Source organism: Equus przewalskii, chromosome 31, assembly GCF_037783145.1.
Source record: "Equus przewalskii isolate Varuska chromosome 31, EquPr2, whole genome shotgun sequence".
Taxonomy (NCBI): domain Eukaryota; kingdom Metazoa; phylum Chordata; class Mammalia; order Perissodactyla; family Equidae; genus Equus; species Equus przewalskii.
Window position 1 is genome coordinate 12,217,152 of NC_091861.1, and position 72,089 is coordinate 12,289,240.

Sequence of the window (72,089 nt, forward strand, 5' to 3'; positions counted from 1 at the left end):
GAAGCTAAAAACTGCTTTCAGACCAAAAATATCTCCCCATTCCAGCTACTGAGTAGCTGTGATACAACAGAATTAGCATTTCAAGCTATTACTGTCTTCAGTCAGACAAAAAAAATGTATTGTGTAGATATAGAAAGTTATTAACTATTCTATAGATTTTTACAAGGTATATGTGAGAAAAACAGACACAAATTCACTGAGACCCAGGAGAACAATTAGATCCAGAGAAATCAATACAGTACAATTTTCTTTTGTCCAGTTTTTTTTCATACACACTGCATCAGAGAGGGTTTTACCAAATTAAAATTTCCAAAATAGATGACAGTATGTGGTATAAATTACCAAAAACCACTGGTGTAATAGAAAAACGTTTCATGTTAACTAAATTAAACCATTCAATCATGAGGCTGATAACACAGACAGAGACAGAGGCAGAGTGGCGAGGCAGATAATCAAAAGACAGTTTGATGAGATCCGAAATGAGAGATGCTGCCTGGCAGTCCTGAAGAAGGCTTCAGAGAAGCAGGCCCATTTACCAGTGTGCCAGGAGCTTCCAGAAGAGCTCAGCACTTATGCTCAGCAGAATTTCCAAAGCAGCCTAGATTTGTGGAGTAGGTTTATTTTCACCAGTGAGATTCCTTAAACAGACGACTAAACATAATTTCATTTTTATAGCTCAGTGAGATTTTTTGTTAAACAATTCACAAATCAGAAAAAATAAAATAAAACTTTGACCAACCACAGGACCTATATTTTATTTCAGAAAATATGGTTATCTTAAATTATAGTAAACAGTACTGGTGGCACATCTGAAAATTTACATTTTTGGGTCGCTTTCAATATTCTTGTAGAAAAGTAATCACTCCACTGCTAGTCATTGAATGTGTAAGCTGCAAGATTCTGCCATGTTTACTCTGATCCTCATCTGGATCATCCAAGGCAAATATGAGCCAATCCATTTTTAAATATGCTTTCCCTGCCAATAAATAGTGCCTTAAATATTTTAGCAGTGTATTGGAATTTTTAAGCTCACCAATGGGAGAGTCTTCCTTGGGTCTAACAGAAATTTTTTTAACTCTCTCTATATAACGGTTGAAAGTACTGGGTTTTAGAGTCAACAGACCTAGGTTTGCCAATCTCTGGCTCTAAGTCAGTCCTTGGACAACTTCCCTAAGCTTCCGTTTCCTCAGCTATAAAAAAAGGGCAATGACTGAACTCAAAGGTGAGAGTTGAAAGAGATCATCCACTTAAAATACTCAACAGAGTTCCTAGACCACTAAGCTCTAATACATGTCACCATCACCACCAGCCATTGCCATCGTCACCACCTCAGCCTTGCAGCAAGGGGTCCCAGCTGGTACCATTCCTTTTATCAAGCCCTCGCTCCCTCAAGTCTCACTGAGTTTCCCTCGACATTTTCTTCTGCAAAGTGAATCATAACACCTTCTCTCAAATGTTCTCCAACATCTCAGCTTCTTCACTTCTTGAGTAGTGTTTGTTGCATATGTGTTTTAGAGACAAAAATAACAATACTATCTTCTTATTCTTACCATCAAGGCAATGCCAAGTTTGTACTTTCTCTTACATTTGATTTCAGGGCCATCCTTGATCCATAATTCCAACTGAGTCATGAATATAGCATCTCGTATGGGTTATACCTCATGTTAGATGATTTTAGACAACTTCCAGTAAATCTGTGTATAAGTTATTTACTTCCAAATGATAGTCACACTTTAAATATACCAAGAGAGATGGTATTTAATGTACCCTAAGGAGAATTATTTTGTAAAGCAAAGCAATCATCTTCAATACGATCATTCAATCCCTAATCTGTTTCATAAGAATGAATTTTTTGCTTATCATATTTGCTTAAAGTATGAACTCTCTGTAGATTTTATCAGTTATTTGCATATTATACCCAGATGGTAAAGCATATTACCTTTTAAATCTTTGCCTTAATGCTTTGTCTCTCCCTCGAGCTCTGTTAGATGTCTGTGCCTCCATTTTTGACCAGTAGGTTACCAGAAGGACGATTGCAACCATCGCTGTTTCAGATACTAAATCTACAATAGAAACCAGTTGAACAGATAATTCAAAAGGTCTGGGCTATGTCTCTGTTGATAAAGGCCAAGCTTTCAGAGAATTCTAATTCAGTCTTCAAAACACATTTCATGGGTGAGAGCCAGTACAATAATTGTGTTTAAGAGTATGATAATTATGCCATTTCCATCAATTTTGCATAAATTTAAATAATACATTCAAGCGGCCTTAACCTCACATATGTAACTATTAGTGCAATTAATTAGTACAAATCTATTCCAACTCTGTATTCTGGGCATGACACTCATGAAATGTATAACAGGGTATGAAATTAATCAGTTTAATTACCTTCCAGATAATATTCCACAAAGACATATTGTGTGAGATGGTCTTCTATTCCTGGACACTGAAGCGTCAAAATAAATAATCTGAGACTCGAGAGAAGAATACTCTGGCCAGGGAGTTGGGATTTTGAGGGCATGCCAAATACAGCATCGACTGAGGGTGGCATAAAGAGAAAGGGGATTGCTGGTTTAAGTAGTAATAGGGGATGGTTCAGCAGGGGTGCGGAATCTGGTATTTGTGAAAGCTCGAGAACATGCAACCTCAGACCAGCCTAATAAAGGACTCTAACATGCGTTAAGTTCTAAAGCTAATGTCGAGGACTTTAAGCATTGGGCATGTATTGTTGCCTCCTTTAATCCTCAGGTCACCATCCCAGAGATAAGCACTATAATCTCATCTCTATGGCACACAAGAAGAAACTGAGGCTCAGAAAGTTTAGTTTGCCCAATCCTGTGCTCCTTCACCCCACTCTGCTTTTCCAAGGGAAACAGGGCCTACTCCAGCTGTGGTATGACCAGGGGCAGTGAATCCTTTTAATGGGCCTGGGTCATTTCTTAAAGCACCACCCTCTTTTCTGTGTCATCATCTGTTTTTTTTTCCTGAGAAGCAGACTCTGCAAGGGCAGGGACCTTGGGATGTTCACATTTTTCACTGTAGTCCCATCCCAGCATGGTGCCCTGCTCATCAGCAGCCCTCCACACGTGTGCTTGAAGAGTGAATGATGCTGCACGTACTTCTGTGATGCTCCATGCTGGTTATGAAGGGGTTAACTAAGTGTTGGTCAAAGGAGATTTCGGCTCTTTCAAATGTTTTAGAAAGAGGTGCCAGCCTGGGGTGGACGTAACTATTGTAAATATTGAGGAACAGTCTAGCACCACCACCTCTCCAGAGAGTTCCAGAAAGTGATGAGGGACGAAGCTGATCATTGTGATGCTGATGTCACAGAGATTTGACACATGATACAGCAATGCTGAGACTCAGGTAAACTCTAAGAAAGGTGGTACCTACCACGACACGCCCTGCATTTCCCTGTAGCGGAACTTTCTCTCATCTCTAAGTACTTTTAAAATATACATTCTTGGGGCCAGCCTTGTGGCCAAGTGGTTAAAGTTCTGCGCACTCCACTTCAGTGGGCCGGGGTTCACAGGTTCGGATCCTGGGTGCGAACCTAATCCACTCAGCAGCCAGGTTATGGTGGCATCCCCATAGAAAGCAGAGGAAGATAGGCACAGATGTTAGCTCAGGGCTAATCTTCTTCAAGCGAAAAAAAAGAGGAGGATTGGCAATGGATGCTAGCTCAGGGCAAATCTTCCTGACAAAAAAGAAATAAATACACATTCTTAGTTTCTGGTCTTCTAAGAATTTACAGTGTGAGATAACTGATGTGCTAGACATAAAGGAGATGGTGATGCACAATTTCAAAGAGTTTTCCCTTTCTTCTTTTTGTATCTTTTGGGAACTGGGGGTAAAAGTAAAGAAAATAATAATAATAACGATAATAAGACTAACTGGGACTCAATAGCAGGTAATCATGTATCTCAGTGGTGAAAAATACAATTCCCCTGGCTCACAGTTGGTTGTTCACACAGCCACGCCTTTGTTCACACAGCTTCATATGCCGGGAATGCCTTTCCCACTTTCCTCACCTGACAGCTCATCAACTAGTCAATACTGGGTCTGCTCCTCCACTACCTCCCTTTCTGGGCCAGGTGCCCATTCTGTGCTCCATTGGCATCCTTGCCCTTCCTCAGTGTAGCCTGCATCACACAGTGCTGGCATCCTTTGCTTGCTTGTCTGTCTCCTCCACTCACTGGTGAGATCCTAGAGAGCACTATGATGTCTTACTCATCTTTGTCTCCACAAGTGCCAGCACAGCACCTCCATATAATTACACTCAATCATGTTGAACTGAACTGAGCACGGTTGGAACAATGCCTAGGAACAATGCTTAGGAAAACACAGGTATATTTGTGCAATCTGGAGGATATCAAATAAACACTGTCTGCTTCTTCTCTTCCCCAACACAAACTGCTCCCAAGTCAAGATTCCCAGACTACAGATTTACCCTCCTTTTAGGCAGGCAAATCCCATCACACGTCTTCAATGAACAAGTGGCAGATATCGAACCCTCTGAAAAGACCAAAGGATAAAAAATAGATTGTACAGATGGAAAAGAACCTGCAAAACCAGCAGAGACCCACTGATCCACCAAGGAAGAAGTCTGGAAGGATCTGAAAATATGCAGGAATCTAGGGAGGGCTGTGTTGGAATTAGAACTTCCCAAGAGGAGAAATCTGAGCTATGAACACTTTTAAAGTGGGGAGTTGGAAAACTAAGGCGTTGGAGATGGAGTTGCCCAACTTAGCAAATAGAAATATAGGATGCTTGGTTAGATTTTAATGTCAGATGCATAAGAAATAATTTTTTAGGGTCTTTATGTCCTATGGGGCATAACTGGGTGTCCTGTATTTTATCTGACAGCCCTATGTTGGGGAGAACTTTGGGGACTGAATAATTTATCCAGAATAACTTAAGACAAGGAGGTTGACCATCAGTTTCAGATTTCTTATGGAAGAAGATATAGAACACTGCTCTCTGTGTCCAAAGGGGAGGTACAACCCAGAAGAAATTGAGTCAAATCAAAGCCTAAAAGAGGCTGTTTGGTATTTACTAAACACTCATTATGTTCTAGCACCTTTATAAAATTTATCTCCAATACCCACAAAAATTTTGCGATGTATAAGTTGTTGCATCATTTAATGGTGTTTGAACTGATGCTCAAAAAGTTAAGCAGCCTGCCAAAGACCGCACAGCTAACAGATGACAGAGACAAGACTCTCCGTCATTTTGTCTGGCTCCAAAGCCTTTCCTGGCCCACCATCCACCTGCTGCCCTCCCCTCTCTTTTCATGTCTCTGTAACTTTCTCAACATCCTGCAATCTGTATTCTTGTTCAGAACATAAAAACACCGTGTTCTCCTTCAGGAGAAGTTTGTTTCAGGAAAAAAAAGTCCTGGATGCATTTTGTAGAGTTGGTCATATAGGGTCTGGTGTCAGGAAAGAACTATGACATGCCATCCCTAGGCCCAGATGGTTCCTACCACAATTGTAACTCTTCATGCAATCTCCTATTTAAGATAAAGAAACCAGTTGAGAATATTTTTTACTTCTTTCGACTTTCAAAATTTCTTGAGAAAAACAAACTTATGAGTCTATGAATAAGTAAACACGTTCCAAAGGATGTAGACAGGGCCTACAAGTCTTTTCCCAACCTCCTCCCTGCTGGCTCCAGGAGGAGAGGAAGCCTGTCTGTCTTGTCTTTGAATTCCTATAGCCCAGCGTAATGCCTGGCACATTGCTGATGCTCCACAAATATTTGTGAGAACGGATAGTCTCAACACCCAGATGCCAGAAATTCTATTCATTCTTTTGAGTTTGGGGTTTAACCTATTTGGGAAAAGAATAAAACTCATCACATATTGACCTGAATGAGTGGTCAGCTCTTTCCCAGAAGGCAGGAGCCCTTTTAAGAGTGAAGAATGTGTCCAAGAGATGCATCCCGTGAGAGGCTGACTGTGGTTGAAAGCCCCACCCGGTCCACCACTCCTCGGTGGTGTGGCCTTAGGCAAGTGGCTTATCCGCACTCTTTTTGCCCCATTTTCTTCTCTTGTAAGAGGTTTCAGTAACAGCTTCTCCTTTACAGAAATGTTTAGAGGATCAAATGAAATAACCTTAGAACAGTAGCTGGCTCATAGTAAGTGCCCAAATCAATATTAATGATAGCTTTTCCCAAAAAGAAAGTCAAATTGAAGTCACCTTCAAAAAACGTTCTCAATTTTGAATGAAAGCAAATTTTTGATCTAATATGTCTCTTTAACTGCCAGTGCAAATGACTAAAATTTAGAATTTCATGAGGAAGATAGAAAAGCAGACAGTAAAAGGCAGAGAAATGTTAGTGTCAGAGGGATTGGTGCCTGCTCCCCTCCAAGGTGCCCTCGGGGTGGCACATTTGCACGTGTCTCCACCACACACTTACCCAGATGGACGCGGGTTTCCCGTATTGAACATGGAGCCCATGAGAATAGGCCCACAAACACTTGATTTATTCATTCAGCCAACAAGTGTCTTTTAGCCTAGTTAGTGTGTGTCAGGCCACTAACTAGTCAGGCCTAGTTAGTGTGTGGGCTAGATGTGGGGAGTAAAATAATGAGTATGTGGACATAATTATACCTATTAAAGGCATCCCAGGAGACTGGCAGGAAAACAAGATGGCTCTCACCCTCCTACCCTCTCCTCTTTCTGAGCTTGACTATCACATGTGTACAACCACCACCATGGACACCACCACCACGGCCACCACCACCACCAGGAAGCCTTCCTTGCTTGATATTAGTTGAAATTAGAAATACACGTTCATTTGTATGTGCTTGGCTTTCAACTTCTACAAATCAGAACAGGAAGAAAACAAGTCATGAGAGGAGCCGTTCCGAGTGCATCTCCACAGCACCTCCCCGCTACAGCCGGCCCCCTGAGGTGAGTTTCCTCATTCACCCACAGATGCAGATGGACCACTGACAAGGACACCCTCCTTGACCAAACTTCAGTCAGGCTCATCTGAGTTCCTCCACTAGGCCTCGTCCTTGGTCTGCTGAGCCCAGTTTTAGCAAAGAATCCTGTTAAACCAGTAAACTGAGAATCTCTCCACTGTTGACATCCAGTCAAGCTCTTCTTCTACTCTTGATATCTAATCAAGTTCCTCTTCCCCTAAACTCTTAACACCTAACCAAGTCTCTCTTAGTAATCTGCCATCCACTCTGTCGTCCTGCAATTTTGGCTATAAATCCCTCATTGTCCTTTTTATATATGGAGTTAAGTTCAATGTCTCTCCTCTATTACAATAGTCTTGAATAAATTCTTCTTTGCCATTTCTAACAAGTGTCTAAGCATTTCTCTTAAACATTGCCTTCGCTGTGTATGCCAGGCCCTGAGCATGATCCTGAGGATACACAAGGCACAGGGCTTGGCTCCAGCCTGAGTCTGGAGAGCCCACTTCTGCAGCATGCAGCCCCTGCACAGCTTTGTGCTGTGACTTGGTGGCCAGAGCCAGAAGCCGTGTGCTCACACCTTCCACGCTATCTTGGACCATTTACTGGGTTGAGGACACTCTGGAATCACCATCCCCACAGACTCCTCCAAGTCCCAAATCAACTCAATTCCAGGAGGAAATGAAAGAATTCAATAAAAGAATCCAGTATAAAAATAGAAGATTTTCCTTACCCTTCACATTTTCACATCATAACATTGAACGTGACTGCTTTGACCCAAAAGTCAGAGGTTTGACCATAGAATTTATTTTATGTAGGGGCTGTTAACATCCAAAATAATTCAGTGAATGTGCTTTACATACTGCGAAGCAAGGGAACTTTATTGTTTTTATAGCCACCACTCCCATATACTGTAGACAGCCAGCTCTCCCATGTCCTAAAAGTCCTTTTCTTTTAAATGTGGAAAAATCCAAATATCCAAAAATTCGCTACTTTCAGTGACTCTTTTCCCTCCTCAGAATCTCTCCCATTGGACCAGGGAGGGAGAGTGGTTAGAGGCAAGAGCTAGCGCTTGAGTCTGGTTGGTAAAGATGTGGCATCTGTGGCACGGCTGTCATTCGTCTGGTGCTGTCCTCCTTCTCCAGGGTACGGCTGTCACCAATTCTGCATGATTATGCAGAATCCATTATCTCATAGGGCAAGAATTCAGCTTTACAAAATAGATTTCACATCCAGTTCCCTGGAGGGCCCTGCACAAGAGGGAGCCTTTGTTCTATCCAGAGGCCTGGGGATGGGAAGCAGAAGGGAGGGTTCTAGGAAATGTGCACTAGACCACAGCCCCAGAGGCTGCAGGACACTCCTCCCCTGGAACTCTGGGCAAGAGGAGAGGTCTTAGGTTCTTGCCTTGGGCTTAGTGTACCCTATAGCCGGGACACTGAGGGCCTGGGAAGAGGAGGCTCAAGGTAGTGCCAGGCCAGCTCCATTGTCCATCATGTGTCATATGCCTACCCAGCAAGCTATGTAGCTCTGGTGACACTTGCTCTGCCACTGCCCTCTCAGCTTAACCCACCCCCACCTACCCATGGTGCTTGGGTCAGTCTCCCCTTCGGATAGACATCAACCACGCTGGTCTCCCTCCCTGGTGGGTCCAATGAGGCATCCTTCTGCCTTCTACTCTATTTCCACTCCTAGGGTGAAATTTCAACCACAAACTGGCACAGGAAAACATCTACTTTATTAGTAGAGATTCTGTAGCTGAAAAGCCCCACAACGACCTGCAATGAGTACCCCCTGGCAGGGTCACTTGGATGGTGAGCAGTCCACCGGGCTCTGCCAGCAGAGGCTCTCCGTCCCCTCTACAGCATTCCCCGTTTACTGGCACAAGTGCGGGGTCACTCCCAGGTCACTGCCTGGTCCGTGTGATGTCCCCAACTAACCACTGTCAAGCGTTTCACCCAGGAACTTAGAATCTTCCTCCTGAGCCAGAAACTCATTCTCATCTTGGCTTTTTCCTCAGAAGGCTGTCTGCAACTTCCTCCCTTCTGAATGATTGGGCTGTGGCCGTAGTTCAGAATGTCCAGAGACTTATCTTTGTGTCTTCACCAAAAGGAAGACATCTCCTTGCAGTCATACTTCCAAGCTGATACTCTGGGAGTGCCAGAACATTCTCACAGCAAGTGGAATTCTGTCTCTTCTTGTCATTAGTTATTCAGCCTTTCTGAGCCTCAGTTTCGTGATCTGCAAGAAGGGGATAATACCACTTTCCAGGGAGTAATACATGTGAAAGCACCTAGCACAGTCCAGGTGCATCCCAGATAGCCAGAAAACGCTACTTGACTCAGAACCCTTTTTCTGGGTGATCAATAACTGCCCTCTGGAGTGTGCAATTGGACATATAGAGACCTATTGTACGCTAGGGCCTATTGTGGAGACGCTGGCAGGCTCTCCAGTATCATCAATTTGCACACATTAGGCTATGGGTAGGATCATAAATTTCCCTGCGATTTTATATCCCAATTTTTCTGCATTATTTTTGTTTATTTTACATGATATTATTTATTTAAGAGAAAAGCAGCTGGTGGAAAAATTTTATTACATTTATTTTGTTATGACCAGATAAGGAACATCACAAGTAGGAAATAATTGTTTTATTTGAGCCTTTATGGCTTTAGTCTCAAACATTAATAATAGCCTTTTTACATATTATTACAGGCACCTTCTGCGTACATGGAAAGATATCCCCAATGGCAATAGAGGTTTTGCTTGTTTACCCATTTGCCTAACATGTGCATATAAACACATACATATTTTTATATTTGTGTTTACAGCTTTATTACTTAAGTGTGTGTGATTCTTTTATTTAAGATAAAAGTTACATGTTTCAAATGATTTGACAACCAAAGGCATTTGTCTTTTGTAGGCTGCCTCACCGTAAGGATGGAGAGAAGAGAAGGTCGGGAGCCCCCACCCTGAGCTGACTCTGATCCTGGCTCTCCAGAAGATTGAGTCCTGGAGTCTGCAGTCTGCAGTTCCTGATGGCTGTGGCACGTTAACGCTCCAATTATCTGCACCCTCCACCCGGGATCCTTGGCATTTGCCTGTTTACTTCATGGTTAAATTCAAAAATCAATGAACTGCCATAAGACTGGCCTGGACCACTGAACTGAAGAGGTTATCCAAGATCCCCAAGTGAGTTTGCTCACTGGGTGAGGCGAGAATAAGGCAGCCCTCACTGTAGGCCCTTTGGGGCCAGCTGCTGGGTTTCCTCCCTCCCAGTCCACAATTCTCTCAGAGAAGTCTTTTCATAAGAGGTGAGACTTGAGGTGAGATCTAAAATGTGTGTAGGATTTGGAAGATTGGAAGGAGCAAGACAAGCATTCAGGCTGAGGTTTTTGAAAACGCAATTTAATAATTCAATGTTTGGTAATTAATTTACACGTTCACCTTAACTGCCCAACAAGACCACATAGAAGTCTCAGGAGAGAATAGAGTCAACATCATGTGTGTCTTCTCTACCCCATAAAGGGCTGGACACACAGAGCTCAGGGCTGGACACACAGAGAGTTCCTACATTATTAATTACTGCTCTGAACTTCACTGTAGATACAAGCAGAAGGCTGGAATTTTGTGATTATCCATAAAGAGTGCTTAGTCGTCACGTAAAATAAATAATGTGAACAGGCTGAAACATAAGAGGATCAAATTATGCCCTAACCACTGCCTGTCTCTCAAATTGGAAATATGTAGAAGAGGGGATGACTCATCTTAAATCCACAATCAAAGGGATGACATTTCTCTGTTTTCTAGGCACCACTTGGGAATTATAGTCCAGGATGGATCAACATATTAAGACTCTATCTGAACAAAGCTGGAGGACAGAAGCCATCAAAATTGAGTCTGGTGAACTGTATCTTCGAAGAATCTTGCTGTGTTTGGTAGTATAGGGGGCCATCCTGTGCTGTTAGTGTGGGGGTCAGTTTCCACTGAAATCAGGACCCACCCAGAGGACCAAATGTCATCAGATTTCAGGCCTTGTCTGGAACACATTGTCCCTAACACAGAATGCCTCTTCTTACAAGGGTTACTTTCGTAAATTCTTCACAAATTAATAATAATAATATCTACACTCCGTTGAGTACTTCACTGTGTGCTTGTCACAATTCTAAGCATTTTAGGTGCATTTCCTTATATAAGCTTGTCAGCAGTCCTCTGATGTAGATATCATTAGACCCAGTTTGTAGATTCAGAAACTGAGGCGTAGAAAGGTAAGCAATTTGCCTGAGGTAAACAGTTTGCGCTCAGCAGCCTGTGGCTCCAAAGCTTGTGTACATAACCACTGAGCTCGCTCTGCTCTCTGCCACCATGGACACAGCCGGAGTGCTGGGAAGCCAGGACAAAAATGGCCTTAAATTTATCTCTCTGACTTCCCTATGTCTTCATCTTTCATGAGAATCAATACAGGAATCAGCAGGTTAGAGAATTAAGTCCGGGCCTACCTCCCCAAAGAGTGAGCAGTTAGGCCCACCAGAGATCTTTGAACTTTTCTGTGTCTCTGCAGGTACAGGCTGGGCTTGTACAGTTTGGTGCAGTGGTTCTCAAAGTGAGGCCCTGGAGCCAGCAGCATCAGCATCACTTGGGGGCTTATTTGAGATGCACGTTCTTGGGCGCCATCACAGGGCAGCTGAATCTGAAACTCTGGGCGTGGAGCCCAGCCATCTGTGTTTTTAAACTTTCCAGATGACTCTGATGCATGCCAAAGTTGCAGAACCTCTGGTTTGGTAGAACGACAAACAGACCGAGGAAGGAGTTAGCAAGGAAGCCAATTAACTACAGGAGATCAAGATTTTCAAACCCAGTCTTATGAATTTCATATCTAGCATCATAATATTCTAATATGAAATTAAAGAGAATTTGGAGGCTTTCTAGCTTTTCAAGTCACCCATTCCACCCTTGGGAAAACTGAAGCTCAGAGAGGTGATGTTATTCCTTGTCACACAGCGAGGTTGTATCAGAGCCTTACATCCCAGCCCAGGCCTCCTGCTCCCAATTCTGAGTCATCCTCTTCCATTCAACTTCCCTTTCAATTTCCAAATATACACTCAGCAACTGTAATCTCTCCCAAGTCTGTCCTCAGAGATTATCTAATAGTCTATGGGTGGAAAAAACTCTTCTTATTCTGAACATAAATTAAAGTACTACTTTCTTTTCTCATATTTCTATTCTGCATCAATATTTACATACTCACAATTTTTAAAGCAATTTATCAAACATTTTATTCAAATTGGTAAAATTTTACTTCCTCTTTCATCTCATGGCTGGTCAAGAACTAAAGTTGCTACATTTTTAGTTCTTTATTATGCTCTTGCATAATTTTTTTCTGAGGAACTCAGAAGCATGTTTCTTTATCTCTCTGGAAGATAATCATCTCTGATTACTCTAATCACGATGTGCTCAGCCACACTGTTTGACTGTCTTTGCCAAGCTGTGGGAAGCCATTTTTCTAAAACACTTCATCCTCATAGCTAAATTTGCTTTTCCTACTCTCACATGGCAAACCAGAGAGCCAGCAAAAATTTAGTCCAAGTGATTAATTTGTGAAAATTTGTAATTGGCATTCAAGGTGGTGGGTGGTTGTCAGAATTTTAATATTTCCATCCAAATTTTTGGAATTTCATAGGTGGGTTATTAGCAGAGTTGCTCTTGTTGTATTTGATATCCTTGTTTCTATATTTCTTGCCTGTTCAGAGATGATCCCAACCACATTTAATGCTAAAGATGCTGTGAAACAGACAAAACACACAGGGCTGGGTACCTTCCCACTCAGGTGGGGTGTTCAATAGTCACTCAAGTTCTGTCTTCACAGAGGCCACCAACTTTTCTTTTAAATCTACTTTAAACTTTCTTCATTTAAAAAAGCAATGATGTACTTGCTATGCTACTTTTTCACGGGATCATGGATCATCTCAGAGAACTAAAATAATGTTATGAATCCATGGTGTGAGAGATTGCGATCTAAGACCAACAGCAAGAATACAGATATCAGTTGGAGCGGGGAGAAGAAATTGATATTTAAAACAAGAGTGCCTTGCACTGTTTCCTCCTAGAGGGTAGCCTGGCTCAGAGCAGAGCAGGTCACTCTTGATTCAGAAAAACAACCTGATTGAGCACCTTTTTGTGCGGAAGTTTAATGCTTCCTCCAGTCTATCAATGGAAAGAAGTAATGAAGGAGGAGGGAAGAAGAGGACTAAACTGCTCTGATGAGGACATTTGGAGTTTCCGAGTCCCACGTGAACAGCTGGAGAGATGAGGAAAGAAGATGAGGTAGAATGAGGGTGTGGGAGATGGCAGAGAGGGAAGAGAAGGCCAAGCAGGAGCTGAAGCTCCAGCCAACAAGGCACTCCCTGGTCCCGTCAAGGGGATGAAGCCCAGTATGGGCCACAGTGGGAGAGCAACAGAGGACGGCATAGAAAGATTTTGTACTAAAGCAAGGTTTGTCACTCTTGGTCGTGGGCTCAGAGGTTTTCTGACGTTTAATTCACATGAAGTTCTTAGGGCAAATAAAAAGGAGCAATTCCTGGGTCCAGTTCAATGAACACTACGATTAAAAACAATCTGTTCCCTTTGAAACCCCTAAAGGATATGCCGGTATAAAGCTAGTTGTCCTAAAACCTAGTCTTGTGAAGAATACCTAGGAAACTTCTTTTAAAAATACAAAACCCCAGCCCAGTGGCGCAGTGGTTAAGTTTACATGATCTGCTTTGGTAGTCCATGGTTTGCAGGTTCAGATCCCTGGTATAGACCTACATACTGCTCATCAAGCCATGCTGTGGCAGCATCCTATGTACAAAAATAGAGGAAGATTGGCACAGATGTTAGCAAAGGTCCAATCTTGATATTTAAAACAAGAGTGCCTTGCACTGTTTCCTCCTAGAGGGTAGCCTGGCTCAGAGCAGAGCAGGTCACTCTTGATTCAGAAAAACAACCTGATTGAGCACCTCAACAACAAAGAAAAACACAAAAAAATACTGAGTCCAGCACAGACCTTCTTGGGCCAGAGCTAATGACAAGGATAAGTGTTTTAGAAGCCTCTCTTGGAATTTCGATATACATCTAGCAGTCTGTACCTAAGCAATTTGAAAAATGCATTGAAATTTTGGAAATAATTTTTGGGGCACTTGCTCAAAAATAATGGCAAATACCATCTTCTCTTCTCTGTTAGGTTGCCCCCGCCTTGTTCTGCATCCAGCTTTCTCAAACTGTTTCCATCTACTGATTAATTGAGAGGAAGAAAAGTATTTGTGGAGCAACCCACATGTCTACTCAAAATTGCTGCAGAAAAAAAGAAAAGACAAAAAAATTCACCAGAATAGAAAGAAAAATGTCTTTCTATTTCAATGAAGGATGAATCAAGGATTGGGGCAAATTATTAACAATCTACATGGAAATAAAGACTCCATCCCACAAGGGGACGCCGCTGTTGACCACCAGTGATGTCCTAATCCCTTGCTGAGAGCATTGTCCTGGGAGACTAAGCCATGAATCAAATATATATCAATATCTCTTATGAAACATGCAAGGAATGTCGGACAAATGCACCATCCATGCCCACTGCCCAAAAAGGGCCCTGTCTTCCCCGCTAGCCTGAGTCTGACTCATATCCCACATACTGGGTGGCTTGAGAACTGGGGTTTTGAGAAGTGAGTCAACAGGCTCCAGAGGTTTACGTATTATTTTCATCGTGAGATGGGACATTCATCATTAGACCATCCTCCAAAAGGACTGTGTTGGTCAGTTGTTCATTTCGGTACTTATGATCTAAATCACAGACATTTTTAGAACACGTATAAGCGGCCTATTAAAAAGTCAACCTCCAAAGTCATAACAGCTTTAAGACTTCCGGGGTCAAACAGGTGCTCAGAAAATCAATCTATATCAAGTGCAAATGAACAGAAAAAAAATTTTAATCACTCTAGGCTATTTTTATTCAACGCACTGCTGCAATATGACACTGGGTAGAATGAGATTGGCTTTTTTCTTTAAAGGAGACAGCAGATGCCAGAAAGAACAGGCAAAAGGAAGAAAAGATCTCACCAGGTCACTAAGTTATTGGTTGAATCAATTATTCATCATTATCAATGACTATTGATGACACAGCCACAGTTTGATTAGCACAAGATGAGGAACAATTCTCTTATTTCTTAGCCTTCTGTGTCTGGGCTCAAGGTTTTTAATCATTTATGACCCTTTTTGAACCAGAAAAATGCTCTTGAAGCACAGCTCTGATCAGCTCACTGTTGCTCAAAACTCCTCACAATCTCTCCTTTGTGGATGCAATCTTTGTCCTGGCATGCAAGTTCCTCCAACTTTCTCTCTCACTCAGCCCCACTTTGCTTCATGGACAAGGCTCTAGCTGCCCAGAACTACTCCCTGTCACCTGTACAAACTCCAGCATTTCTCCCCTTGTCCTTTGCTTATTCTATTTCCTAAGCCTGGAATGCTTCATGCCCCAATCCTCATAAACTTCACCTACTTCAAATGCTAATTTCTCCACTAAATTCTCCTTTCCTCTCCACTTTTCCTACACAGACTAAAAACTAAATATCCATGTTTTTCTTGATTTCTTCCTTACATATGACAAATCCCTTTTCCATTGTATTATCTCATTTCACTTGCCAGACAATGGTCTTCAGGAGACTGGCTGTGTTGGTTTCATCTTTGTATTCTCTGTCTTCTCTGCTTCTTGGACACTAGTGTGTGTTCAATATGCATTTGCGGATAGAAAGAAAGGAAAAAGAAACAGAAGGAAGGATGGGAAGAAAAGAAGGAAGACTCGGAGGATGACATGAAGGGAGCAAAAGAAGGGAAGAGGAAGAAAGGGATTCAGTTTGCACTAGTTTAACTGTCACTTAGGAAAGTTTTATATACATCTGGAACTTCCTGTGTCTACTGTCTCACCTCCTATTTCCTCCTCGCTCACTTATATCTGAGCTTTGTCCCCACCCCGCCACTGAAATGGTCTTGCTAACGCCACCAGTAAGCCCTTCATTGCTAAATCTGGTGCTCACTTCTTGGTGCCACCTTATTTAGCTAACTCATAACGTTTAACACCTCCATCATTCTTTTCTTGGAAATCCACATTTGATTTCTGTGATACCTTTATTCTTGCTTTTCCTTATATTTCTTTTGCTCTTGCATTTCTGGCCGCAATGCTGTACTCCTTTCCTCTGACCATCCTTTAAATATTGGTGATTTCCAGTATTCTTCATCTTCCCTTTTCTCCTTTCATGTTACACACTCTCTGGTTAAACTTATCCATTCCCCTGGCTTCAAATTAGTTCCTATATGTTGATAACTCCCAATTTATATTTCTTGGCCTTCTCCTCTCCTGAACCCCATCCAGGCCTATGCAGCCGACCACCTACTGGACATCTTCCCTCAGCAGCCACCTTAAGTTCATGTCCAAACCAGAACATTCCAGGGCTGCCCCCGCAGGCTCTTCCTCTACGTTTACGTCCATCAATAATACCCTCACATCTAACCAACCCACAAGGCCAAAATCAAAAGAATCTTTCTAAAACCTCCTCTATTTAGCACATGCAATCAGACATCATTACTTCATGTCTAGATAACCACAAAAGCTTCCTGAAAGGTTTCTCCGTCTTTGGTCTTTGTTTCATTCAAGTCATCATCTAAACTTTAGCCAGCTCAACTACCTTCATAAAAATGTAGATATTTCCATATCACTCCCCACTTGTACTTCTTCACCATTGTCTTCAGAACAAAACCCAAACTCCTCAGCTTCGTGTGTGTAAGTCAGTCTTACTCTCTCTTTCATTGCTGGTCCATGCACTGACCAATAACCATGGTGATTCATGTAGAAACTGCCATCGGGAGTGGCGGGGAGGGGGAATGATCCTCTTTGCCCACATGAGAAACCTAATCAGGAGGTCTTCTTGTCTCTTTCCTGAACATTCCCTATTTTGTTGGCCTTTCCTAGATCAAATATATGGAGGAAAATAAAGTCCTTTTATTAAAGGAACATGGAGTTCTCCTGAGATTCGTATAGAGTACAAAAAAGAGAAACTGTAATATCATCTTACCAGACCATCCACTTGAGCCACAAAAAAAAAAAAAAAACAAGGACAACGTTGCCTTGTAGCTTTAAGCTCTCAAAAGACTGTTCCTCTCTGCCAACCCTCCCCCTGCCCCTATCCCACCTCCTTTTCCTCACGACTCCTTTTTTAAGTGATCTAATCTGGTGCACCATCCCCTCCTGAAGAAATTTTATTCTTCCCTACAGGGTGAAGACATTTCAACTGCCAAGCTCTCTTTTTTTTGTATGTATTTTGCAAAATCAAGGAATAGGAATTCTGCCAGCTGTGAACAGAAGCTCTCTTCTATGCAGACCTTGCAATTCCAGAGAGGGCAGGGTGGGCTGTGGTCACATGGTATGGACAGTAGTGGGTTCTGACTCCTCTTTGATGCCTCCACTGGTGGGAGACACAGTTGAGTTCCTCATGGTTTACCTAGGGAGCAAGCTCACCCCACCAAGGGGAGATCCACTGTCTCGTATGAAGGAAGGCTATTCTTCTTGTTAGTACGACTCTCAGCCGACCTGCCTCCTTGTTTACTCTTTTATTTCTTAGACCTTGGGTGCAAGGATTTTAGTTAATTGTATTCCTCCCACCTCTAAGCTCCTTTCCGTTATGAAACAATAAACCTGACTTGTTATTCTAAGAGTTTACCACTCTCCTGAGCCTGACCTAAGTTACAAGAGTCATCTCACCAGCTTTAAATGGCCCTAGAAGTGAATTTCTCTCAAACTGGTCCCCAACAATTCCACTTTCAACTTTACCTTCAGCAGAAGGAAGGAGGGGAAGATTTTCATTCATCCAACCCCAACTGCAAGACTTTCATCACCCAGCACCACCTAGTTCTCCAGCCTCACCTTCCACCACTCCACCCCACAAGCCCAGTGTATCAGAATTTCTTGCAGTTTTCCCAAAGCATGCTATGTTCTTTAATGCCTCTGTACCTTTGCACATGCTTAGAGAATCTTCTCCCCATTTATCCCTGCCCCTTTCATTGCTATTTAATCACTCTCCAGTCCTTGGATATCTTGTAATCATTAGTTAGAATCTTGGAAACTTTTTATCAGATGCTGTCTTTTTTTTTGGATTGGCTGGCCATCCACTGTGTTCTCATACTGACTGAATATACCTCTACCATAGCACTTAAACCTACGTTACCACTGGGAGATGTTTGTCTATCTCAGCCGTGAGACAGAAAATTCCTTGAGATTGAGGATAATGCTGTATGTTTCTTTATAACTCTAGGGTTTAGTAGATTGCCTGGTTCAGAGTCATGGCTCACAACCATTTTTTGAATGATAGACGACAGGCAGATAGATAGACAGACAGATAGATAGACAGATAGACAGAGAGAAGAGTGAGAGTTTCATCAGAAAGAATAGAATTTCTTCGCAGATGTTTGAGTTTGTCTCCCATCTAAGTAGAGTAAGATGTAGAATTAGGAAGCAACTTCGGTCATTGTATGAGGCAGACACTCTCAGGTCTCTTCTTAGCACATTTTCAATAAACTCTGGAAAAGATAAAACCCAACACCTGGGGCAGATAAGTGTGTTTGTTGAGATGTTGGAATGGAAATGGGCAGAGGGACCTGGAAGGACCTTAAACACAGAGTATAAGATGCATGAGAACTTTTATTGGTAAGGGAAAATCTTAATCAGCTAAGTAAATTGCTTTCTCAGATCAAAAAGCACAATAGAACCCATTTTCTTGGCACCTTTGTTATTGGGTCTCTCCTTCTATCTGACCAGTCCATGTTTTAGCACTTTCATCTCAGAAGGTAACACCGATACTCCCCCTTTAGCAGACCTCTTTGGCTGGATGTTCAGCCAGAAACAGATTTCTCTAATGAAAAAAGAAAAGGATCAAAAAGGAGAGGGAGAGAGCTTTAAGTTTCATTTAGACTCTATGCCTTGTTTTCTTTGCACTCACCATCTAACTTCTTTAGAGATTCTGGCTGAAAGTCTAATTAATACCTATACCCACAGATGATGTAAATAAAGCATTAAAGAAATTATATTGGGTCCATGTGCTGGAACTAAATAGAAATCCCCAATATACTAGAACAGTGGCTTCCAAATATGGTTTTACCAACACACACACACACATGCACACACACACACCACCAAACCCAAACTGAAATGTTCACAAAGCAATACAGGGTGTCCCAATGTCCTAGTGCAGTTTTAAGCTGCAATAACTTAGGACAAGTGCTGCAAACTTAGAACAACGTCATTTGAATGTTTACTTAAATTTATTGTATATTTATATAGTTTTGTGAACTTTGAAAGACACACATTTAATTTTTTCAGTCAATATTTGCCATTTTCAATCAGAGGTACTGAAACAAAAAATTAAAATTAAAATATATTTTTGAGAGTACATCTAAAACTGAATTCAGACGTTTGTGACACTGTGTATATACTTTCAAGGCTCTTCATATTCTCTGATGCTTTCTGGACTATTCAATTATAGTCTTCTCTATTTTATTTAATTCTATGCTATTGTATTCTATTTGTCTTTTCAAATGCTGATCCCACCCTAATAAGTAAATTTCACAGCTCATTAATGAAAACCACAACTGTAGAAGACAGGAGTGGTGTGACTGGGCGAAGGAAAAATCAGTCCTTGCTCAATTCAAGAGCCCCTTCATCCTGGGCTCAAGTGAGATGCAGGTCCACTCCTTTTTCAGGTAACCTGGTGAGGGAAAACCATTAAAGCAATGGTGGGATGAGGTGTATGCGGCTCCTTGGTGAAGAAAACAACCTCCTTCACCCCCCAGCAGAGCTGACAATCCCCTAAGGCTGTGTGTGTCACTGCAGGAAGTCATCATTTTAACAAGGTCTGAAAGCAACGGCTTCTTGGGTTATAATGATTCTGTGACATAATGGAACATTTTCTGCACCCAAGGAACATCTGAAAATATTTTACTTGTTAACGGCGAATCTTGTCTCCTGCCAGCACTGTCTGCTCCCCATTTCCCATCCTTAGTAACAGAATAATGGTCTTAATGAAAAACACCCAGAGTGGAAATAGGCTTTTAAACAGCAGTCACCAAGTTTAGAAGCCTAGAGCAGAAGAGAAATAAAATCACATTCTCTGTGACGTATTCTCAGGCTAAAGGCACCTGGTTCTGATCATTGCAGTTATACCAACCACACAAGCATGTGATACTATAAAGCTACTAATATTCCACTCGTACCTAACTATCTAAACTTTTGTTTTCTTAGCTCTAGTCACATGTGCTTTACCTTTCACTTATACACTACAACTATCTCAAGAGCTCTGTCTGCTATCTCTTGTATGTTTCACTGTATTTTAGAGTGTTTTTGGCTGCAAGTAAGCAAATAATTAAAAAATAAATGTTGACACATTAAGAACATTGTTATGATCTCAGATAACAGAGATGATGTTCCCAGGATCAATTAACACAGTGACTCAATGATCTCATCAAGGATCCAGGTGTTTTCATTTCTCTGCTCTGCCTTCCTCAGCATAGAGCCCTTCATCCTCTGTCTTATTGCTTCTCGAGATGGCTGCCAATGACTGCTGCTCTATACATCACATTCTCACACTGGCATCATCCTGAGTCAAAAGACAGGGAGGGAATTCTCTCCTTACATTTTCTGTTCTCAGAAGCTCCCCTGCAGACTTTTGCTCAAGACCTATTGGTCAGGAGTAGGTTCCATGGTTATGCACCAGTTACAAGGGAAGCTGGGAAAACTGAGTCTCTGGCACTTTCCATTTCTACAGCAAGAGGCAGTCTCTACCAGTGAGGAAGACATACCTAGTGTTCCGCACTCAGTATTGCCCACTGCGTTTCTTAACTGACCATTCTGTGATTGCTCTCTAAGTGAGAGTGAACACTCAGATTTGGTTTCAACGCTATGTGAATCAGGTAACTTGACTTTACCAAACGGCAATCGACTTCTCTGTCCAAGGAGAAGCCACTTCACATAATGCTGATTACTGTTCATGGGGATGCTGGATGGGAGGGTGTGCAGAAGAATCAATACCATGCCATTCCCCAAGCTGCAAAACCACTTATAACAACAGCTCCCTGATGCTGGGTCGGGAGGTCAACAATTGTTTTTCAACTAATAATGCAGATTTCCCCGTCTCTGTTACTATCTTTATTTTACATGTGAGGATACTGGCGGTAAAGAGATGTCTCTAGACCCCTGATATCACATCTTTAATTCATCCCGCATCTGAGAGTCAGAATAACTTTTCATAAAGAGTAGTTTCCTTATGAGATCTAATCAGCAAAGATATATTGGAAACTTACTATGCAAGCAGCTCAGTGGTAGGAATGAGAAGGAGTAGAAATCATCTTTAAATGTAGTGTGTATGTGTGCACATGCATGCATGCCAAACTTTTACCTCCTGTTTAGCTCGTATCTCTGAATTTAGATTGTGAATTAAGTTGATAAGATTTCCACTCATGTCTATTTCCCATTGTTGGTCTACGTGTTCGGGCTTGTATCTTAGGATAGGAACCTCCACATTTCCATCTGTATACCCTCTTCACCAAGCCCAGCACCCAGCAGACAATAAGTGCTTAAACATTATAATGAATGTGCTGAATTCCTTGAAGACACAGCACATATTACAGTAGGTTTTAATTCTCCTCTGCTTTCTATTCTAGAAAATAAATGAAGTAAAAAAGAAATGAAATGGATAAGAGAATCTCCTGCCTTCTTGGAAGCGATCTCAAAAAGATATTTCCCCAAAAAACTTTAATCAATTCATTCATTTGCTCATTCATTCAATAAATGTTTTTTGAGTGCTTCCTATACGCTCAGCATTGTGCAGCTGGAATAAATACATCCTTCCTTAGGTGACAACATATTTAGGTATGTAAATTATGTCATGCTGAACAACATATCAGCTCCCCTCACAGTTATAAGATCTGCTCTGCCTCCTTACCTTCTAATCCCCTCAGAACATCATTTGGACTGACAAGAAAGAAATGTGCCTAATCCTTGGGTAATGAAGGTACATATTCCTACTAGCTGGATGCAAGGACAATCTCAATTCAACTGATCACCGGGACTGAACCAGCTAGTGTCCTATTTTATCCTTGCACAGGATTTGTGGGACCCTCTTGGTGACCTTCTCCAAAAGAGAAGGGCCATTCTTTAATCAGGAGTCTGTGAATGTGGCCACCTACTAGGACCTCCCAAACAAACTCTCACAATCCTTTCCAGCATGACTTGTCATCTTATCTTCCTTTGTTCATGAGTGACACATGTCTCAGTGACATTCAGTGACTAAACTGGAGTAAAGCTAAAATTTACAAGTATAGAATTCTCAAAGGGTAAATTAGAATTGAGTTTCAATATCTGTCTTTTTTCATGGCAGGACTTATTGGCAGTCTGGAGCCCATCACATCTAATGAAAACAGCAGAGAAGTCAGAGCAGGTAGACAGCTGAGACAGATGTGGTTTCTGGACCGCCTTCCCCAAAGTCTGCAACTGCCTTGCTTGGGATCACAAAAGACTAACATCTCTATCAGGAAAAATGTTATTCCTGCTAAGCCGATGGGGTTGTCTCCTTTCCAAAGATACCCGTCTCCTCCCATGTCAAGATAAGGTGAACACAGAGGGAAAAAAATATTATCAGAGCACAAAAATCCAATTATTTCACTTAAAAATGAAAAGTGAATGAATTGTATAACTATTATTCAATTGGTGCAGGTGAATCTTCACATAATTAAGAGTGCTCTTGAAAAGTTGTATATTCATGGAATTGTAAATGAAATTATATATCGAATGCTCTTAAAAAGCTCGTTCTGTGAAATTAAGATTCCTTTTTAAATGGGAACTGCCAGACCCTCATTCATCTGGCGTATGAGTGTGCGTTTACTTACTGAGATTTCTTAAAGAGAGGCACATATGTACTGAGGTCATTAAGTCAAATAAGATACAGGAGAAAGAGAGTGAGCCACTCTCTTCATCCAAGTGATCCTCAGGTCTTTAGTATGTGTCACAGGTTCAGTTCCCTGGGAAGCAGACTCTGAGATGAAGGTTACCAGCAGGAAGCTTACTGGGAGTCTGTTCTGGGTCAACAACGGTGATGGGGAGGGGTAAAGGAAGACTGGGCAGGGAGAGAGTCATTGAGCTTCCATTCTCTTAAAGGCCTCAAACCATTCCACAGAAAGTTCTAGAGCTAGGATTGTCCTGCAAAACAAAAATTTTAATTGGGGAAGGGAGCTGGGTTTCTATACTCCCACACTGACAATCATTGGAAACAGGTGTCCCAGAAATGAGCTATAAACTCACATTAGGTGGCTGTCTTTAGCAGAGAGCAATCACCAGGACAGGATGGGTGACTCAGCTGTAGCTATTAGCCATCATTTTTACCACTTCTTATTTCTTTGTACATATCCAGGTTTTTCCCTATCACATTCCTTTTCCTGAAGAACTTCCTTTAACTGTTCTTTTAGCCCAAGACTTCCAGCAGCAAGTTCTTTCAGCTTTAGTTTGTCTGAAAAAGAATTTATTTCACCTTCATTTTTAAAAGATATTTTCACTAAACCTAGAACTCTGGATGTACAGTTTTGCCTGTTCTTGGTTTTAGTGCTTGAAAAATCCCCCTCCGTTGTCTTTTGGCTTGAATGGTTTCTGAAGAGAAGTCTGCTCTAAGTCTTGATGGTTCCCCTGTACAAAATGTGTCTCCTTCTGGCTTTCTTCAAGATTTTCTCTTTCTTTAGATTTTCAGAAGTTTGACTGTGATGTGATAGGTTTTTTTCGTTTGTTTGTCATTTTAATTTATCTTGCTTATGATTCTCTGGGATTCTTGGATATTTGGTTCCATATATGTCATTATCTGAGGAAAATTCTCATCCATTATTTCTTCATTCATATTCCTTCATTATTCTTCTTGTAGGATTCTAAGTAAATATGTCTTAGACAATTTGATATTATTCCACGCCTTTTGGCCATCTGGAGGTTTATACACACATACACACACAAACTCACTTTATTCTCTTTGTATTTAACTTTGATAATGTCTGTTGACCTCTCTTCAAGCTCCCTGATTTTTTTCTCAGCTGTGCTGACTCTATTGACGAGCCCATCAAAGAAACTCTTCATCTCTGATGTTGTCTTTGTGTATCTAGTATTTCCATTTGATAATTTTTTCTAGTTTCCCTCTCTCTGCTGAAATACCCCCATGTGTTAAAACATACTGTAAACCTTTTTCACCAGATTTGAAAAGAAAAAGACATTTTAATTGCACTTAGGTTAGAGTTTCTGTTATGGACTGAATGTTTGTGGCCCCCCCTGCCAAAAAAAAATTCATATATTGAAGCCCTAACCCCCAATGTGACTGTATTTGGATATAGGGCCTGTGAAGACCTGATAACAGTTAAATGAGGCCATAGGGATGGGGTCCTAATCTGATTGGGTTGGAAGAAGAAGAAACACCAGAGCTTGCTCTCTCTTTCTGTCTCTGTCTCTGTCTCTCTCTCTGTCTTTCTGTCTCTGTCTCTCTCCATGTCTCTCTCTCTCCCTGCCATGTGAAGGCACAATGAAAAGACAGCCATCTACATCTACAAGCTGGGAAGAGCAACCTCACTAGGAACCACGTCAACCAGCACCTTGATCTTGGCCTTCCCAGCCTGCAGAACTATGAGAAATAAATTTCTATTGCTTAAGCCACACAGTCTGTCGCATTTTCTTGTAGCAACTGGACATGACTAAAACAGTCTTTGTCCGATAGTTTCAAAATCTGTATCACCTCTGAGTCTAGTTCTGTCAGTTGCTTTGTCTCTTGACAATGGGTTGTTTCTTTGGGTATTTTATGTGTTTCATAATTTTTTAATTGAATGCTAGACATTGTGTTTAGAAAAGTAAAAGTGGATTAAACTATTTACTCCTGGAATGGCCAAGCCTCATGTTGTATCAGGTTGTCAGTGTAGGAGGTTGAGTTAATTTACTTGGGAGTTAAGCACAATGTAGGTTTTGTTGTTGGTATAGGTACCTTAAGTAGACCACAGGCTTCAAGAACTGACCTGAATTGCCTGGTTCCTAGGGTGGGAACTGGGGTTCAGGACTTTTTCTTCCCAGTGTTAGTGTTTCACTCTCCACTTTCAGCTGTCTCTAAATACCTGCATCACAGAGAGAGTCTCTCTCCATGACCTTATTCCTCCCTCAGCTCTACTCCACTATTGCTTGGTACTCTATGTTATGCTCATGGTGAGAGTCAGTGGCTTCTCAGCTTTTCTGGTCTGGCCTCAGTCTTAGGGAGGTCCTGTGCACCATGGCCTATGAATAGGTTTTATCAGTGTCCTTCTCTCTCCTCTGTGTCAGCCATATTCTGCCTTTTATCTACAGTTCATCTTAGCAGCATTTTCCTGCCCCTATAATAGACCTCTACTTGACATCTGTCACCATAATTACTACTTGCCTGCTTCAGTCTGGATCTCACCAATTTTCTCTCTTTCTCACATGAACATTCACCTCATGCATGCTGTTCTTAAACATTCTGATTTCTTTCTCCAAATTGACCAATTGCCCATCTGCCCCCTCCACAACCAGACTTGTTTTGCACTTATTTGAACTTGTCATTGCTTATGAAACTATCCCTGACCACCAACTCTCCCATGTAACCAGTCTCCCAGCTACCACAGGAATTCCCCTAGACCACAAGTTGTCTCATACGTTTCATATCTTTAGCATGGAAAAGAATGCCCTCCGTAGTGTTCAATTCATGTTCCTTAAAGATGATGGTGCTAAGAATTAGTTCATAGACTAAGACCTCTTAATTGGATCTCAATGACTTACATTTTCTCAGATTGTTGTCCCATCTTTAAACCTTCTCTACTGTCATGTGGACCCATTTTGTGGAAGAAAAAAAGATAATTAGGATATATACTACACTAGATTTGCTGCATTTTATCCCTGGATTTTCCAATGCAATATTAGTCATTATTACTTCTCTCCCAATAATCTTCCTCTAATACTCTTTTCCACACCCATTTATTTCATCACAAGAAATAGCAAGACACTGAAGGAACTCATAAGTCTTTGTTTTTAGATTTTTTTATTAACCACAAAAGGCCAAGTAATATTTTGTCTTCCTAAAATTTATTTAACCAGGGTAATGAAACATCTGCCATATACTGGTGGACACTAATGTTTAAAATCTATTAATTTTGTTATGCAGACACTGAAACAAGTACATTTAATTAATAGTATTTATTAAGCATTATTACATTTGTTTCTGGAGTGGATAAATTATTTTTCTAGTATCTGTCATTTCAATTAATATCATTAGATAACTCTAAATATAATTTATTCAGAAAGCAGGCTTCCAACCACCAGGTCTCTGCCTTCCCCCACCCCCATCCTTGACATAAAAAGACCCAGTCTCTACCACTCTCTAGAAGCCCCTGTACCAAAAGGCTCTTCCTGAGATTTTCCCTGGAATACAGTGGTTGACTCAGACCATATTGACTTCTTTTAAATAGGACATATTGCCCGCCTATGCCACAGCGGCAAGGATTCCTTCCAAAACACAATCAGTTTAGGCTGAGGCTGACTTCTGAGAGCCCAGAAGTCTCCACTCATACTACCTCCATCTCCACTCATACTACCTTCATCCTGCAACTAACTCTCATGATCAACTTATGGCCAAATTAATTCACCATTTTCACTTCTCTATTATCTATTATCCTTGTTCAGCATCTGCCATTTAAATCTCCTCTAGCTACTTACCCTCCCCATTCTCTCATCCTAATTGTACAGTGTGCTTTTTCCCTGGCCCAACCTTCTGCCACTTCTGTCCATCTCTCACAAACCCACCATACTGAACAATTTCCCCTATATCTTTAAAAGCTTTAGTTAACATCCTCTCTTCTTTCTAGCTGAACTAAACCTGGTTATCTCTTGAGGACACTATTTCCTCTCTAACACTCTCAAGTGGAGCTGTTCATTCTCCCATATCCCACAGACCCCAGAACCCAAAAGTGGAACCCACATCTTCCTCATCTTCCAGTGCTGCTTCCAGACCACTATTTCTGCCTCTGTGAGGCTCATACTATTCAGCTATGCCAACATCCATGCTTCCTGCATGGTTGTGATCAACAGCAGTAATGTAATTATAAAGATAGTTGACTATTGGATTGATGTGTTTAGGGGTGGTGTTGCAAGAGAGTGGTTGAGATGATAAAACATAGATCCTAAGTTAGATAGGAAAAACAGTGAACAAAAGAGGAGTTGATAAGATAGGCAAAAAGGGGACATGACCTATGGGGTGTTCCATGATGATACAGGATAGGTGAAGCACGACTAATTGAATGAGAATTAGAATAGGAGATGTGGTCATAAATGTTTGAGTATAGAGTCACAGATGAAAGACTTATGGGTGATGATGATGTCCAGAGTAGGACCTTTTTTGAGGGCAACTGATATGGAGTGGAGGTAAAGGTTATTAGAGGTGAGAAGGTCCATTAGTAACTAAAAGACCAAAGTGGAAGTCGTCCAGTATAATGGCTGTACTTAGTGGGAAGGAAGAAGATAAAATATTTAGTGAATGAAGGGTCATGACTAGGAAATCAGTGCTGGGAAAACTGGATATCCACATGCAGAAGGAAATGTATACATATATCAAAACATCATGTTGTACATCTTAAATATATACAATTTTTATTTGTCAGGTGTACTTCAAAAAAGCTGGGGAAAAAAATGTCTGAAATTTAAGTCCAGTCCCACAAAAATGTATCCTGTTCCTATAACTCTGTGCACAGTACTACCACCTACCCAGATTTTCACATTGAATCATCCTCAGTCTCCTTCTCACTCCCAACACTCCATATCTAATCAGTCGTCAAGCTGCAGAGGTTTTACTTTAAAATGTCTGCCTAAATATGCATCATCATAATCTCTGGCTGAGTTATGACACTGGTTTTGGAACTGACCTACCTGCCATCAGTCTCCTCTATCTAGTGTATCATTCACATTTACTTCTGAAGTTAGCTAAGATAAAAATTTGATTATATATTACCAAATGGCTTCTCTCCAAGCCTGCTATACTAAGGACTACCATATGTAATTCATCTCCAGGCTACTTGCATGGCTCCACCATGTTGAAACCTCAATATCAGGTGCTGACAAAATTAGTGAGACCTATTTAATTGTATACTGTGGACCAAAAAGTGAAAATTAAGTAACGTCAACACATATCTCCCTATTTTTCTGCCCTGGTCCAAAGGTGGGATACTTTCCCAATTCATTCTTGGGATAGAGATGACTGGTGAATTATGTGATGCCAGTCACGTATGCTTTGTTTTTATTGGCTTATGTAATGCCAGTGACTTACACTGGACCATGTCTTGCTCTCTTGGCCCAAGTTTTATATTGCTTGGGTTATTCTTATAGGGGAAATCATGGGGAATGAGTCAGAACTCAAAGTATCAGTTGAGCCCCACAGCAAGTCCCTCAGCTGATAAAGGCTCAACTTTCTTATATCATGGTTCCACCATAACCTACCACCAACACCATTAATGCAAGCTGGCCCCTCTGTGTGGAATGTCCCATTCTCATTTCTTACTTTAAGAACTGCTCTGCTTCCTTCCTTCTTTCCAATTCAAAATCATCTTTTTGTGATATTCCCAATAAAGTAAGTTCCTTCTTCTCTGCATTCGCATACCTTGTAATTTATTGCCATTTTTATATTTTCCTTCCACTCTAGTGGTTTCTTTACCTGATTTACTTCAGAAAGTAACACAACACCTGACTTTAAAAATTGTATGTTGAATGAACAATGAATGGATGCATGAATGATTCTATATCCCTGGAATCAATGTCAAGAGCAGACTATCCCTGTTTCCTCCACTCTCAGTTCTCTTAAAGTTTTTGTAACTTCTGTACATATTTTCCAACCTCAATAAGGTCACTGGTAAAATTTATAATTGCCCTTTAAGCTAGTAAGATCCAGAATAATTAATATCACACAACCATTCATTCATTCATGCTCCTTCAAAGAAGATCCAAATTTTATCAAGTAGGAGAATCAGTCAGGGTCCAATAGGAAAGTGACAAATGAGGGAGATTTCTATCTTTCAGGATCTCAGTGTGGAGGACCACACCAGGCCTGTCATGGGCAGTGGGAAATAGAATAGGGAAGCAAGTACCCAGGGGAGGAGGACAATGGTAGTAGGAAGACCTTTACAAGCCTTGTGGGACAAAAGGCATCCAGTGCATAGCTCTAGGCTTCTCTAATCTGGCAGATTCCTCATCCCATACAGGCTGTATTGACCATCTCATTTTAGGCAGGCATTCAGATGGAACTAAAAAAACACCGAAATGATCCATCTATTCAATGGTATCATTACATAGCATATACATCATTTGCACTACTTATGTGCTGTTATGGCAGTAAAGTGAAATAAAAGCCACTCTGAACTGAGTCTAAGTCATTATTCATGCCAATCTACAAATTCGGTCCAGCTTTTATATCTGGGATTGCTCAGACAGAGAAACATGAGCATACAGACATACACAGAATCCTCAGATCTCTTCATTTTTCCAAGGCCCCAAAGACAAGTGTGGAAGTCTCTCTCCCCTAATCAAAAGCCCCTACCGACCTGAACTTTGCCTGTTTGCACCCCTTGAGAAATAAAAACTACCTCTGAATTCAGTAAGTTTTTGATAAATTAATGTGTCAGCCCCCGTCAAAAAGCTGAGTGAACAAAAAAAAGAACTCTGCTGTATTTTGACTTTTTCCATTACTACTGCCTTCATAATGAGCCAGCTGGCACTCTAAGAAAATCAGAGATGTATATATTAAGAATAAGAAGGAGTACATTCATTAGTCACTTATACTAAGAATGTAAAAATGGTCTGCCACAAATGTTTCTGCTGCCACAAATCTTTGAAACAAAAACAGAGATCAGGATTTCATCCTCTAGTCAAATACATTTCTCACCCTGTGTGTGTGTGTCACATAGTCATGTGTATATGGATAAATAGATGATAGATAGGTAGATAGACAGATGATGTAGATGATAGATTAGATAGATAGATAGATAGATATTGTTATAGATTTTTATAGATATTTAAATATAGATTTTTATAGATATTACTCTCCTAAATTAATTTCCCTGCATCCAGCTATATATAACTCAAAAGTTACTTAAGCATTCCTCTTCCAAATTCTTTTCAGAGACCCTCCTGACAGCTGTGATCCTGCAGCTGCAGCATATAACCAATCCTAAACTTCCATGGTCTTCCCAATTCATATCATCCATCCTCTCTTTAGGCTTCTGAGCTGTGGCAGTGGTCTCTATGTTCTGAGATCAGTGATAAGACAATTGGTTCAACAGTGCTGTTCAACTGAAATAAAAACAATTTGTTTTTGTCAGTTCTGAGCCCAGCACTGTGCTGGCTGTTGTGTTAGGAAGAGACACACACTCTCCTAACACTCTCCCTAGAAACAGGGGAAGCTTTCTAGGAGCTTCAGGTATGGTTTCTCCAGTTTGAACATGCAGGTAATGGAAGAACCCAGAGTTTGTGAGAAGACCAGTCCTAACCCAAATATCAGTGAGTGAAAGATTTCTGCTGCTGCTTCCACCCAGATGGCTCAGGACTGGCACCAGCCATGTCCCTAGGATTTATGAACTCCCCTATCAGTGTTTGTACAAGTGTGGTCTCTGGACCACCTGCATTAAAATCACTTAGGGAACATGCTAAAGGCTGATCCTCAGGCCATGCCTCAGACATGGTAGATTTGAATCTCTGGATTAGATCTGAGAATATGAATTTTGACAAGTTTTCTAGAGGAACTTTTGTTCTCATTAGAGTTTGTGAATCGCATCACTAGAGGTTCAAGAGAAGGACTCATCATCATCCATGCACCTCTCCTCTTCCTCAAAGAGAGATACACTGAAGGTATTGAAACTGGCTTCAACTCCTGTTTTGTTTGCTCTGCTTCAACCACTGGTGTCTCTCCACTTGGAGATTCATCCTTCCCCAGGTCCAGAGCCAAAGCCAACTCAAGAACATCATGTTGAAATTCAGTCTCACTCCCCAGACTTGGAAATTGGTAGCCCAACTATGACTGCTGAACTGCTGTGTTTCCTGCCCCAAGTCAAGCAACCTGGTATGTGGAGCACTGGGTATGAGTCTTTGGGCTCCTCAAAGTATTCTGGGTCTTCATCTTCCCCACCCACTACATTGGCCCAACCTGTAAAAGTGGCTTTCCACCCAGGCTTCCCAGGCTACTTGCTATCTAGTATCCAATATAAGCTCTAACACTGAGGCTTTGCTCTGAACTCAAGCTATTTGTTCAACAAAGATTTATTGAATTCTTACTATGTGTCAAATACTAGAGCACAAATAGCCAGCCCTGGTTGTCTAGTGATTAAGATCTGGTGATCTCACTACTGCAGCCAAGGTTCACTTCCCAGTCAGGGAACCACACCACCCATCTGTCAGTTGTTACACTGTGGTAGCTGCGTGTTGCTGTGATGCTGAAAACTATGCCACCAGTATTTCAAACACCAGGAGGGTAACCCATGGTGGATGGGTCTCAGTGGAGCATTCAGACTAAGACAGACTAGGAAGAAGGACCCGGCCATCCACTTATGAAAAAAATAGCCATAAAAACCCCACGAATAGTAGCAGAGAATAGTCTGATATAGTGCCAGGAGGTCAGAGGATGCCACAAAAATCAGGAGCATTTCAGCTCTGCTGTACACATGGTCACTAGGAGTCAGATTCTGACTCCATGGCATTAACGACAGGGCACAAACGTGAACATGATTGTGATTTCCCTACCCAGGAGTTCACATAAACAAATAATTGCAATATGGTGTGATTATTGAAAGAAGAATAGAGGGTGGAGGGCTGATACTAAGAAGAAAATGTTCAACTCTGCTTAGAGGAGTCAAGGAAAACTTCCAAGTTACCTGAATTGGCCACCTTAGAATGAGCGTAAGTTTGTCAGATGAACAAAGCATAGAGTGCCTCAGGCTTAAGGATTCCATGAGAGCTATGGAACAGCAAAACACCTTCAAGGGGTCTGCAAGTCTGGCACGGCTGGATGATTGGACTTTGAGATGGGAGAGTAAAAGGGAGACTCTCCATGCTTTCTTCCCTTAACTTGAATCCTGCTCACCCTCCCATCTTCATGCATAGGCTGGCAGATCTTCTTTCACTGACCACGTCCCTCCCTCTCTCAATTCTAAACTTCACCTATTACTTCCACTCCTTCCATTCAGCTAAACCAGATTTCCAGAAGTACCCTCTGGACACTATCATGGACCGCCTGGATTATTTCCTCAGGGCCAACCTTTGAAGCCTGAGCCCCATCTGGTAAACAAGTTTGCACTTTGTCCTAACTTTCTCTCCCACCAGTGCTCCATTCATACAGTTATATTTTGCTGAGATTCTTGCACTTCTCCAACAAATGCCACTCCAATCTCAACATATGACAATCAGGATTCACCTCAGCCTTATCAACTCAGACATAATGTAGTAGAGGCTGCTGTGTATGAAACTCCTTCTCACTACTCACAGCCAGTTCTGCATGATTACAAGGCATCATTGCTTGTCAGATCCAAACGGTATTTCTCGGCAGATCACTCATCTTCCATGGAGCCCACAGCTGGATTTCAATGCCTTCCTAGAATATACTTCCCTTTCCTTTTGTTCAGTCTACACTGCCTGACCACATACTCTACATCCCAGCCATCCTATAACCTCAATTGCAGAATGTGCTTCTTTTATGCTAGCATTGTTGTTGACTTCAAAGTCCCACCTACACATCCCTTTCTGCCCTGTCCCAAGAGGCTTCCCCCTAACAGTATCACCCCACCCCCTCCTGGTGATTTGGACTGATTGTGTGATCCGACCTGCTTTGCAGTTCAAGCTTCTATTAACTTTGAGCAACAGAACATGGTTATAGGCATAACTCTACTTAATACAGCAACTTAGTACATCAGCTCTTATGTAAATCAAGTAAATCTTATGTAAATCTTATGTAAATCAAGTTCCCACCAAAGGCAACTTGTCAGGCAACATAGCCTTATTTTAATGTGTTATCATTATTAATCAAGATAATACCTTAAGGATGTACCTATTTTATTATTGTTATTAGATTATAAGCTCCTTGGGGAAAGAAACACAATATAACATTCAAAATTTTATCTCTAGAATACAGCTCAGTGTCTGGCATATACAGATGTACAAATAAAACTGTTGTATTTAATTAAATCGAGTCAGACTTTAAACTGTTCAAATAACTTTTAATTCAAATCATGGAGGTAACAAGTTACACTTCTCGTAATGGCAGACTGGGTGAAAACAATTGAAGATATCCTTCTGAAAACAACCATAGACAACATTTAAAAAATACTCTCTGAAAACATGAAAGAGTTATAAGTGCAGTGTGGAACTGTGAGGACACTATATAGAAGAAGAAGGAAGAGGAGAGATATTAAGTCCTATGTTTGGGTCCACTTTTCCTCAGCTATCTACCAATTGTGAAAGTGTGGTTAAGAAACCCAGAAGAGCTTCCAGAAAACCCTGTGGGGGCAAATAGAGTTCACGGTCTGCCAGGGAAGAGGAGCCCTGGTAAACATCATAAGATTGAGGTGAGAGCCAAAGAACCACACCCAAGGAAAAAATGATGAATCAAAAATAGAAAAAGACTTTGCAGTAGATATCAGCATGCAGGAATTTTATTTCTAAGTTTCCTTAGATCACATCTATGGAGAACTGAAAAGAGGCAGGTTTGGACCGAGGGAGAAGTTGGGCTACAATGCAATGTCAGTAAAAGACTCAGTAAATCCCACAGGAAGCTCTGAAGCTTGGGCAGCCCTATAGTTTTCCCACATTGAGGGAAGGGAGCTGGGACTTTATATCCCTACATTTACCAATCATTGGACACAGGCTCCCTAAGGGAAGAGGGTGTGACCTTGGTCAGAATCCTTCTCTTTAGTTTTGGGTAATGCCCAGAAAGAACTGACAGCTGAGGGCTGACTGAAAGCATCAAACCTAGAAACCTGGGAAATAAGCCCTTCAGACAAGAAAGGGGAGCTAGACAGTAGAACACAGCAACCCCTACAGGGGCATAAAACCCAGCTTTGAATCTTCTGAATTCCTGATTAGATTAAAGTGACCTGTGTACCTCCGGACTAGTTGCCTGACAGAGCAAATGTAAATCCTGTCTTCAGGAAAATAACAGTGTCAAGAGACTAAAATTATCTCTAATTTTTTATACACAATGACTGGCACAATGAAAAATAAGAAGGCATACTAGAAGACAAATCCATATAACTGAAAACCAAGAGAAATAGAAAGAAGGTAAAACAGACCCACAGACATCCAGATAAAAATGATATCAAATGTGTACCTTCAGATAACTATGCCTAATATGTTCAAGGAGTAAGAGCACAAGAGAAGAATTTAAGGATAGAATTGAAAACTAAAACGTAAATGAAGTGAAAATTCTAGAACTGAAAATATATTAACTGAAGTTATGGACTTAAATATCGGTTTAGACACAACTGAAGAAAAAGTAGAGGACTAGAAAATAAAAATATCCAGACTAAAGCATGGAGAAATAAAAATTATATTTAAAACAGAAAGAGATAAATGGAATACTAGAGAAAAATCTAATATATGCATACTTACAATCCCAGAGAGGAGAAAATGCGGTAAAGTAATATTTGGAAATAACAGTCAAGAATTTCCCAAAACTTATGAAAGACCTCAAACCATAGATTTAATAAACCCAATGAACACCAAGCATGAGAAAAACAAAGAGAACCACACCCAGGCCCATCACAGTAAAATTACTGGAAAAAAAAATGACACAGAGGGGCCGGCCTGGTGATGTGGTAGTGAAGTTTGCACGCTCCACTTCAGCTGCCTGGGTTCGCAGGTTCAGATCCCAGGTGTGGACCCACCCACTGCTCATCAAGCCATGCTGTGGCAGCGTCCCATATACAAAATAGAGGCAGATGGGCACAGATGTTAGCTCAATGACAATCTTCCTCAAGCAAAAAAGAGGAAGATTGGCAACAGATGTTAGCCCAGGGCCAATCTCCTCATCAAAAAAAAAAAAAAAGACAAAGACAAAAACCGTAAAGCTAGGCAACAAATGCATCACCTTCACAGGAGCAGCAACAAGACTTATAGCTGACCTCTCAATAGAAACTATAAAATCCAGAAAACAATATATAACTATCTTCAAAGTCCTGAAAGAAACAAGTGCCAAATTGGAATTCTACATCTGTCAAAAATATCTTCCAAAAAGAAGGTTAAATAAAGACATTCTGAGACAAAGACTAAGAGAACTGATCACCGGTGGACCTGTTCTAATAGAAATTTTAAAAAGATCTTCAGGAAGAAGGAAAATATGCCTAGATAGAAGCCTGGATTTACAAGAGAGAATACATAGCAAAGGAAAGGGAAATTATGTGTTGATCTAAATAAATACTGACGGTAGAAAGCAGTAATAAAATAAAGAATGTGGGCTTTTAAGTATATAGGGAGAATTAAAATACATGAAAACAATAGCTTGCACATTTGGAAAAGGATGAATGGAACAAAGAGTTCTAAAGTCATTGAATTGTCTAGGAAGAGGTAAAGGAATTAATTTATTGTGAGCCTTCATAAGTAAAGGATTTATGTTGCAACTAATCAATAATTTTAAAAACAGATAACTGGCAAGCTAATTATTTCTTGGAGGACAAGGTGGCCCCATCCCATGCGTATTAATTGTGTGAAAGAAAGTAGCCAATAGAGACTCCTTGAATTCATGAATGTGAAATCAAATGTCAAGAGTTTGGAAATACAGAAGGCACGTCACGTGATCCCATCAGAAACCTTGGAGGCAATGAAAGGATATTTTGCTACATGATCTATACTATGTCTCTAACTTGTATAATTTAAACCTCTATATGTTTGGAAAACACATCAAGTTTCCAAGGTTTCTCATTTAGTGTATTCCGTTACTTAAAAGAGACTAAAGGAAGAAGGTACCTTTTAGTAGCTGGGTATCATGGGCTGAATTCTGTGCCCCAAAATTCATGTGCTGATATCCTAATTCCTAGTACTTCAGAATGTGACTGTATTTAGAGGTCACGTCTTTAAGGTAATTAGTTCAAATTAAGTTCAAATGAGGTCATTAAGGTGAGATCTGACCACCCTAATGACCAACATGACAAACGTCCTTATAAAAAGAGGAGATTAAGACACAAACACACACAGGGGAAAGACCACGTGAGGACACAGGGAGAAGATGATTATCTACAAGCCAAGGAGCGAGACCTTAGAAGAAACCCACCCTGCCAACACCTTGATCTCAGACTCAACCACTAGAATTTTGAAAAAATTAATTTCTGTTATTCAAGCCACCAGTCTGTGTTGCTTTTTTATGGCAGCCCTAGCAGACTGACACACTGGTGAAGAAGGCTGTGTTTTCCTGCTGAAGGAAATAAACTATGGAAGGGATTCTTCTAAATCAGAAGAAAGAATCTCTCCTAAGGAAAATGAAGTTGCTTCCATGTTAAGGATCACTGTTTCTACCCTTCTCCCATGCTTTCTCCCCCTCTCTTCTTCATATTGGCAGAGTACCATTGCCTTAGTTCAACACACTCCTGTTTCATCACAGGCAGTTTTCATGCCTAAGGCACATACAGAAGGGTTTACATAGGTTTGACATGGCTGAAGGTCTCCAGCAACTGCACCACTCCAAACATCCAAAATTAAACTCCTTATTGCCATATAAGCTTGGTCAGAAACTTTTATTTTAAAAAAATGAAATAAAGAAAGAAAAAAAAGACCAGCTGAAACAAACATTTATGTCCCACCATACCTCTAACCCTTTCTGTTCAATCAATTATCTACCCTTTCACATCCATCTCTGCTACTGACGTTTTTATAAATATGTTCTTTTATAACATTTTCTAGATATAGACATAGACATCTTCTCAACTTCAGTTCTCACCCTGATCCTTCCTTCCCACCCAAGATACCATCTTGGAACTACACCTTGTTCCTTTAACCCTGGGGCAACATCATTTGTCTTTATGACTTTTCTATAAATAACTTCTTCCCATATCCCTGAAAAGGCCTTTAAAGTGGCTTTGGAATAGGTCATTGAGAACTGTCCTCCCCTATGTGCAGCTGAAAGCCAGAATATCAAGACATTGCTCCCTCGTGACTAGGGAAGGGTGCTATATTATCTAAACATACATTAGCGAATAGAAAGACTATCTCTTCTAGGGTTTGTGAGAGCTTAGAATTCAAAACACAGGATGGACAAACGGACCACTTAGGGGACACTTAGCTCACAGGCACTTATGTATATTCAATGTTACACACAGGGAACCAGTGTTAGAAGAACCCACTTCGAACTGTATGATTTGTGATAGAACGCATGATGTGGTGTCATCCTAGTAAATTTTCCTTTTGACTTCAGACTGAGATAGCTGTTGCTTTCTGCATTTATGATTACATATTAGAAAATGCAGCTGATATTTTAATTCTTAGTTGTCACAGAGTTGGTTGGAACTCTATAAGCTAGCCAACCCACGGCTACCCCAAATACAGAACACCCTGTATGCAAGTGGTTACATGCACTGAATACAATGCCAACTCAAGCTTGGGGCCTGATTGATACCGATCATTTTTGTTGTTTAAAACTGACTCAGCTCTTTTTCCTCAAAGATTTTCCACTTTACTTTTAATATTACATTAAGAAATTTTCAGAATCAACCTGTAAAGGAAAGCAAAACATAAAGACATCTCCTAAAATCACAGTTAACTAGAGACTGAGCGGGAATTGACCTCAGAGCTCTCTTTCTCCAAACTCATTACAATTATTTATCAGAATAGTAAAGAATTAGGCAGCTTCATGGCTGGGTTTTACATATCAGATACATTTAAATTCTCAAACTCAAGAATTTTTGCTTGATGGTCCCAAGTGCGAACAATTTTTATGACCAAAAATTAATTAGTAAACTTAAGTTGTGTATTATTTGGGTCAAAAATGAAAGAATTCAAGATGCCACTACAAGGGAAATGGGAAAAGAATTTATGGATGCTGCCGTGTCTACAAACTGATGCTTAGGACATTATGAAAAGAGTGACACCCCATACACGCAATCAGTACCCCCTTAATGAGCCTCCACCTTGGTCTGATTTGTGTTTGTTTGCATGTCCAACACACACATACATACACACACACACACACACACACGACCCCACGAATCAGATTCTGACTTGTTTAGTCTGTGACTATAGGAAAAAGTCCCCGAGGTCACTTAGCAGCCTTCTTATCCCTCTCTGTCTTTTTTAAGAAGAATTTTTACTTAATAAAACCTCTCCCCCAAAGGAAAATTCTCATGGAAAATAAAAAGAAGTCCTTTGTAATGCATGTCCTGGTGTGTCTACAACCAAGATTAACCAATATAATAGGAGGACCCCTGGAGATGAGTGGGTTTGGCCTGAGGTTTCCTTTGCACACAAAAATATTTAAGGCAAAAATGTTTCAAATTAAAAAAAAAAAGATTTCTACTTTAATGAAAAACTTCTACTTACATGAAAACAACCTCCAGGGGCTTTGTCGAAAACTGCTAAGATAAAATATATCCCACATCTTACTCGTCACAAAAAGGCTTATTATGTTCTTTCCCATTAACTTTCTCCTTGGGGTATTTCTGACGTCTGAAAAACATATTATAGACATTTCCTGCTGAATGGTTTTGCAACGCTGTCACTGAATTAAATTCAAGAAAAGACTAAAACTGTGAACAAGCGTTGGAGTACTTAAATGAGGGGCCCATTAAATAATAGATAAGAAGATAAATATGAATATCTACTTGGTCCCATTATCCAGGAGGCCCCAAATGAGGCTGAACATGGAGCCAGGGTCTTCATGAGAACTTCTCTTCAGAGGAACTGCTCACCCTGTGGACCAAATCCTAAATCAGCCTTTCTCTTGTCAAACGCGTCCTCAACCATCCTTTCTCAATCAGTCTTATAACCCCTTTCTCAAAATGCTACAGATCTCTGTGCTCTAAAGAGCAAGTGCTCCAGGCAAGGATGGCAGAGTCCATTAGTGATGAGCCCTGGGTGTTCATGTTCATACATGAACTTCATTTCCTAATTTGACCAGAGGAACAGTGGGTCTGTCTCCAAGTGAAGAAGCAGGAGGAGGAGGAGGTGTGGCTGAGATCATCAAGGTGTGACTATAGGTTCTCTCTCCCTTCCTAAAATCATCACCTATGATCATCATCCTGCCCATCCTGGCCTCAACTACACATTTTAAGAGTCAGTTCTTCTATGCTGCTTGAGCTCTCATACTTGGAAACAGCCTGACCTCAAAAACAGACCCACTTTTAGGGATATAAACCAGGGTCTTTGATAGGTCATAATTTAAAAGTCATCTTCTTCTTTTAAAAAAGAATGATTTATAAAAGTATTATGGTCATATTTAGGAACACACAAAAATGGCGTGGAAAATCATCCATAGTCTCACCACCCTACCGTAGAGTCATCACAGAGGGAAAAGCTGAGAGCAGGAGGGACTTCAGCCCAGCTTCCCACTGACACTCCAGTGGTGCCTCACCAGTACCAAGATCATTACCTGGGATCGCCTCCGGGGTGAGGCAGAGAGACAAACTAGGTTAGCACTTCTACGTGAAGAGCAAAGGGCAGATATTCCTGCCTGCCCCAGGGAGGCAAGGAGGTTGCTAAGACTCAGTGGGCAGCTTCTAGAGGCTAACTTTAACACAGGCTGAGTGGCCCTAAAGCTGAGGGCTACAAGGCAAGCTGCCCACACTAAGGACTGTATAGGAGTCACCACAAGACCTCAGATGCTCCCAGGTCCACAGCTCTCCAGATTTGGGGAGATGAAACTGATTCAGCCACCAGGTCTTGGCCACGCATGAAGAGCCCACCATGAATTCACCACTCAAAGCTTCCACATCAAATGACAGCAGAATGTCCTGAGAAAGGGGCCATTGCCACAGAGGCCAGCCAGGGGAGGCAGAAGACAGAACAAAGACCTATGCATGTGCTACCCTAGTCCTCCGACCTCCACGAGGTCCCCTTCACACCCTCCCCACACAGCCAGAAGCCATCTTAGTGAGGACCAAGGGGAAGAACAAGAATGTGAGAATTTATCCCAAAGGGACTGAGCTAAACTAAGCAGAAGAGAACACATTTAGATTACCCCCTTACCCACTGGGTAGTGAGGTGTGGGCAGACGGCAGGATGAGCACTCACAGGGAAGACTGGTTAGTTACAGGAAAAAGGGCAAGTTGCCTTTCCTTTGCACGACTGAATATAGTGTAAATAAATTTTCTGCCTCTCTTAATAATGTTTCAATGATCAACCCCAGGCACAAAGCTTTTCCCATATTTTTGGTTCTTTCTTCAGAGGAGATTCCCAGAAGGGCTATAATTAGGTTGAAAGTTTTAAAGTGTCTTGATATATTCTGCCAGATTACTTTTCAAAAGAAATGCAGCAAATTTTGACTCTTCAAAGCAATGTGTGTGAGAGGAACCAGTCCTCTTTGTCCTGCTTTCCAAGAACTGCATTTCCAGGAAAGCAACTGAACAAAGGATAGCCCATAGGATCAGGGAAAACACACCCTGAATCCCACCACATTCCGAGTTCAGAGCTGAGCTCTCATGTGGCAAGGACCTGGAGTCAGATGGCACAGGTCATGGTCCCGGCAATCCCAGCTCCAAGGTGTGTGAACTTGGCAAGTGATTTTCCTTCTCATCTATAAACGGGGATGAAAATACCTACCTCATGGGGTCATTGTGAGGAATAAATGAAATACATTGAGAAAGCACTCATTCCCCAGCACCTGGTAAATGCTCAATAAATGTTAGCTGTTTTATTTGTGGATTATAAACTCCTTCATGCCTCATCCATCTTTGTTCCTCTACGGCTACTAAAACATGGAGCCTCTGGCAATGCTTAATAAACAGTTGTTGAATAAATGCTGAAGGAATATATGCACATATTTTTATGTTCAAACACACTTGGCGACAGGCGAGAAAGAACTCCGCAAGGCAAATTGTGTGAATCCCCATGATGTGGAGCCTCACGTACCAAGTGTCAGGAGGTCCTCCGTCCTCACAGTCAAGACAGAAAGCAGACCCCACAGGATGCTGATAAACCAATAAACCAATGAGCTAGTGTTGGAGAGGAAGAGATGTGTGGGAGTGAGGGGAGTACAGAGGACGCCAGGACAAAAATTCACAGACATGCCGTGTGGGGAGATTAAATCAAGAATATAGAAAGGAATAAGAGGGAGGGGGCATAGGAGAAAGTACACGTTATTCCACAGCTGACATGGACACGTAGGAAGACTTTTATACAACCAGCTGGCCCAAATAGTAAAACATTCCTAGTAGTTAAGAAACCTCTGTCTGTGAAAATTCAAACAGCAGAAATCAGCCTGCCAGAGGCTGAGGACGGAGGCGAGATGTCTCTGGAGGGAGCAAGGAGGATCTCTGAGAAGCTTTCACTAAGGGAAACCAGCACACGATTTTTTTCACGTTCACTGTCTTTTTCTGTGTCTTTAGGCATCAGCTTGAGGAAACTTAAAACTCTGTTCTGGGACAGACATGAACCCATACTGTAACCAGGTATTACTTGGCCTTGTCCTTTCCCTTCTCAAAAGTATGAACATCTCCACACAGAGTGGTCGAGGAGATTAGCATCCTCACTCTCATTCCTAAAGCCTTCTCTGGCCCTTGGGCTGTGGGTCTTTCTACTCTTGACATTAGCCACAGGTAATAGCCACCCATGTCCACTGACAGACACCTTCCTTTTCCGTCAGAGTCTAGAAGGCCAGTGATGTTGTGGTAGGTCAAATGCCTCCCAAAGATATTGGGTCCTAATCCTGTTGATTAGGAATGTTACCTTACATGGCAAAAGGGACTTTGCAAATGCAGTTAAATTAAGGATCTTGAGATGGGAAGATTATCCTGAATTATCCAGGCAGCCCCTAAATACAATCACAAATGTCCTCATAAAAGGGAGGCAGAGGAAGATCTGACAAAGAAAAGAGAAGAAAGCGATGTGATGATGGAGGCAAATGCTGGAGTAATGTCTCCACAAGTCAAGGCATGCCGACAGCCACCAGGAGCCAGAAAAGGCAGGAACAGATTCCCCTCTGGAGCCTCCGGAAGGAGTCCATCCTTGTCTAAATCTTGACTTTTAGCCCCACAAAACTGTTTGGGACTTTTGCCCTCCATAATGGCAAGAGAATACGTTTCTGTTGTTTTAAACCAAGTTTGTGCTAATTTGTTACAACAGCCCTGGGCAACTAATACAGATGCCAAGTCATCCTGTCCCTTCTAGGGCACTCTGCTCCTTCCAGTTCCCACTAGCCCCACCCACTAGACAGTGTCCATCCTCGAGGCTTTTTGTTGAAGGGTACACCCATCTCCACTGGATACCATAGTGCACTCACTCAAGTGTGGACTTTACATCGTGTCTCACAAGAGAAGACGAGTAGGGACTTAGCCTTCCCCAGGAGAGCGGCCCCATGAACACGCCACTTGAGCTTTCCCTTCTTGGGAAAACTACGCCCTTTCCACCAGGAGAGATGTTGCCCCTTGGCTCCCTCTTGTGTTGGTGGGAGGGCGGACGCTTACCTCTAACCCATCCCAAGGCTATCAGGTGGCTCCAGTCTTCCTAGCAGGAGTAGGGGCACGGCCGCCATTTCTACCTCAGACTCCCCACTGGCAAGAGCTGCAGGTTAAAGCACACCTCCCAGGACAAGTGATAACTTCCCTCTGAGACAACCCGGTCTAACCCAGATTTTGCAAGCTGGAGGTCTGTGGCCTTTGTGTGGCCTGAATGTTGCTGGAACAGTGTTTTGTTTTGTTTTGTTTAATTAGTCACCAATATTTAAAGATCCAAATCTCCAACCTTTTTTGAACATTCAGAAGAAGTACATCACTGAGCCTAGATTTCCTCCAGCAGCAGCCAGAACCAAGCCCAGCTGCCCCTTTAGAGCAGCGTGATATCTCCATTCTCCTTTTCTCATGGCCTCCACCATCCCCATTCTCTTAAATTCTGACTGCTGCACTCGCTACATGGGGCCACCTGCAGGAGGAACTCGGCTCTGGCCTCACTGTTTAGACACAGCAGACCCTCGATTACCCTGCTTCTACAGGGTTAAGTTCTGTCCTTCTAAAGTCTGGTAACATTATGCCAAGTCTCACCAGCTCTTCCTGGCTATTCATTGTTGCCTAAGGGGAATAACACAGCAGCCCATTACATTCTCAGGGTTCTGGATCTCCCTCAGAGACCCAGACGAGTCTGTGTGTAGAAAGAAAAGGGAGCTGGAGAAATTGAGACTTGGCCAAGGGGAATTTCTCTGGTCAATAATCCCAACACAAAAAATAATCTAAGAGACAGGAAGTGGGGAAAAAGCACATATTCAGCAGATCCCAAAGACCGGTGTTGCTTCCCAGCTTTAGATACATCTCTGTTCCTTCTCATGAATGCTCAGTGCCAAAGGCAAGAGAATGTCCATCATTCTGGAAGTTCTTAGGGGCTTCCAGGGACCCTCTCCAAGGCAACTTAGAGACTACAGTCTGAGCAGAGGCTCCAACCACATCTCCCAGTTCACGGCTTCCTCCATGGGGTTATCTCTGCCTCCTGTCTCCACGTTTCAGCAACAGCGCTCTGATCCCAGCTCCAGAACAGAGTTGCTTGGGGGGATCACAGCCCAGGAGTCCTAAGGAAACACAATAGTGGTAAAAATTTAATTTCACTGTAGCTTTCCTTTTAAAGTTTTGCTGCTTTAATATATTAAGATGTGATGTCCTGTTTTTTATTTGGATTTCTGTGATGAACAGCATGTTTGAACATGGCAATAAGCCTTTTCTATTTCTTTTCTTTGCCTTTGTATGTTTTTCTATCATATGTGTTTCTCATGGAGTTGTGAAAACTCTTTATAAATTAAGCACGACTCTGCTGTATTTATCAGGATTTCCCACACTCAAGTTTTGTGTATACTATCTATGACATGCAGAACTATTTAATTTCTTATGTCAATTCTATCAAACTTTTCATCTGTGATTTTTCCATAGTGTTAATGCTACAAGCTATTCTTTTGTTGTTCTAAGAGAAGACACACATTAGTTTATTATCCCTTCTAGATATTTATGGTTACATTTTATACAATATTTTTCTAATTCATATGGAATTCCAAGTGAAGTATGGTATGAGGTAAACATCTAACTTGATTGTCTCCAAATGCTGATTTCTCACACCTCCGCAATTGTTGACGAAGCTATTCTCTACCTCCAGTTTGTTTCAAAACTCCATAAAAACTTATTTTCTACTATAAACCAGGTCCTTTGCTGGGTGTAGATTATATAGGTTTGAACAAGGTAGACACAGCCATTAGTCTCATTGAGCTGACAGATATTCAACAAGCAATTGTAATCAAAGTGGACATATTATAACAACATCAGCAAGGGAGATCTAATTTATTCCAGATGGTCAGTGAAGGCATCTCACCAGCAGCGATATTTGGAATAATTCTTTCCCATTACTAAATTTTTATATACACCAGTGCATGATTCAGCGCTATACTGCCTTCTTTAAAATCAATTTATCAATGCTTACACTTCTTCTATGCTGATACAATTGTTATAGCTTAATACATCTGACACAGGAAGTTATTCTCTAAGGACTCTTCCCTTTCAAAATGTTTGTTTTTTGTTTTATCGGGTTTTTTTTCTCTTTTTTTTCTTTACTATTCTTGTCTGCAAATTTAAATAAATTTTAAAATCATTTCATTAGGTTACAAAAGTAAGTGCCATGTTTAGATTAGGATTCTGTTAAATCTATTCAACTATTGGAGAAAAACATTGTCATCTTTATGACACTCAGTTTTCCCACCCACTGGTCTGATAGTTCTCTTCGTTTATACAAATTTTTATTTCTTAATATCGCTCATAAAGTTTTATAATTGTATTCATATAGAGCCACATACTTATCGTTAGGATTTTTCCTGTGTATTTTTGTGTTGGGTTGCTACACAAAATAGGAGAGGTTATGTCGGGCTAAAAGGGTCCTGGAGATCTCTGTGGAGAAGCAGGATGCACTTGGCTGTGGCCTTGAAATACTGGCTGAACTTGGACAAGCGAAAGATGTAAGGAAGGAAATTCCAGATGTAGGTAAAAGCATAAGGATTAAAAAGTCCATAGAGACAGAAAAACATAGAATATGCTTGCAGTAATAGACAAGGAGCTAAATTAAGCCCACTACATTTGAGAGCTGAAAAAGAGTTGGTTGTACTTCTCATTTTGTAGGTGGGAAATATTATAAGCTACTTTCCAAAGTCATTCAACCAACTGGTAGCAGAACCCTGGGAAAAACCCAAGTGTTCTGAGTCCATATTCTTTTCATTTTCCTTCTCATTTTCAATTTCCCAGGCTTTAAGCTTCGAAATCCTGCTACAGATAATTGCACCTATTTTCACCTACATAAAACCTCTACTCACATTTTTATATATAGCCAAGTGGCTCATCCTCCTCCCAAACTCCTACACTGAAGCTTGTGCTCTGGACTTTAAAATCTCCCTAGTTCTGGGAGGATCTGGCTTATATTTTCATCTATAAATGTAGTAATTACTGTAAGAATTACCATCCTGCCATTAACAACCAATAAACCAGACAAAACTTTTAAAACAACTGTTTTCAGACATTAGAAAAAAGCGGTCCAGGACTGTGATCCTTGAAGGAAGGAAAACAAATGTAGTGAACACTGCAACTGCCCCAACTGAACTTACTGCCTAGAGGCAGGTGTTTTTGTTGTGTTTTTTTGGTTTTTTGGTTTTTTATTTTGTGAGGAAGATTGGCCCTGAGCTAACATCTATTGCCCATCTTCCTCTATTTTATGTGGGATGCTGCCACAGCATGGCTTGACCAACAGTGCTACACCTGGGATCCGAACCTGCAAATCCCAGCCCACCAAAGCAGAACACGCAGACTTAACCACTATGCCACCAGGCCAGCCCCTCACAAGGGATGGCTTTTGAGCTGCAGTGCAGGGAGCAGAAGTCAATCAGAGTCTGGTTGTATCACTGAGTTGCAGAGATAAGACACAAGTTCAGGAAGGATAAGCAGTTAGAATTAGCAACACAGAGTAATGGAGAGAAGGGAGCAGCAGAGGGAGCTTTGGAGATCTGCAGGGAGGTCCCTTTGAGTTTTTGGCTGAGGGATGATCTATGCGTGTATGGGTTAAAATCCCATGAGGTCAAGGAAAGGAAACACTGGAAAGCAGTAGTCTGAACAATTCCCGGAACTCACACAAGAATGGTTCACATTCCCACCAACTAGAGCAGAAAGACTTTGGGGTACACAGGACATTGGGAAGACCCTTCAGAAGAATAGAGCCTTAATATCAGGGTTAAATTAGCCCTAGTGTAAAAGATACTCTAAATCTACCATAAAAACTGAAAGGTAAGTCTCCAAAGAATCAAAGTGATCCACAAGCAACTTATCTGCATGCCAAAACAAAGCCCAGCACTCAATAAAAAATGGAACAAAATAGAGCACAACACAAAATAAACTCACAGTATCATCTAATCAATAATTAACAGGCATGCAATAACCAAGATAAAAAGAAATCAGTAGAAATAGACCCAGAAATGACAGAGATATGGAATTAGTGGACAAGGACCTTAAAAGAGCTGTTATAAATGTGCTCAACATTCAAAGGAAGAATGGAATATAATGAAAATTAATGAGAAGTATAAAAAATAATGAAATGAAATGTCTAGAGATAGAAAACAAAATATCTGAAATGAAAGTTGGATAATGCAAGAAAAACAAGAGCAGTAAACTTGATGAAACCACAATAGAAACTAAGTAAAATGAAGTACAGAGAGAAAACAGACTGAAATAAAAGAAACAGAGCCTCAGTGACACATGGGACAATATCAACAGGACAAGTGTATGTGTAATTGGAGTCTCAGAGAAAGGGAGAGAGAGGAGGATTCAGAAAAACTTTTTGAAGAAATAGAGGCTGATACTTTTCCAAATTTGATGAAAACTATAAACCCACAAATCCAAGAAGCTCAGCAAATTCTAACTAGTATAAACATTTAAAAAAAAGATATCAAGGAACATCATAATCAAATTGCTGAACGCCAATGTCAAGGAGAAAATTTCAAAAGCAGCCAGAGGAAAAACAATTACAGTCACGCACTGCATAATGACGTGGTCAATGACAGACTGCATATACAATGGTGGTCTCATAAGATTAGTACCATACAGCCTAGATATGTAGCAGGCTGTACCATCTAGGTTTGCATAAGTATACTCTATGGTGTTCACACAACGACAAAATCGCCTAACGATATGTTTCTCAGAACATATCCCCGTCGTTAAGTGACACTTGACAGTACATACAGAGGAACAAGGCATACCAGCCACATGTCTAGCTCATAAAATTAGCCCTTCTTTGCTGTACCTGGATTGACTTTCAGCACTGTGCAGAGTCTGCTGACTATACCTGCATTTCATACATTGTCAGGACAGGTGTTATAAATGGATTCCGTGCAACTCATTCTGGACTACATTTTTCCATTGGGATAATAGGATAAGGGTCTCTACACATCCCAATGACCAAATTTTCTTTAAAAGAATGCACTGCTGACAAATGGGAGTTTTAACCATCTACTGTAAAATAGGCCATATAGATTTAGGCTGTAATGAACCATTTTCTATATTTAAATATTAATCTTGGAACAATATTCCCATATGCCCTGCTGGAGTTTATGAGACTCTACTGAGGAGAAAAGAGAAGTTCTTTGTAAGGTTTTGTTTTGTTTTCTTTTGGTGAGGAAGACTGGTCCTGAGCTAACATCTGTTGCCAATCTTCCTCTTTTTTGCTTGAGGAAGATTAATGCTGTGGTAACATCTGTGCCAATCTCCCTCTATTTTGTATGTGAGATGCTGCCCCAGTGTGGCTTGATGAGCAGAGTGTAGGTCCACACCCAGGATCTGAACCTGCAAACCCTAGTTCAGCAGCCTGGCTGAAGCGGAGTGCACAAACTTAACCACTACACCACTGGGTCAACCCCATCCATAAGTTTTTAAGCATTGAAACGTTAACTGACTTCTCAACCACTTTTGTCCATTTGAAAAGTAAGACAGCAGAACGGAGCAGAGAAATAAAAGAAGAGAAAAGTCTGACCCCCCTTCCTCAGTGCATATGCTTGTTCCTCAGACCTCTCTCAGAGGCAGGCTCTCCTTGGAGGAAACACTCGTTCCCTCCATGCTTTTCATTGTGCTACTAACTCCCAGATACAAGCACCCAGTCCTGCAAGATGCTCACATATCTCTAACCACCTGATTCCAAAGTGTCTGCTCTTCCTCAATTCCCTTTCTCATTGATTGGCATAATCATTACCCAAGATGCCCAAACCAGAAAACTGAGTGCCAACCTTGACATCTCCTTTTTCCTCAACCTTCACTTCCAATAATTTAGCGATTCCTGTCGAATCTATCATCTAAGGATCTCCTAATCTCTCCTCTGCTCCACATTCCCACTTCCTAGGTAGTCTCCCAACTTCCACTTTGTCCTTTTCACACTTCAGTTAGAAGGATGGATTGTTTTCCTGCCCTATGTAATCACTTCACTTCTGAAAATTTCTGCACCCTTGCCTAAGAATTTAATCTAATCTTTTCACTTTTTTTTCTCCTCAAAGCCCCAGCGCATAGTTGTATATCCTAGTTGTAAGTCTACCTAGTTCTTCTACGCAGGATGCTGCCACAGCATGGCTTGATGAGCGGTGTGTAGGTCCGAAGCCAGGATCCGAACTGCCGAACCCTGAGCCATCAAGGTGGAGCATGAGAACCTAACCACCACGCCACTGGGCCAGCCCCCTAATCTTTTCACTTTAATTAGTGGGTTTTTTGGGGTTTTTTGTTTGTTTAGTTTATATGGAACTTTACAAGTCTTATTAGGAAAAACAGCCAGTCCCCAAACTTCTCCACCATTCTTGTTCCCTTGATGCTCAATGCCACTCACTTTCCATCCTTTTATCTATTTTGGTATTTACAAAATACAACTGCACACTACATCACTTTCAACAGAATACGTAGATTACTATTTCTTGGTTTTTCAGATCTAGATATTATCTGTTGAATTCCTACAGTGGAAAATAAATATTTAGCTATCTTCCCAACCACTGTCTCCCAAACTGACACAGACACACACGCAAACTCCCTCAACCTCTGAAACAATTCTATCAAAATGTGGGATTGAATTCATTATCAGGTTAACATGACTAGGACCATGTAAAAACTATTCATTGTTAGCCATGCAGTATAGTACAATGTAATTTCCTTTCTTGAATAATATTTTTCCCTTGACTTACTAATTGTTTCAGTCTTAAGTGCCATGGCAGCCTGAATAACAGCCCTCAAAGATATCCACATCCTAGACCTTGGAACCTGTAAATGGAACTCTTTACAGCAAAAGAACAAAAACAAAAAACAAAAAAACTTTGCCAATGGGATTAAAGTAAGGATCTTGAGATAGGGAGATTATTCTGGATTAACCAGGTACCCCTAAATGTAATCACAAGTACCCTCACAAGAGGGAGATTCTGCTACAGAAAACAGAGGGTAATGTCACCTCAGCTGAGAGAGATTTGAAGACAGAGGGAGGGTCTGGGAGCCAAATAATGCAATGACACGGCTCTGAAAGCCAGAAAAGGCAAGGAAATGGATTCTCTCCTGGTGCCTCGAGAGGGAGTGTGGCCCTGCCAACTTAGTTTGGGCCCAGTGAAACTGATTTCAGACTTCTGACCTCTAGACCGGTGAAAGAGTCAATTTGTGTGGTTTGAAGTCACCAAGTTGTGGTAATTTATCACATTACCCAAAGGAAACTGATGCAACGATTGAATGTTCTAAGTACTTGTTACTCATTTATTTCCAAATCCTCCACCAGCAGTGTAAGTCTAGTCTCAAATGGTTCACACACATCAGCTTTGCTCTTGATTCTGTCTTCTTAGGGACTTTGCTCCCGGAGTCCTCCTCACCCTGCTCTGTCCAGATTGTTGCCCTCCAGGTCTGCTGCAGAGCTGATAGCCTGAGGCTCCCTTCGTCATCCTCCAAGGGGATCTGGTCACCTCCTTCCCTCTTGGATCCCCTGCTTCCTGGATCCCATTTCTTTCTCCCTCACTTCGCATTACTCCCTCACTTACTCCCCTCCTTTCCTGAGGAAACAAAACTTCTGAGACCTTGCCTGCCTGAAATACCATAATCGAGTCTCACACATGATTTATATTTTGTCCGAGTATAGAATTACAGGTTGGACATCATAGAATTTTGAAGACATTCTTCCTCTGTTTTTCAGCATTCATTTTTGCTCTTGAGCAATTGAAAGCCATTCTGTTTCCTGATCTTATGTATGTGACCTCTCTTCTCCCTAGGAAAGGTTTTAGGATCCTCTCTTTGCCCCCAGTGTTCTGAAATTTGACATTACAGTGGTCCCCCCTTATCCTCAGAGATATGTTCTAAGACTTCCAGTGGAAGCCTGAAGCCATGGATAGTCCCAAACCTTATATATACTATGTTTCCCCTATACATGCATACCTATGACAAAGTTTAGTTTATAAATTAGGCACAGTAAGAGAATAACAACAATAACTAATAAAATGGAACAATTACAACAATGTACTGTAATAAAAGTTATCACGCATCTTAGCAACCTCAGTCTATTATTTTCTTTCCTTATTAAGTTGAGAACTTTATGGCTTCTCTTTGGCATACCCGAATTGCCAGCCTGACTCTCTGGCTCTTTGGAGCCATTGTTAAGCCAAATACTGGTGACTTGAACACAAGCACTGAGATACTGTGACAGTTGATCTGATAACCCAGGTGGCTACTATGTGACAAAAGGGCAGGTTCTGCTGGACCAAGGGATGATTCACATCCCAGGCAGGACAGAGTAGGACTGCACAAGATTTCATCACCTCACTCAGAACAACATGCAGTTTAAAACTTATGAACTGCTTACTGCTGGAATTTTCCATTTAATATTCTCAGACTGAGGAAAGTGAAACCACCAATAAGGGGGGACCATTGTAATGTGTATTATAATGAGCCTTATTTAATCCATTGAGCTGGGCACTCAGGGGCCCTGTCAATTTAGAAACTCACAGTCGTCAGTTCTATGAAATTTTCTTGAATTACTTCTTTAGTAATTTCTTTCCATTTTCTCTGTCTTAAAATTCATGATCTTAAAAGTTGGACCTCCAAGTCTGGCCTTCTAATTTTCTTACTATTTCTATTCTATTCTCCATCTCATTTTTTTTTCTTATTATTCTACTTTCTGGAACATTTCCTCATTTTGTCTTCCAAAGCTTTTACTGACTTTTTTAGATCTTCTACAATAATTTTCATTTCAAAGAGCTCTTTTTGATCATCTTAATGTTCCTTTCTTACATAAATTTGTCTATCCTTGTCTTATAGATGAAAGGTCATCTCTTATTTCTCTAAGAATATACTTTTTAAAAGAAGTGTTCTACTTTTCTATACTTTCTCTTTCTTCTGAAGGTTGCTGGGGTTTTTTCTGTCTATTTTGAACTCTGTCCTTCATGTCAGAGGCTCTCCTCAAATGTATCTGTTGATGGTTTGTTATGTCTTCATTTTTAAGAAGGATGCACTAAAAACATGACTGGAAGTTTTTCACAAGTTGGAGCTTTATCACCTGATAAGCCTCACCATCACGTAACACAACAGGGACCAAGCTGTTCCCTTATAGATCCCAAAATAGCATTACTTGTAGTATGTTTCTAGTGTGCAGATATTTTCCTGAAATAATTTTTTTAATTTCCTACCAGAAAGTTGGGGGTGGGAGATAAGTGTTACCTCAACTGTGACCATTCTGGAAGGCAAGTGGGGGAAATGGGTTGATGATGTGGCTCTTGCTGTTGAGAACATCAACTTTCACTTAATTCTCCTATTTTCATTGGAACTCCCAAACTCTGCTATGCCTTATGTTCCTAAGCACAGAGTCCCACTGGTTTAAGCTCTTCAGAGAGATAATTACAAGTCTTATGCAGGAGTATCCTAGTGATATTTCTGAAAAGATTTTATTATGGCTTTCTCTTGCTTATCACTCATCAGTGAATCCTATTGCTATTTGGGTAAAATCCAACTCACTAAGCTTAACCTCCTAATCTGGTTTCTGATCATCTTTCTGCCCTTATATTTCAACACACTGTCTCCCTCCCACTTCACCACTATCATTCTGCACACCTCTGCTGTATGCTCCAGGTACACCAGGCTTGTTTCAATTGCCTGCCTTGGCCTTGCTCTTCCAGATCCACAGACCTTCTCAAGTGCTGTATCCTCTGCCAATGGCCAAGATGTTCACCCTTCTTTTACATGGCTAACTCCTACCTACCCATTAGGTGTCTGCCTATAGGTCACTTCCTATGAGGAATTTTCCTTGAGCTAGATAAACTGAATTAGTTATCACATCATGTGTTTCTTCCAGTATCCTGTTCTTTCATCTTCATAGACTTTACACATTATGTTATACATATTATATGTATACAAATATATCATATTATAGTTGCTTATATATTTGATCTTCCATGAGAGCAAAAGCTCTCTGAGTGCAGGGACTAGGCACTGATCACAGCACCAATTTGGAGGTTAGAAGGAGAAAGAATGTTCTATATTGTTCTTAATTTCACATTTGGATTTTCCCATTAAACCTAGTTGACAATGAGCCCTTTAGGGCATGAGCTATTCCCTCACCCTTCCCTGTAATTCCCCTCAGTGCCAGCACTCAGCACAGCCAGCTCTCACTCTCTACCTCTGCGTCTACCACAACCCCCTTTCTCAGTGCTCTTCCCCAAGTCCCAGACTGTGAAATTTTAACTCATTCCTCCCCCAGAGGCCCTAGATCAGCTCTTTTCCTCCTAATCACCATTACAACATACCCTTCCTCACCAGTTATATGTAGCAGCTTCTAGATAGGTGACACAATGACCTTCTAGGTGAAATTTCCAGCTTAATTAGATGGTCGCAGAGCCTTCGCAGTGATATATTGGAACATTTAATCGAGTGCTGTTTAAACACTGGCAACTGTACTGGGAAGAACCCAGCTGTAAACTAGATGACCTAATAAGGTCTTTTGCATCTGTAGAATCTCTGATTATAGGCGTGTCATTTCTATTCCCATTCCAGAATAGATTTGTTACTTCCTAAAGAGTGAAAAAAATCTCATTTAGCTGTTCATGAGGTCACAAGTATGGAATTTAGAGAAGTTCAGGTTTAATGACACACTTGACATACCACATTCAGAGTCTCCATAGAAACAAACTTTGTTGCAATGTCTGAAGTGTAACACTAACAACTCACAGTCACATGAAGAAAAACCCCTATATGGACACTTGCAGTGCAGCTTTGAAATGCCTACATATTCTGAGAGTCTAGTAAGAACTCCACCTTTAAATAGCAGCTTTCACCCCAGTAGGCCAAAGAATTTGCAAATGTTTTCTCGGAAGAGAATTTCTCATGTTATTTTAAAACCCAAGAGTTTATGTTCAAACGACTTGCCCAGTCATGCTTAGAGCAAAGATAGGGTGGGAGAGTGGAGTGGGGGAAGTGATCATAGATCTGGAATTCTCATGGAAGCAGGATAGAGTTTTATCCCACCGTCAGAGTTTTGTCAAGTTACGTCAAGTGCCGCTTTGACTTTGAGTCTGTCTCCCCTTAGGAGACTCAGGCTAAAGTTTAGAAATCCCATTGCTTGATCATTTCTACTAAGCTTATCTTTATGTCAAAGTTTCCCAATCAGTCATGCCACTTGCCACTTTTGCAGAAAAGAGTTACCATGGCAGGCTACCCTTAGAAAGGCCTTCTTGTTAGGTTGGTGTTTGGCTGGCATCTGAGAACGTGGATTTCAGGAGGGTTCCCACCACCCTACCTTATGAATGGCTCACTGTGCCTAAACTGTTTACACAAACGGTATGATTTGTGCTGAACACCTGCTGTCCTTCTGGAAACCTGGAATTTGGGTATTTTCTTGGCAACAGGTGCCTATATGACGATCCCCCAATAAAAAACTTAGGCACCAAATCTCTAACAAGCTTCCCAACAGGCAGCACTTCACACATGTGTCATGACTTGTTGCTGGGAGAATTAAGCAGGTCCAGTGAGACTTCACTGGGAGAGCACCCTTGCAAGCTTGCCCTTGGTTTCCTCTGCACTTCACTCATGCATGTTTTCCCTTGCTGATTTTGCTTCTGATCCTGTCCCTGAAATAAATCACAGCCACCAGGACGACTACCCGATGAGTCCTGTGAACCCTCCTAGAAAATCATTGAAACTGGGATGGTCTTGGGAACCCCTGGCACACCACCACAGCTGCAAAATTTTGCAATTAGAAAGCACTCGTATCAATTACATTGTTTTTAACATTGAAGTTGTCCCTTGTTTATTACTAGATAGTGAATCTGTGTAATGTGCACACTCACTTCTCTGTGTTACTCCCAAGAGAGATGTATGTAGTTCTCCTCATTTTCTGCTCTTGAGGCCGTGCGTTATTTTCTCCTGTGGAGCCTACATCCAGAAGTTATTTGTATAACTAGAAGCTGAATGTGTAACTGGCTAGCCTCACTCACCAGTGCTCCAGCAGAACTTGAAATCCATTGCTTGTTAGTGTTGCTCTGTTTCTGGAATACTCTGTTTTCTCACATGGAGTTTGAAAACTTTGTCCTGTTCTTTGATTTTAATATAGGATGATCCAAATTCTACTCACGCCTTTCATTCTCCTGTGCAACACCTATCTGTGATTACCCCTGCCTGTGCTCTCATTTGACCCCAATCACTTCAAAGGCACTTGCTTTTCAAGACAAGATGCTTTGAAAAGAAGATGCTTTGTTTCTTTGGCAGGAAACTTAACAAGGCAAAGGTTTCTACTTGTTATACTAATCTTTTTTCATTGGATTTATTTTAGAAAGTGGAGAAGAAAATATTGGGGCTACAAATTCCAGGACAAGACCACCCTCTCAGCACTTGATGCAAAACCCAGATCACACTCTAAAAAGTGTGATCAGGAGACCTCTGATATACTCCACCAGGGTGAAGTCAGCCCATATCATTAATCAAATGCATGATGTATTACAAACAGGGGCCTAGCTTTCTCTGAAAGCACATGAAATTACACCAATAAGGTTTCCAGGAATCACTGGTCAACAGGAGAAGCCTAAAAAGCCAAGAAAGTATTAGACCAACATAAAAAGTCAAGTCATTCCTTTCAGTCTCCTCAGTCAAGCTTACAGTTGGCAGCCTGAACAGGAAAGGGAGTAAACCCCACAGCAAATGGGAGTCAAGCTTCAGGAAATTCTCACCCTTCTGTATAAATGTCTAAAAACTTTTGTCAACTGCAAGTTGGCAGGATGAGCGTATCTCTCTGATAGCCTCCCACACCCAATGATATGCCCAGCTCTGATACACCAGGAATTGTTGTTATCCATCATCTGGCCACTGGGTTCAAATCTCAACTTAACCTTATTAGCTGGGTGAACTTGACCAAGTTAATTACATATATTGGACCTCAGTTTCCTCATCTATAAAATGCATATGGTAACAGTATCTGCCTCATAACCTTATTGTTAGGATTAAATGAGTTCATGTATACTTACTACTTAAATCACTGCTGGGCACCTTGTAAACACAGTACTGTATTTATTTATTATCATTAATATTATTGTAGCCACTTGAGGTCACAGCTTTCTTTTCACAAAAAAGAAACACTTGTTTCCAAAGTTGGCAAAAGGCTATATGACCCAATCATTTTCTACTATGGTTGAGTCATTAGAAGAAAAAAATTTGTTATTGAACCTTCAAAAAGTGAAAAACAAGAACCAACCCAAGTTAGAGTGAAAAGGCAGGAATGATAGCTGGTTCAGGATGTGGATCAGGCCTTTACTGAGAGCTAAAAATGGCAGCATTTTTAAAGATTTTACATAACTCTTGAAAAGTCCAAAATGTTCTGTGATTTTTTTTCCCTTGGCTCAGGACTAGCCAAGCATGAAATTTCCTGGAAGCCTCTTCTTAGTTTTCTTTTGTCCACCCCACCCCATCCCAATGCCTGGAAATAAGTCAGCATCCAGCCACTGTGGCCATCTCGATGCAATACATTAATTCATCCAATTGACTGGTTAAGGACCCATCAAGCCCTGCAGACGTTTTCTTGAGTCCCAACATCTGGGTATTTGGTGACATTTAGATGCTAGCTGTTGTGAAAACCCAAACAATGCTGCCTCTGAGCATATGCCAACTGGAGCTTAAGTTCCCAAGAGGTTGTGATAAATGGTAAATGCATTTAACAAGGTTTTGAGAGGATTTCTTCCATAGCAAGTGCAAAACGTTTTGATTACCATTGGATTAGTCAAAGGGTTTATTTGAACACATATTTGGGTGCAGCTTATTTTAGCTAAAAGAATTACCTTAGGTTCAGTACATAAATCTCTCAAACTGAACATGGATACTATGAATTTTTGCTTTTAGACTGGCAAAAGGCTCACCCTTCATGAGTTTTGTTTATTTGTTTCTTAAAGAAAGCCTCTCCTTGGTTTTGCTTCAAACTTTTATAGTTTGTGGCCATAGTGTTAACTTAGGCTCAAACCTCACTACTTGGATTTTCCAAAACTCATTTGCAGGTGAGAATCACAATACTAAAGATTATAACATTCCAGTGACTCATTGACCACCTTTCCCCAAAAGCATTTTCAGTGAAACTTTTCAGTAGACTTATGGGGGAAGGGGATTATCTCTAATGGGCATTTTGTCGTTTCTTCATTCCATTGATTTTGCCAGAAATTTTATACTCCCTAGAACCTAACCAAGAAAAAAAATTCACAGGTCCAGACATCTAACAGTCAGATACATTGTTGTCTTGCTGGGTGTTGTCATGTTGCGGAATGAGTACAAGTTTTGACACACAGAGGAATAGATGTTATTCTATCTTGCATATGTCAGGAAACAAATCTGAAGCTACAATGGGCACCATGAAGGAGGAAGAATACCCTTGCCTTTAAGATATTTATAGTCTAGTAAGAAATATAGTACATAGCACGTGTACGTGTGCATGCAGATATACACAAACATTGGGAAGTATCAAAGATTATAACTTGAGAACATGAGCTAGATTGATGTGGATTAAAATAGGTAGTTAATGTCTATGCAAGAAGGAAAAGATCAGAGAGAAGGAAAAGAAAATAGCATTTATTGAGCAACTTCCAGCGCAGTAACTATGATTTCACGTGCATTATCTCCCATAATCCTCACAGTAGCCCTGCATGGTCAGTAGTATTTTAGCGATGAGGAGAACTTGGACCTAAACCAAGGTCAGTAGACACCAAAATCTCAGCTTTTACTCAGTGTGACCCATTAACTCACCAGCGCACATGCCATTAATTTCCTTTCTTTTGAATGTCGTCCTCTCTGTTTTGGAAATTTTTTAGTATATGGTGTGTGCCCACATGCATACATATTATATACTTTAATTCTTACGACACTATAAAACATCTTGAAGGCAAGGGTATTCTCACTCCTTCCTGGTACCTATTATAGCTCAGCACCGACTGGCAGAGGCAATCCATAGGTGGCATAAAGGAAAGTAAAATTTTAATCAGTCAACCAGTTGGAATTGACTCTTATCCCCACTAAAGTGGTTAAAATTAACAGTCCACTTTACCCAGTGCAAGAAAAGCCTAACTAACTAAATAATGAACAAAATCCATCGAAACCCTCTATCAAACAAAATCTTATGTGTGACACCAATATACAGACAGCGCTGGTCTGGTGGGAGCATGGTAGAACAGAGCTCCCTCCACCTTAGGCCAGCCCTGACCACAGACAGTCCATGAGCTACTACCTCTGAAACTCTCCGACTCCACAAAGTTCACAAAGCAGAGTTTTAGAAACGAGTAGACAAGAATACTTCAGCCTGTAACTTCAGTTTCCCAGAACAACACTCCCATTGTTCAGCCTCAATAGGAGAGATTGAAAAAAATAATAATAATAACAACAACAACAATAATAATAAAAATAAGACAAGACTGGGTCCCAGTCTCTTCTTCAATTGCCTAATAAACAAATATATGGAAAATCAGGATCTATGTATGCTAGAAGGTTATTCCGAAGGCAATTCCCTAAGAACCTGGAGAATAGGCTGCATGGGAAATTTCCGAGTGATTCCGTATCAGCAGGAATACAAAAGCAGAAAACATGTTTTGCTCATCAAAATATTAATCTAGACTATTCCAGCTCAAGTTAATGAAGCAGAATGAGACCAGGAGGTTAGTTTTGTGATCTATATAATCATTCTGATTTTGAGTTTACAACTGCTTAGAAATCAGAACAAGAGAAGAGAGGGAAATGGGAGATCAGTGTGAGCTAGAATCCCAGTCAGCAAGAAGTCTGAAAACAGCCCACTTTATTCACATTCTAAGAAATATGTTAAGAACTCAGACCCACAGAAATGGGAAATAGGGGCGTCCTTTGGAGCATGGCTCTGATAGCCTTGAGTAATTGCAAAAATTTGCCCACTAAAGATTTAATATAAGTGAAAACATTTAGGATGCTTTTCTGTGTCCGAAATAATTTATATATATATATATAAAATATAAATTTATATAATTTAATAATATAAATTATATATAATATAATATATAATTAATATATTAATAATAAATAAATAATAAATATATCATATAATATAAATTATTATAAATAATTTATTTTTATATACATAATATATATATATTCTATAGTAAAATCCACAGCTCTATCTTTTAGAAATCTGAAATAATTTATCCTAAGATCAGGCACTGAGCTCTCTACATGATAACACAAAATATTAAAGAATAAAAATAGTAACCACCCAATAGAAAAAAAATGGGCTGAGGATATGATTAGGCAGTACACAGATGAGGCAACCAAGGAGAGCTAACAAATGGGCTCCAAATCATTAGCGATCAGAGAAACAAAATTAAAACAAAGTGATGCTATTTTGCCAAAATCTTTAAAAGGTGAATAGTTCCAAGATTTAGGCAGGATGTGGGGCTTATGGTCAGGGCATCAGGAAGGATGAAATTGCCTTCACCTGAGATGGGGAAGGATCCTAGAGCAGGTTGTGAGAGAAAATCTAGAGTTCCGTTTTTGACATGTTAGTTTTGAGATGTCTATTAGATATCCAAGTGTAAGTGTCAAGTAGGTGATTGGTTATACAAGTCTGGAGTATGGATGAAGGATTTAGGCAGGAGATACAAATTTGACTGTTATGACTATATAGATAGTATCTAAATCCATGGATGAGATTGCCAAGGGAGGAAGTGTAGATAGAAAAGAAAGTAAGATGAAGGACTGAGCCTAGGAGTTCTTCAACATTAATATTAGTGATTAAAGAACAACCCAGCAAAGGAGACTGAGGAGGATTCCGTGAGTGCAGAGGAGAACAGAGGAGTGTGGTGTTCCCGGAGACAAGGAGGTATGAATAACCATGTCAAATGTCACTAAAATTCAGCAATAAGAGGACTAAGAATTGGTCCATTGGAAACAGTAACGTAGATATCAAAAACTCAGTGGAGAGGAACCAGGTGGCTAGGAAATAGAGGTAGGTGGAAGATATTTCACTAAATAATGTTTGGTACTTTTTGAATTTTTATCATGTGAATGTATTATCTGTTCAGATTAAAAACAAACAGGCCAACAAACTAATTGTCTCAGTCCATTAAGCTTCTATAACAAAATACCACAGACTGAGAAACTTAAAAACAGCAGAAATTTGTTGCTCATGGTTCTAGAGGCTGGAAATTTGAGATCAGTGTGCTAGCATTGTCGGCTGAGGACTTGCTTCCAGGTCACAGGTTTTCATTGTATCCTCACATGGTGGAAGGGACTAGGGATTTCTCTGGAGCCTCCTTTATAAGGCTCTAATCCCATTTATGGTGCTCTGCCCTCATGACCTAAGCCTCTCCAAAAGGCCCCATCTCCTAACACCATCATCTTTGGGAGTTAGGATTTCAATATATGAATTTTAAGGGGGCACAAACATCCAGACAATAACATAAATAGAACTTGATTTTTTAAATCAAAGGATAGAGTTAAACAACAGATTAGGAACAAATGAAGGAAGAATTAATAAATCATAAGATATATACAAAAAATTGCCACATTACAACATAGAAAGATGGGAAATATGAAAGAGAGGTTAAGAGATATAGACCTAAATGAAAAGGTGTATCATGCATTTCATCGGTTTCCTAAAAAGACAGAATAAAAACAATAAGGAGAGGGAATATTTTAAAATATCATGGTTTGGGACGTATCATAGTTAATAGATAACATGAATCTACAGATACAAGAAGACCAAGATATTCCAAGCAGGAAAAAGTAAAGCAAATCCATGCTACACATATTATAATAAATCAAAAAACAATAAACACAAAGAGAAGGTTGTGAAAGCAACCAGAAAGAAAGGATGGATCATCTAAGAAGGAACGACAGTAAGAATGACAATAAACTTCTGAAAACCAATAATAGTATCCAGAAGACAATGGAATAATATCTTCAAGGTGCTGAAATAAAATAATTTTGAGTGTAACTTTTTTAATCAGCAAACCTACATTGATGAACAAGAGTGAAATGAAATCATTTACGAATAAACAAAAACTGAGAGTTGACCATCACAAATCTTGTCCTAAATGAATTTACAATGGACTACTCCTGATAAAGGAGAATGATTAAAAGATAGTCAATATAAGAAAAAGGGATCAAAGAAGAAATGTAAATGAGGTTCTGAAGTTTTTCCTAGCTGTGAGGTCATCACAGGTTCATCTTCAAAGCATGTGGTCCTCAGATGATTAACATCAGAGAGCGCAGCAGGCTCTCATTCTTTCCCATAGGTGACTTCACAATACTTGACAGTTCAGCTCTTAAGTCTCAGTGGCAAAATAGGTTGGTGTGTTTACCTGTTAATAAAATGTTGGTTGGTCAAGCCATTTTAGGACAAACTCTTAGAAAGTCATTCCAGACTTCTCCTGCAGCTACTTTGTGCTATCTTCCTATTAGAGTGACTCATTTGACTTGTTATGTTCTCATCTGGCTCAAAACATTTCCCTCTTTTCTGCACCAATACAGGGCTTTCTTTGAGGAGTCACTGTTGTGATCACTGAAGCTGGGTTGAATCTTGGCCCCTCGAAGTCTATTTTCTTTAATAGCAAAGTCATAAGGAGTCATTTCCTGCAGAATTTCTCAGCTGGGTGGGCCTTTGCTACTAGGCACCATGCAAGACAAAAAATAACTCTGGCTCTTCCCGTTCTTTGTTCAGTCACTCCCAAGATGAGTTCTCTACCCTTGGAGAGTCTAATCACTTGCACGTCAATTTCTGGCTTGAGTCTGAGGTGAAATAGTTTATCTTCACAAGTTTTTTGTTTGTTCAATTGGTTTGGTGTTTGGAAAGAGAGATTTTATGGTCTAGTTTAAAGCCATTAACATCACACAATAAATGGATAGACAAAGCAATAGCTTAGAAGTACCAAAGAGATAATTTGTGCACTGAAAAGTAGCATGGAGAGATAATAAATGAAAAATGAGAGGTTAATGAGCATAGAGGACAGAATAAGAAGATTCAATATGCTCTCGAGAAGGATAAAATATCAGCTATAGAGAACAGAAATTCTTCAAAAAAATAATAATGGCTGAGAATTTTTCAATATTGAAGGAAAAAAAGAAGATGTGTCATGGAAGAAGCATACCCGGCGCTGAGCTGGCCTCTACATGCTCTTGTATACTGGCACCTGTGACACCATATGGTGAGGATCAATTTTCTTGTCTATCCCCCCACTCAGACAAGCCACTTAAGAGCAGGAAATCTATCATAGTCATTTTTGCATCACTAGCACCTATGCAGAGCTTTGCAGAGCTTAGTAAATATGTGCTGCTTCCAGATGACATAAAATAAAAGGTGTTTATTAAGAAAGTGCTTACTATGCATTTGTTGAATGAAGGGGGCATGCACTGTGGGTATGAACGACCATTTTTCTTGGACATGTTTGTACGACACCAGCCCCTCCCATCCACAGGATGCCGTCGCTGGGGTTGGGGTGGGGAAGAGAGCTCCATTCTGAAGGGAAGAGTTTATTGAAGTGCTACAATTAAGACCATTTCTAAGATCTGCCCTACAGCTTCATTTACTTTTCCCATTTAGCCTAACATAGGATTCTGGTTGTGTGTAAAATAGAGCACTGACTTTAACCTGAAGCACATGGACTAAGGACAAAGGCCAAAATAAGGTACAAGATTGATGATAGATAAGTTGAAAAAAATAACAGCAAAAACATAGCTACAAAGAATTATGAGCCACTGAAGCTCAGTAGAATGGAACCATAGCCCTCTCAACCAAAAAAAATAAAGAAATCCTGAAAGCAAGAGAGATAACAAACTTAGATTTCCTGAAAATTTCCAATCTGTCTGCTGTTCCACTAAATATCTAAGTTGTGATGCAAACTGCTAACACTTGGCACTCATGGAGGTTTTCCATTTTCACACTCTCTATACAGAATCTAAGTAATTAATCCTGACAGCTCTACTCCAGGGGATGCTGGTTAGGAGCCAGCAGATGTGCACGTGTCCACCTGTGTATTGTGTAAGCTTTAAGCTTTGCGTACATCCATTTCTTTCCTCTACCATTTCTCATCATCCACAACTTAAATTCTCATGGCAGATTTTGGGCAAAGTCCCATCTTCAGCTAGTCCTCTTTGTTCCTTTCAGGATTATGTCTCCCCTCAGAGTTAGCTGACTCCAGTTTTATGCAGGTCATTCAAACGCATCCCAGGATTCTAGTCTGAAAATGAGGTAAGTGTGATGAGTCCAATGTTCTTCTTGTGTGAGGAGCGCAGCCCTCCGTGTTTGTGGAACGATGCTACAAGTTCCTGCCTTCCAAGATATTACCCAGAGAATGAGAAGAGAAATAAAACAAAATCAATTACTCACAAAGGCAATTTCCCTACTCCAAAGGAGAGAGCTAAAAGGAAACTCCTCAAAAGAAGGACTGAAATACTTCTCGCTTTCTTCTGTCCCACCATCCTTTCTTCATGGAAAAAGCTTGACTCACATGAGCTTACCTTATTTGTCAAAGTCTAGGCCATCTCTACATGTTTGGACGTATGATAAGTCAAATTTTATATCAGAGCCCCCTGACATGAAGAAAGGATAAATATACATTGACATTAAAAAGCTACTGGAGTTTCCCTACTTCTAATATGTTCTGAATCTGATAGAAATTGAGTCTGGACTGTGCCACGTGCACTGCATCCAAACCTGAGTCTATGGGACTTGTTGTCTGGCTCAGAGTATGAATTGTGATGAGTCTTCCAGCTGTAATTCATGCCGTCCAATTCCTGATGAATTACCAGGGTATTTGGCAACAATTAAATTGTGTCCCCCTAAAAAATCTTAAAACACCTTCATAAAATATCTAAGAAATGATGGTCACTTACGCAATGATGTGCAAAGATGCAGGAAAAAAATATCTTCTGAAAAATAACAGACGTCACCTAAAACTACAGCATTAATAATCAAATGGTCATAATTATTCCTGAAAATCATCTAAGTGATTTGAAGTCCAACAAATGTAAGGCTGATAAAATAAAACCATAAGAGACAAGATTTTTTTTTTTTTTTTTTTGAGGAAGATTAGCCCTGAGCTAACATCTGTTGCCAATCCTCCTCTTTTTGCTGAGGAAGACTGGCCTTGAGCTAACATTTATACCCATCTTCCTATACTTTATATGTGGGGCGCCTACCACAGTATGGCTTGATAAGCAGTGCGTAGGTCCGTACCTGGGATCCAAACCGTGAACCCCTAGGCCACCAAAGCGGAATGTGTGAACTTAGCTGCTGCACCACTGGGCCAGCCCCAAGAGCCAAGATTTTTAATTTAAGTGATAATCTAAAGGACAAAGCAAGGAAAGGGAAAAAACTAAATAGGCCATTTTAATTAAACACTCCAGAAAACCTGATTTTACAACCTCATCCCTCCTACAAACATGGCTTCCTGTTAATAATTTAACCTTAACAGTTCCCAGTTGTGGACTTTAGGGAGCATGGTCTAACAATCCATTTACAATGGCTGTAAATTCCCCAAATAAGGCACTGACCACTCAATATGCAAGTTAACGACTCTCTGAAGTCCCATCTAATCTTTAAAACATTACTGTCTTGACATTCACTCATTTTAATGAGACTTGGAACGCTCTGAAAACCTCACATGACTCTTCCCCAGGGATAGAGCTTCCTTAAGGTATCGAACTTTCAAAAGCCTGCATGCTCCACCCTTGTTCATCCCCAGTGGTTCCTGACTTGAGTGAGTTCCAATTCGTGCCTTCCCAGGCCTTCACTTGGCATCAAGGGGAAGGGTATCATTGGAAGATGAGTTGGAAGAAGACTGATTAAGAGCCAAGGAAAGCAAGGACTCCTATATAAACTCCTCCAAATGACTGGGAAGTACAGCGATGTCTTTAACTGGCATCCACATCCACGCAAAATCCGATCTAATGGAACAGAAGTACAGAAGTGGCCAGTATGCCAGCTGCAAGGTAGAAAGTGGGGAAGGATTTGTTCTTCAGGTGGGAAAAAAGAATGCTGGTAAGAGTCAGGTGAAATGGTAAGATCCTAGTCAATAGCACTGAAGTCCAGGGAATTACACCCAGTCCTTATACGAAACTTGAAGCTGAATGAGAAACAAGAAGTCCAGTGCTGCAGAGTGGGAACCCACTTTCCAGTTTAAGAGGAGGCTACAGCGTCACGAACTGCAACATGCATGGTTCACCCCAGGCCACCAAAAACCCATCACAGCACATGATTTCAATGCCACAAAGCTGGTGGATCAGAGCTGAGTGATATGCAAGCCTCCTAAGTCCTGGCTTTAGTCCTCAGCTGAGTGGAGGCTTTAGGGAGAAGACGTCAGTATTTGCACTTAGAGTGGGCTGGAGAAAGCAGGGGATGAAACACAGAGTTCCCTTCCCCTCACTGAGTCTGGGAGATAAATAACAAAGACAAGTATCAGGCTTCTTATGTCCTGGGAGCAATTGCTTTACTGACTCATAGACACATCTCCTTCCAAGTCTATGCTATGACTCCTTTAGAAATGTATTATTCAGTCAGTAACTGACGTTTTTAATAGTTTGAAGGAATTTATTCATCCTTTACATTTTAAATACACTATTCAGTCTATTGTAAGGCATGAGTTTTATTTTCACATTTTAACGTTTCTTAAACGGAGATTCATCTATAATCAACGGTGCTTCACAACCACTCTTGGCCATGTGGTCATCATGACAGAGTTGTCAGTGTCTGCATGCACATGAACTGGGTTGCTCTTCCTGTGGCTTGCCCGGACAACAGCAAACTCTAAGCATTTCAGTCAATACAGCATTTAAAGATCACTTGAAGAAGCAATATGATTTCTGGTTGCCATTTTCTCATAAGATCAAAAACACACCTGCAACAAAACATGCAGAAAGGGTATAAATGGCCCAGAGGAAAATTCAAGAGACACTGTGAAGAATGCTTTTAAGGAAAGCTCTCGATGGCACAGAGGACAGTAGTGAATGGAGAAACATGGACATTGATGACAGACCTGAAAAGCGATTCAGAAAAATCAGATTCTCAATGTGAACTTTTAGGAACACATTAACTCATTTGTTTTGCTTTTATTTTCCTTTCTATTGGATGCACAACAGCAATATATCTTTTATTTTTTTTAAAAAAAGTATCTAAATAAGTCTAAAAGAATTCTTTCCATAAATTTTAAATGAAAATTCTGTGGTAAAAAGCAGTGTAATCATTCAATTTGAAGAAAATTTTCTTTGTTAGCAGTAGATAAAATATAGTAGCTTAGAGTCAAGAGCATTTTGGATTCAATAAAATATAACAGTATTTCTCATTTTTCCAGGCTTTCTCATTTTACTCGATCCTGTCAACAACTATTTCTTACATCACCCCGTCTGCTGTGTGCCAACCAAAGTGACCTTCCCAAAGAACTCAAGCACACTGTGGCAGAGAATGCTGGTGCTCACTAACATCCCTGTTTCTCCTCTTACTCCTTGTCACACAGCTAGATTACAAGTCCCAGCTGTTTGCAATTAAGTGAGACCATGTGTATGAGTTCTGACCAATGGAACGCTGACGGGAATGATGTATGCTGCCTCCAGCCCTGGTCTCTAAAACCACTATGCAACACTCTTTGCACTCATTCTCTACACCCTCTTCATACTGCACTGTGGATGCTTCCCATGGCAACCTTGGGAGCCACGGTTAAAAGCAGCAGAGCCCCCTCAGCCCGGACCCCTGAATGACCAAGTGGAACAGAACTCCCATACCCGCTGATGCTCGCTAGACTCTGCTTTAAATGAAAGATGAACTTTTATTATATTAAACCACTCAAATATGGTGGATATTGTTGTTGTTACAGCAGTTACCTTATCCCACAGAGCACATTCACACCTCAGGCTTTTGCATATGCTGTTTTTTCTTCTCCAAAACATTCAATGGCTCAATCTCTCACTCCATTTAAGTCTCTACTCAAATGTCACATCTTAAAAGATGCCATTTCTGACCTACCTATCTCTCTAATCCCCTATGTCACTTTATTTTTCTTCATGACATTTAATCACTATCTGATATTATATTATAGGTCTATGTATCTGCTGTTTTCCCCCTCTACAAGAATATTAAACTCTGTTTTGTTCAGCACTATGCTCTCCATATGCCCAGAAAAGTATCCAGTATAAAGTAGGGTCTCTATAAATATTGGCTGAGTGAATTAATTAATTAATTAATAATAGGAGAAGACTAAAACAGGTTGAATTATTGTGCCCATTTCAGACAAGCAAACTGAGTTAAAAACAGACTGGATGGCATCCCAAAGTCCTAAGCAGTGGCAAAAATGAGATTGGTGAACTAACTGGTAAAGTTCCAATTAGTTAGAGAGCAAATCTTGGAGAAATGTTGAGACCACAAATAGGTAGGTAAGCATTTTTATAATAACCTTTGAAACTCAAGATGTGAAAATACTTGACCATAATTTTTCCTATCTTTTCATTCATTCTAGCCAACTATACTCTCCTGACATAAGGAAACTTCTCAAAACAAGCTCACCATTCCAGGACTCCCTGAGATTCTACTCCGGCAACACCCAGACCAATAATATTGTGGGCTAAATGAAGAGCCCCTCAAGACTTATTATGCCCACACTGAGTCTTCTTATCTCCATCCCTCCACTCTAAATTCATACAATCCTCATAACTCCCACAAAATATCTCCCTGAAACCAAGTAATAAATGATCTTCTAACAAGTAGATCAAAATCCTCATCCTCAGAGTTAGAAAGCCCTCTCTTTTCTTATCCACAGACAACAGTTGACCACTGCCCTTGTACACAGTTATCACTGAGTTCTTCCGTAACTTTAGTGTTTTCTTTTAAGTACTAGTGCTGGCCTCAGGTTTGGGGAAAATCCTGAAGTTGGTGAACATCCATTTTTGTGTCGTCCTCTAGCCCTTTCTTCATTGGCTAAAATATCCAGAAATTAGAACTGTGCCTCCTTCCTTCCAAAACAGTATCACATGCTAGACCAACATTCTCCGAAATTTGTTCCCCAGAAGACTAGTTGTGTGAGATTGTCCATTAAAAATAGTTTTATGCGCTGGAAAGCTAAGGGAAATCTTATGCACTTCCTGACATAAAGGCAAGGAAAAGAGAACCAGACTAATATGGGACTTTACATCTGCAGCACTGAAAACCATAAAGCTAAGCAATTTATTATAAATTCCCGAGCAAATAGACTGGGACCCAAGAATATTATACTGTTAAGCAAAGCAAAGTTATGTGCACATATACTCAAGGATTCAAGAGGGCTTTTCAACAATATGCCCAGAAAAACATGCTCTAATGTCAACATGAGGGAAGAGAAAAAGGAATATTGTTGGTGTTGATGCATCTTGCAACATATAGTTAAATTTAAAATGATCATAAGTGTGACTGGCAGTTTGAAAAAATGTGTTAAATAAGAATTTTTGAAAATGAGGTGAAACTTGGGTTCAGTTTGATTGTGTTAAAGTGCAAATAACAGAAATTCTAAACATGGTTGTCCTTCCTTATCTGCAGTTTCACTTTCTGTAGTTTCTCATGATCTACCACGATCTGAAAATACTAAATGGAAAATTTCAGAAATAAATACTTCATAAGTTTAAAAAAAAAAAAAAGTTTTATGTTCAGATAAGTTAGGGAAACCCTGCCTATACACCAACCCCATGGATTCGTGTTGCATAAACGTAGATTAAAGGTTTTGAGAAGCATTTGGGTGTTTAACTTTGTTTAAACCAGAATTGCCCAAAATTATTTGACCAACAAATTGTGCTTTTTTTTCTCTTAATGCCTATTAACTTCCCACTGATTAGTGTTCCTTGAAAGGCATTTTGAAAAATGTTGCTCTCGATCTTTATAATCCCAGTTTCACACATCCTCCCAACCACCACTGCCACCAAAGCCAAACAATGTTAAAAAAAATCAATTTACAATCTAAAATAATTTACTCTGCTCATCAAACACCTGCAGTTGTATCTCTGGGGCTGCCACATTCTGACGTGGTCTCGTACTGGAACTGTCCTTGAAGGCTCTGTCTCCTCCGGCCCTTCTCCTTGGCATTGGTTCAGCTTCTTTGGGCCAGTTCCAGCAGTCCTTCTCTCTAAAGAGTCGTGTAATGACGCTGACCTGAATAGACCCAGCTATCTGAATTCTTTACGTCTTCTCTCCATGCTTCAACCTTTCTCCTGGGCATTCTGCTCCAGGTTCTCAATGTTCCCTGCCATTTAAACAGCTGTCTCGTGAACTATGATTGATTTGATGATGGGAAGAGTTGGGGCAGGCAAGAGGCCAGGAAGGCAATCACTTGTGGCTCTCCAGTCAACTCCAATTACCTCTGTAAATGAAGAAGAGAGGTGATTTGGAGAATCCAAAGCAGTCTGCAGCTGGAACCACCAGAACTACACTGGGTAAAATGGTGGACTCCTCCTTGTGGCCATTCCAGTCTAAGGGCCATCATGGACTCTAACTGATCTTCAGAACCTCATCCACTCAGCCACTTGGGCCAACTGATCTCATAAGAGGAAATGGCAAAGGGAATAGACATCTTCTCCTCAGCATCAGGGCAACTGTCAACCGACTGGTCCTCATGGGAAGTTTCTGGGTGCTTGTAGACATAGGAAAGGCCTCTATGGAATTACAAAATTCAACTAGGAAAATGCTGCTGCACTGAATGAGCTTCACCTTCAGAATATGTACCAGCCACCTGCCCCAGAGCCTGTATTCTCTAAGGGATACTGACTTGGAGAGCATGAAGACAAGCCTCCAAGTTTTAGACCCGGAAGTAGGTACAGCATGAGAGAAAGTAGCCACAAGACTCCTGAGAGCAGGTCTTATTTTGCCGCTGGTTCTATTTTCAATCATTTTTGAGAGCTGATGTTCATTTTCAGTCCCTTTGAGGGTTTATAACATGGCTGCCTGTGGGATGGCTGAGTCACATTTTATGAGTTTGGAGAATGCTGTGGTTTTTCATATTCTTCAGAGGATGCCCTGAGGCTAAAGTTAACAACATGGGTTTGAAGCCAGTTGGAGATGGGGTATAGTCAGGTCACAGTTCTTAGTAGCTTCAGAAATCTCCCCACGTATAACAAAATGGTGCTCAAAAAGGTAACTAGAAGGGATGCAAAACCAGTGAAGAAAGCAGAAATAGTAGATTAAAATACAATAAGAAGAACAACAATAACTATAATAACACAGTAATGTTTTTGCATGTATAATAAAAAAGACGAACTAGTTCACAGAACTTGCAGATGGATGGAAATGGTTAACAAACGAGAGGAAGCGTGAAAAAAAATTACATAATTTGATTCTTTCATCGTTGAGTTTAGCCCTCTGAAACAGACAGCAAAGGAGTGAAAGAGTTAAGAACTCTTTGAACTTGTGCCTTATCATTTATGCATGGCCCCTCACTAAAAAAGTTTCTAATGTTTTAATTGTCCAACAGTATTCACTCTCTCATAATGAAAAATGGATAGAAATAATTGTACTCACTTCCATTTTTATCTAAAGTTAAACAAAATTTTCCACCAATCAGTCATAACCATGGCTCACACTGAAAATGCTTCTATTGAAAATGATTCTTGTGTATAGAAAATTCTTTCACGCATTCTCCCCCAGCACCAAAGCTAAATAAATCAATGAGTGACCCAGACTTCTCAAGGTCATTTTGTGTCCTTGATACTGCCCTGCTTCATCGGATCTCCCTTCTGTTCTCCTTCTCTGCCTCCAGACTTCTTTGTCCGAAAAGAAAGGAAAGAAAGATAGAAGGGGAGTGGGGAGAAATCCGGAAAGTAAGGAGTTTCAACCACGCTTAAAACTGCATTCTCATCCAATTTGAAAATAATTAAAAAGAGAGTAAATGGCTGCTTTTAGGAACGTACTGAGTCTTACTCAAAACAATGCAGATTTTCCTTGTTAACTTTTTAAATATCATTGTATGCGACCTTTTGACTTATGTAAAAACATTACAATAATATATTTGAGAAGTAGCAACTCGAGTTTTCTCCTGACCAGCAAAATGTGTGCTTTTTTCCTCCTCCCCAGAGCAAGCACATATACTGATATTGATCTGCTGTCAGAAGGTGATTCCTGTACAAAATTAGTCTGCAAATCATCTTGCACCTAACTAGATGTCTTTGAGTATAAACATGAGGATGATTCATCTTTTCAAAACAGAATGTAACTGGCAAAAATGTTGTATTGCTTTAATTTCGCTTCTGAATTTGAAAAAAAAAGTGCAGCTCAGCTCTTCCTGAATGAACTACTTATTCGTCAGCATTGAGTCTGTCTTGACCAGGAGGGCACATAAACAGTCGTCTTGCTTTAAGAAGAGCTGGTTGACTCTCTGATTACAGTCAGCAAGTTTTCTAGCTGTGTCAGAGCCTGCCTGGGATTGCAACAAGGGAAGCAAAGATATTCCTTAGGCAGGTGGGACTTTTAAAATCAGCTGGCTGCTCAAGAAACTCAGAAGTTCAAGTCCCTTGGTGGCCAAAACCCATCATTTGGCCCAGATCAGCCTCTTCTCTGTGTTTGAGATTCAGCAACCTGGGAAAACCTAATTACTCTTCATCGCCATCAGCATCTTCATCATCATTGTCATGATCACACCCAAAGGAATTAATCTCATCTGCAAACAATACAGTATCTGGTAGTACAAACATGACGGAAGCAATTTCTCCTTCGAAGGTCTCCTGCTGCACTTCTTTCCAAGTCTTGCTTGCCACCCTGTTTAGGAATTAACAGTGCAGGTGTGTGCAGGCGGGCATTTCTTCTGCAGTCCGTGAGCCTCTGCACTGGAGATACTGGGACTTATTCATTCTTTTTTGCACACCACACTACCCTGCACAACGATGCACAATCCAGAGGATTCTAAACAAAATTCAAGTGGGACCCAACCAAAATCCATCATCCAACATGAAACCTCAAAGTGATCATTTCTCACAAGATAGTTTGAGACACTTGGATAGCTACACATTTACAAAAATTACACGGATTAGAAATATATCAGCAAATCTCTATTATCTTCATTAATGGAAAACAAAGAGAACGAATTAGTTAATCCAAAGCAGAACTTAATCAAGACATCATGAGTTTTTGCCCTAAGAACGTTATATGATTTTTATACAGTGTTTTGATGTGGGCTCAAGTCCCATTAAAATTAGTTTGCATTCCCCAGGCACACTGAGCAAGGTCGTGGGAAGTATGATCCAGCATGTTCTGGATGGCAAGGGAGAGTCAGTGAGAAATGAATTAAACAGGGCTGATGAACCATAATATAATAAACTCTGTGAGTGTGTGCGTGTTTATACATATCTCATTGCACTTACCTTAGGTACAAAGCTGTGGTACAAGTGTGTTTGATAATCTTCTCTAAAAAATAACCCTTTC